General features: G+C 42.2%; 1 protein-coding gene across 1 annotated transcript; it reads right to left on the bottom strand.

Annotated features, from left to right (window-relative positions):
- Nucleotides 1–14,642: 14,642 nt before the first annotated feature.
- On the bottom strand, nucleotides 14,643–60,567 carry LOC139394541 (zinc finger protein 850-like). Its single transcript, XM_071142633.1, has 5 exons — nucleotides 60,468–60,567; nucleotides 50,681–51,900; nucleotides 26,943–27,436; nucleotides 25,466–25,475; nucleotides 14,643–15,597 (listed from the first exon to the last, which is right to left on the bottom strand). Exons 1-5 carry the CDS (start codon nucleotides 60,565–60,567, stop codon nucleotides 14,713–14,715), a joined length of 2,709 nt encoding a protein of 902 aa, XP_070998734.1. The 3' UTR covers nucleotides 14,643–14,712.
- Between the last annotated feature and the right edge of the window lie 11,522 nt (nucleotides 60,568–72,089).

The raw sequence follows: 72,089 nt of genomic DNA, 5'->3' as shown, positions 1-72,089 counted from the left end.
GCACACAAAGAAACCTTCAAAGTTTTGACATTTTCCAGATTGACTGACCTTCATGTCTTAAATTAATGACGGACAGTCATTTCTCTTTGCTTATTTGAGCTGTTCCTGCCATAATATGGACTTGGTCTTTTACAAAATAGGGCTATACCACCCCTACCTTTTCACAACACAAGTGATTGGCTCAAACACATTAAGGAGGAAAGAAATTCCACAAATGAACTTAACAAGGAACACCTGTTAAAACTTATTTGGGATAGGGGGCAGTATTTATCACGTCTGGATGAAAAGTGTACCCAGAGTAAACTGCCTGCTACTCAGGCCCAGAAGGTAGGATATGGTAGATTTGAAAAGAAAACACTCTGAATTTCTAAAACTGTTTGAATGATGTCTGTGAGTATAACAGAACTCATATGGCAGGAGAAAACCTGAGAAAAATCGAACCAGGAAGTGGGAAATCTGAGGTTTGTAGTTTTTCAAGTGATTGCCTATCCAATATACAGTGTAAATGGGGTCATATTGCACCTTCCTACAACTTCTACTAGATGTCAACAGTCTTTAGAACGTTGTTTCAGGCCTCTACTGCAAAGGGGGAGCGAATAAAAGCTGTTTCAACCAGGTGTCTGGCAGAAAGCCTTGAGCTAAGTCTCGCAAGCTCAGTTCCTTTTCATTTCTAAAGACAAAGGAATTGTCCGGTTGAAACATTATTGAAGATTTATGATAAAAACATCCTAAAGATTGATTATATACATTGTTTGACATGTTTCTATGAACGGTAATGGAACTTTTTAGAATTTTCGTCTGGACTTAGTGCCCGCGGCTAGTGCATTTGGAATAGTGAACTAAACGCGAGAACAAAAAGGAGGTATTTGGACATAAGTATGGACTTTATTGAACAAAACAAACATTTATTGTGGAACTGGGATTCCTGGGAGTGCATTCCGATGAAGATCATCAAAGGTAAGTCAATATTTATAATGCTATTTCTAAATTTTGTTGACTCCACAACATGGCGGGTATCTGTATGGCTTGTTTTGGAGGCTGAGCGATAGAAAATCGCATGGTGTGCTTTTGCCGTAAAGCTTTTTAAAAAATCTGACACAGTGGTGGCATTAAGGAGAAGTGTATCTTTAATTCTATGTATAACACTTGTCTCTTTCATCAGCGTTTATGATGAGAATTTCTGTAAATTGATGTGGCTCTCTGCAAAATCACCGCACGATTTGGAGGCAAAACATTACTGAACATAACGCGCCAATGTAAACTGAGATTTTTGGATATAAATATATACTTTATTGAACAAAACATACATGTATTGTGTAACATGAAGTCCTATGAGTGTCATCTGATGAAGATCAAAGGTTAGCGTCCTCAGACAATCACAATGTATGCTTTCGCGGTAAAGCCTTTTTGAAATCGGACACTGTGGTTGGATTAACAAGAAGTTTATCTCTAAAATGGTGTAAAACACTTGTATGTTTGAGGAATTTTAATTATGGGATTTCTGTTGTTTTGAATTTGGCGCCCTGCAATTTCACTGGCTGTTATCGAGGTGCATATCCCAGAGAAGTTAATTGAAATGCATTCCAGGTGACTACCTCATGAAGCTGGTAGAGAGAATGCCAAGAGTGTGCAAAGCTGTCATCAAGGCAAAGGGTGGCTATTTGAAGAATCTGAAATATAAAATACATTTTGGTTTGTTTAACACTTTTTTGGTTACTACATGATTCCATATGTGTTATTTTATAGTTTTGATGACTTCACTGTTATTCTACAATGTAGAAAATAGTACAAATAAAGAAAAAGCCTTGAATGAGTAGGTGCGTCCAAACTATTGACTGGTCCTGATTTATACTGCCAGGCATTTTCAACAGTTAGGCTTATTATAGTCCTAATTAAGTTGCGGTTTGCTCTCTCCTCAATTGTCTTAGACAATTAAGCTAAAACCAATGTATCCCTAAGGTGTTCGATGGGGTTAAGGTCAGGGCTCTGTGCAGGCAAGTCAAGTTCTTCCACATCGATCTCGTCAAACCATATCTGTTTGGACTTCGCTTTAGGCACAGGGGCATTGTCGTGCTGCAACAGGAAAGAGCCAAACTGTTCCCCAAACTGTTGGATGCACAGAATATTCTAGAATGTCATTGTATGATGTAGTGTTAAAATTTCCCTTCGTTGGAACTAAGGTGCCCGAACCATGAAAAAACAGCCCCAGATCATTATTCCTCTTCCACCAAACTTTACAGTTGCACTGTGCATTCAGACAGGTAGTGTTGTCCGGGCATCTGCCAGATGGGATTCATCACTCCAGAGTGGGATTCATCACTCCAGAGGACTCGCGTTTCCACTGCTCCAGAGTCCAATGGCGGCGAGCTTTACACCAAGCCGACGTATGGCATTGCGCATGGTGATCTTAGGCTTGTGTGTGTGTGACTGCTCGACCATGAAAACCCATCTCATGAAGCTCCCGACAAAGTTATTGTGCTGATGTTGCTTCCACAGGCAGTTTGGAATGCGCTTGAGCACTCGGAGGTCCCGTTCTGGGAGCTTGTGTGGCCTACCACTTCGCGGCTGAGCCGTTGTTGCTCCTAGAGGTTTCCACTTCACAATAATAGCACTTACAGTTGACCTGAGGCAGCTCTAACAGGGCAGAAATTTTACAAATTGACTTGTTGGAAAGGTTGCATCCCATGATGGTGCTACATTTAAAGTAAGAGCTCTTCAGTAAGGCCATTCTACTACCAGTGTTTGTCTATGGAAATTGCATGGCTGTGTTCTCAATTTTATACACCAGTCAGCAACGGATGTGGCTGAAATAGCTGAACCCACTAATTTGAAGGTGTGTCCACAAAATGTTGAATATATAGAGTATTTGCGACTCCTCTACAAAAATAAATCACGGTCAACAAAACAGCCCATCGACAGAACAAATCGACCAGTAGACTACGGTCAACCCTAAAACAATTGGCTGAATATTATACAATGACTTATCAACAGTTCTAACAATTTGACCTCCACAGGAAATCTACACTGGTAGCTATAGAGAGACCCATATAATATATCACCATTGACTCCTGAAGAATAGAGCTTATTAACGACTCATGTTTCAACTGTCTCACCCCATCAGAAACCAATATATACGCCTGTATGACGCCAATGTTTGTAAACAAACACTGTATAGCTTCAAAAGTAGGTTAAAACTCTCATTATGACCTCATGAATGAATTCTAGAATATACTATATATTCTAGAAACCTGGTTAAACGATCATTATGACCTCAGGGATTAATTCTAGAATACACTATATGTAACAGTATAACTTTAGCCCGTCCCCTCGCCCATACCCGGGCGCGAACCAGGGACCCTCTGCACACATCAACAACAGTCACCCACGAAGCATCGTTACCCATCGCTCCACAAAAGCAGCGGCCCTTGCAGAGCAAAGGGAACTACTACTTCAAGGTCTCAGAGCAAGTGACGTCACCGATTTAACCGCTATTTAGCGCGCACCGCTAACTAGCTAGCCGTTTCACATCCGTTACATATATATCCTAGAAACCTGGTTAAACTATCATTATGACCTCATGGATGAATTCTAGAATATACTATATATCCTAGGAACCTGGGTCCAGTGACTCATGGCTGGCATTTTGTTGCTGTTTATATCCTAGGTTGTCACATTAAAAAAGCTACACAATCAATCAACTAATCTGCAGGTCAACCAATAACAAAGCTGTCATTCCACCACTGTTTAGGTAATAAGATGATGGATGGGGCTGGAGAAATGTAACTACTCTCAAATTCATAGACAGACCTATGGATGCAAGGACTGACCATCCATGATATCAACATTATAGTTTTAACCATGTTGAGGATATACAGTGTTGGTTTACATTGTTTCTAAACATTGGAGTAAAAAAAGCTTATTTGGGGTTCTGATGGGGTACAACAGTTGAACTCAGCTCATGAGGCATGTGATATATTCTTCAAGAATCAATAGCTGTAAATAAATAATTTAAAAGTCACAATATGGATGTAGCAATTGCAGATTTCCACCGTAACACCAAACATCAGTTCAACTGCAGAGTTTGTGCCTCTGTTGTTAAGACAGTACTTACTAGTGTTAATCAGGGAACGGTTTCTAAAAACCATCTTACGGTTAAGTTCACCGTTAGAACCATTGGATGACATAAGATGCGTTTGGGAAACCGGGCCCAGATATCCAGTTTCCTCCTCTTCTTCTTCCTCCTCCATTTTATATGTGACAGTCATCTCCTCCTCTTCCTCTTTCACTCCAAAAACTGCATCCTCCTCCTCTTCTTTTACTGTAACATCCTCCTCCTCTTTCACTCTGAACGCGTCTTCCTCTTCTTTCACTGAAACGTCTTTCTCTTCTTCTTTCACTGAAACAGCCTCATCCTCTACTTGTTTTTCTATTGTAACAGCCTTCTCCTCTTCATCCTCCTCTTTGACGAGAGCTTCTTTCTCCGTCCAGGAGACCTCCTCTTCTTTAGCAGGAGGAGAGTAGTTTAGTGAACTCATGGTCGGCGATGTTAGCTAGCTTAGGCTAATGCTAACTTAACCAGCCCGCTAGCTGACCAAGAACAACAACACCGTAAATATGAAATTAAATCGGATAACTAACTAACGCTAGACGACATACAGCGGCTAATATACACGAAAGCGTCTAAAGAGCTTTATTGTTTGGGCTATTTTGTCTAGCAAGCTACCGAGGTGTCTGACTAACTGTTGTTGCTGTTGAAAGAAGCGTTCCGTCCACTAGATTATACGTCACACCAGCAGCATTGACTTAAAGTCTCAGACCGCCATCTGCTGACTGGAGTGGGTAACGCAGTCGAGTAAAATGTATATTTTATTTTCAGACAAAATGTTAAAGGGTAGGAAGCATGAGTTTTTACTCACCAATGTAACAACACTGTGTGGTTAAAGACTTAGTAACTTAGTTGTGGTCACGATTTGGTTACCTATTAAGAAAAAACAGTTATGTTTTTGCGTTATTACCTATTTACTAACATATTTCCAGGGTATCTTCTAAACTTCCCACAATGCACTATTTCTCAACGTCATATGGATCTATTCTGTGCTACTGTGTTCATGTCCTAGCAGCCTTTTAAATATGAGGTTGGAAAATATTTAAGAATATTTGGGAATATTCTTGCCAAGACGAGGAGAGTTGAAGAAGAAAGTATAATTACAAAGATCACCTGTCTCGTTCAAAAGTCTGTTGAAAGTCTCTCAGAGGAGGACACATCTGTTCTGTTTGAGCTACAACACAAGTTGGATGATATGTATAAACTGAAAGCAGAGGGAGCCTTTGTCAGATCTAGGAAGAAGTGGCTGGAGGAGGATGAACAAAATTCATCTTGTTTTTTTCAGGTTAGAAAAAGACCACTCTTAAAAAATTATACAATTCAACAATTAAATATTAATGGTCTCATCACAGACGATCCCAAATTAGTCTCTAACTTTAGTTCCAACTTCTACAGGAATTTTATAGTTCTAAGTACTGTGAGATTTCCACAACTATTTTTATTTTTTTTTGACTCTGGGGGATGTGAAATCAATTGGTGGGCTGACAAGGAAACAGTGTGATGACTCTATTATAGTTGAAGAGATCATTTATGCTATTGAACACCTTATAAATAATACGTCTCCTGGGACTGATGGTACAGTGGGGCAAAAAAGTATTTAGTCAGCCACCAAGTTCTCCCATTTAAAAAGATGAGAGAGGCCTGTAATTTTCATCATAGGTACACTTCAACTACGACAGACAAAATGAGGAATCGTTTAGCTACTAGACTAGAAACACAAATGAACTCAATTTATTTATCCGTTATTTTACCGGGTAAGTTGACTGAGAAACACGTTCTCATTTGCAGCAACGACCTGGGGAATAGTTACAGGGGAGAGGAGGAGGATGAATGAGCCAATTGGAATGAAACACATTGACTAAATTAAAGAGGTTTCAAGGTTGGCATGAATAAATGCACATTCTAGTCATCGACTTAGTTATTTTCATTTTAAAATATCCAAATCATATACCGAACATCTAAGGATGCAATATATCAAAGTTCATGATCAAAACAAAATACACATTTTAACATAACAAATTTTATTTAATTTCTCAAGTAGGTCTATTAAAAAAAATAACTTTAATGCATGCCATTTCATTTAATGGTCATAAAAACACATTTTTTTAAATCAAAAACATAAGTCAGAACACAGCCTCTCTATTCTCTCATGTGATTTCAGGTCCTCTGACTGGGAAAATGTCTTTCCACAATGAGAGCAGTGGTATGTCTTCTCCTCCTGTGTGTTAGTATGTTGGAAAGACGTTTCTCCTGTGTGTGTCCTCTCATGCTTTTTCAGGTTCCATGATCGGGTAAAACTCCTTTCACACTGGGAACATTGGTAAGGCTTTTCTCCTGTGTGTATTCTCTCATGCATTTTCAGGCTCCCTCGATAGATAAAACTCTTTTCACAATGAGAACATTGGAAAGATTTTTCTCCTGTGTGTATTCTCTCATGCTCCTTCAGGCTCCCTGACCACCTAAAACTCTTTCCACAGTGGGAACAGTGGTAAGGCTTTTCTCCAGTATGTATTCTCTTGTGCATTTTCAGACTCCGTAAATGAGTAAAATTCTTTCCACAGTGGGAACAGTGGTGTCGTCCTGTTGGTGTGGGTATCTCTCGGTCTGGTTCCCCTGAAGGACTCTTCCTGCTGTCAAAGTGAGGGTCTGGTCTCTCCCCTACCAGAGACAAACATATAATTTAATTAAACAGAGAACTGAAGGAAACATGATAAAACGGTCTAATCCAAAAAGGTTGAATCCAGACTATATCCCACAATAGCCAGAGATCAGTCTTCACAACATTTCATAATACAAAATAAACTTGGTGAGATTTAATGATGTAGAGATGCAAATCTAATCCTGCTCTCATGGAATGTCTTGTTTATAGGCTGAACAGAGCTCTTTATAATAGATAATGTCATGATTACAGGCTGAACAGAGCTCTATAATAATAAATAATGTCATGTTTATAGGCTGAACAGAGCTCTATAATAATAGATAATGTCATGATTACAGGCTGAACAGAGCTCTATAATAATAGATAATGTCATGTTTATAGGCTGAACAGAGCTCTATAATAATATATCATGTCATGTTTACAGGCTGAGCAGAGATCTATGATAATAGATAATATCATGGTTACAGGCTGAGCAGAGCTCTATGATAATAGATAATATCATGGTTATCCATGAAGACGAACAAATTCACAGGGGCCATACTTGCGAACAGTCGAGCACCACTAACAATAAGCAAACATTTACAATTAAACAGGTTCTCCTGCTCAACATTAAAATAGTTGATTGACTTGCATGTGACAGAACGCTAAATTGTAGCTGGTCCCATCAGATAACATGGCACAAGTTAGCATTATGCTAACCTAACCAGGAGGCAGTGATTTATATCATGCTCCAAATTCTTCAGTCTATCAAAGATCTTAGACTTTAGATCCACTAACCAATGGAATTTCTTAAAATTAGGTCAACCCTGGACACGAGAGGGATGTTTTAAACCTACAAATTCAACGTTTCCTTTCGTTCAGTTGCTATGTAACAAAATGTTGTGTTTCAATATTGAACTGATGCATCCTTGACTAGACTACTAGCTACTGCTAAAGTTGACTAGACCACCAGCTACTGCTAACGTTGACTAGACCACCAGCTACCACTAACGTTGACTAGACTACTAGCTACCGTTGACTAGACTACCAGCTACTGCTAAAGTTGACTAGACTACCAGCTACTGCTAACGTTGACTAGACCACCAGCTACCACTAACGTTGACTAGACTACTAGCTACCGTTGACTAGACTACCAGCTACTAACGTTGACTAGACTACTAGCTACCGCTAACGTTGACTAGACCACCAGCTACCGCTAACGTTGACTAGACCACCAGCTACCGCTAACGTTGACTAGACCACCAGCTACTGCTAACGTTGACTAGACTACCAGCTACCGCTAACGTTGACTAGACTACCAGCTACCGCTAACGTTGACTAGACTACCAGCTACCGCTAACGTTGACTAGACTACCAGCTACCGCTAAAGTTGACTAGACTACCAGCTACCGCTAACGTTGACTAGACTACCAGCTACTGCTAACGTTGACTAAACTACTAGCTACAGCTAACTAGACTACCAGCTACTGCTAACGTTGACTAGACCACCAGCTACCACTAACGTTGACTAGACTACTGGCTACCGCTAACGTTGACTAGACTACCAGCTACTGCTAACGTTGACTAAACTACTAGCTACAGCTAACTAGACTACCAGCTACTACTAACGTTGACTAGACTTCCAGCTACTGCTAACGTTGACTAGACTACTAGCTACCGCTAACTAGACTACCAGCTACTGCTAACGTTGACTAGACTACCAGCTACTGCTAACGTTGACTAGACTACCAGCTACTGCTAACGTTGACTAGACTACCAGCTACTGCTAACGTTGACTAGACTACCAGCTACTGCTAACGTTGACTAGACTACCAGCTACCGCTAACGTTGACTAAACTACTAGCTACAGCTAACTAGACTACCAGCTACTACTAACGTTGACTAGACTTCCAGCTACTGCTAACGTTGACTAGACTACTAGCTACCGCTAACTAGACTACCAGCTACTGCTAACGTTGACTAGACTACCAGCTACTGCTAACGTTGACTAGACTACCAGCTACTGCTAACGTTGACTAGACTACCAGCTACCGCTAACGTTGACTAGACTACCAGCTACCGCTAACGTTGACTAGACTACCAGCTACCGCTAACGTTGACTAGACTACCAGCTACCGCTAACGTTGACTAGACTACCAGCTACCGCTAACGTTGACTAGACTACCAGCTACCGCTAACGTTGACTAGACTTCTAGCTACCGCTAACGTTGACTAGACTACTAGCTACCGCTAACTAGACTACTAGCTACCGCTAACTAGACTACTAGCTACCGCTAACTAGACTACTAGCTACCGCTAACTAGACTACTAGCTACTGCTAACTAGACTACCAGCTACTGCTAACGTTGACTAGATTAGAATACCAACTTTTTATTAAAACATTTTTTGGGGGGGGCGAGAGTACATACCGGGACAGCAGTAATGATCATAGTCTTTCAGCGAAGCTCCATTCTTTGTTAATAAAAGTCCAGAACGTATTTTGACATTGATAAGCTCGAAAAAGGAGAATCTCCATATTCAACATCTCCTGTAAGTCCAGGTTCTGGTTCAAACGTTAGGCTCGCTCAGTCCATTATTAGCCTACATAGTGTCGTTTTTACAATTCCTACATTAAAATAAATACATACATGCTCTCGATGGGGCAGCTGTAGAACTTTTTGAGGATCTGGGGACCCATTGGCAAATCTTTTCAGTCTCCTGAGGGGGAAAAGGTTTTGTCGTGCCCTCAGCTGGTGCTGCTCTCGATGAAGGATACAGTATACATTATATACAATTAAGATGAGTAATGCGTAGATACGTAAACATTCTTAGAGTGGCATTATTAAAGTGACTAGTGTTCCATTTATTATAGTGGCCAATGATATCAAGTCTGTAGATAGAAGCTGTTTTTCAATCTCTCTGTCCCAGCTTTGATGCACCTGTACTGACCTCGTCTTCTGGATGGAAGCGGGGTGAACAGGCAGTGGCTCAAGTGGTTAATGTCCTTGATGATCTCTTTTCCTTTCCTGTGACATTGGGTGCTGTAGGTGTCCTGTAGGGCAGGTAGTTTGCCCCCGGTGATGCGTTGTGCAGACCGCACCACCCTCTGGAGAGCATTGCGGTTGTGGGCTGTGCAGTGGCCGTACCAGGCGGTGAAACGGCCCGACAGGATGCTCTCAAATGTGCACCTGTAAAAGCTCGTGAGGGTTTTGGGTGACAAGCCACATTATTTTCAGCCTCCCGAGTTTGAAGAGGCACTGTTGCACCCTCTTCGCCACACGGTCTGTGTGGGTGGACCATTTCAGTTAGTCGGTGATATGAACACAGAGGAACTTAAAACCTTTCACCTTCTCCACTGCTGTCCCGTCGATGTGGATACCGTTGTAATGGGCACATTTTTTTTTGCTTTTCTTTCAAAAACAAGGACATTTCTAACTGAACCCAAACTTTTGAACGGTAGTGTACGTGATCAATTAGCCTTTTTAAAATGATAAACTTGGATTAACTAACACAACGAGGCATTGGAACACAGGAGTGAAAGTTGCTGATAATGGGCCTCTGTACGCCTATATAGATATTAATTTTTTTTTTTTTTAAATCAGCCGTTTCCAGCTACAATAGTCATTTACAACATTAACAATGACTACACTGTATTTCTGATCAATTTGATGTTATTTTACTGGACAAAAAAAAAGCTTTTCTTTCCAAAACAAGGACCTTTCAAATTGACCCCAAACTTTTGAACGGTAGAGTATTGTTAATGTCAAATACTTGAGCTGGATATATTCTTCTCAACTTTTGGATAATGGAACAAATGGAATAGTTCTGGATAATGGAACCAATGGAATAGTTCTGGATAATTGAACCAATGGAACACTTTTGGATAATGGAACACTTTTGGATAATGGAACCAATGGAACACGTTTGGATAATGAAACCAATGGAACACTTTTGGATAATGGAACCAATGGAACACTTTTGGATAATGGAACCAATGGAACACTTTTGGATAATGGAATACTTTTGGATAATGGAACCAATGGAACAGTTCTGGATAATGGAACCAATGGAATAGTTCTGGATAATAAAACCAATGGAACACTTTTGGATAATGGAACCAATGGAACACTTTTGGATAATGGAACCAATGGAACACTTTTGGATAATGGAACCAATGGAACCGTTCTGGATAATGGAACACTTTTGGATAATGGAACCAATGGAACACGTTTGGATAATGGAACCAATGGAACACTTTTGGATAATGGAACCAATGGAACACTTTTGGATAATGGAACCAATGGAACACTTTTGGATAATGGAACCAATGGAACACGTTTGGATAATGAAACCAATGGAACACTTTTGGATAATGGAACCAATGGAACACTTTTGGATAATGGAACACCTTTGGATAATGGAACTAATGGAACACTTTTGGATAATGGAACCAATGGAACACTTTTGGATAATGGAACCAATGGAACACTTTTGGATAATGGAACACTTTTGGATAATGGAATACTTTTGGATAATGGAACCAATGGAACAGTTCTGGATAATGGAACCAATGGAACACGTTTGGATAATGGAACCAATGGAACACTTTTGGATAATGGAACCAATGGAACACTTTTGGATAATGGAACCAATGGAACACTTTTGGATAATGGAACCAATGGAACACGTTTGGATAATGAAACCAATGGAACACTTTTGGATAATGGAACCAATGGAACACTTTTGGATAATGGAACACCTTTGGATAATGGAACTAATGGAACACTTTTGGATAATGGAACCAATGGAACACTTTTGGATAATGGAACCAATGGAACACTTTTGGATAATGGAACACTTTTGTATAATGGAATACTTTTGGATAATGGAACCAATGGAACAGTTCTGGATAATGGAACCAATGGAATAGTTCTGGATAATAAAACCAATGGAACACTTTTGGATAATGGAACCAATGGAACACTTTTGGATAATGGAACCAGTGGAACACTTTTGGATAATGGAACCAATGGAACCGTTCTGGATAATGGAACCAATGGAACACTTTTGGATAATGGAACCAATGGAACACTTTTGGATAATGGGACCAATGGAACACTTTTGGATAATGGAACCAATGGAACACTTTTGGATAATGGAATACTTTTGGATAATGGAACCAATGGAACAGTTCTGGATAATGGAACCAATGGAATAGTTCTGGATAATAAAACCAATGGAACACTTTTGGATAATGGAACCAATGGAACACTTTTGGATAATGGAATACTTTTGGATAATGGAACCAATGGAACTGTTCTGGATAATGGAACCAATGGAACACTTTTGGATAATGGAACCAATGGAACACTTTTGGATAATGGAATACTTTTGGATAATGGAACCAATGGAACTGTTCTGGATAATGGAACCAATGGAATAGTTCTGGATAATGGAACCAATGGAACACTTTTGGATAATGGAACCAATGGAACACTTTTGGATAATGGAACCAATGGAACACTTTTGGATAATGGAACACTATTGGATAATGGAACCAATGGAATAGTTCTGGATAATTGAACCAATGGAACACTTTTGGATAATGGAACCAATGGAACACTTTTGGATAATGGAATACTTTTGGATAATGGAACCAATGGAACTGTTCTGGATAATGGAACCAATGGAACACTTTTGGATAATGGAACCAATGGAACACTTTTGGATAATGGAACCAATGGAACTGTTCTGGATAATGGAACCAATGGAATAGTTCTGGATAATGGAACCAATGGAACACTTTTGGATAATGGAACCAATGGAACACTTTTGGATAATGGAACACTTTTGGATAATGGAACAAATGGAACACTTTTGGATAATGGAACCAATGGAACACTTTTGGATAATGGAACACCTTTGGATAATGGAACCAATGGAACACTTTTGGATAATGGAACCAAGGGAACACTTTTGGATAATGGAACCAATGGAACACTTTTGGATAATGGAACCAATGGAATAGTTCTGGATAATTGAACCAATGGAACACTTTTGGATAATGGAACCAATGGAACACTTTTGGATAATGGAACCAATGGAATAGTTCTGGATAATTGAACCAATGGAACACTTTTGGATAATGGAACCCTTTTGGATAATGGAACCAATGGAACACTTTTGGATAATAGAACCAATGGAACACTTTTGGATAATGGAACCAATGGAATAGTTCTGGATAATTGAACCAATGGAACACTTTTGGATAATGGAACCCTTTTGGATAATGGAACACTTTTGGATAATAGAACCAATGGAACACTTTTGGATAATGGAACCAATGGAACACTTTTGGATAATGGAACCAATGGAACACTTTTGGATAATGGAACCAATGGAACACTTTTGGATAATGGAACACTTTTGGATAATGGAAACAATGGAACACTTTTGGATAATGGAACCAATGGAACACTTTTGGATAATGGAACCAATGGAACACTTTTGGATAATGGAACCAATGGAAGCTAACAATATTATATATGAGATGAATAAGGAGAAGCATGTGTTGATTGATTAGTGAAACATTTTTCTGAGTGAGAATTGAAAACAAACTTTACATCTACTACACATCTGTATTTAGGCAATTTCTGATTAATTCAGTCAAATAAACAGAAAATATCAAAATATTTAAAAATAAGCATCTAGGTCTATACTGCTCCAACATGGGTTAGGGTTAGGTTAATGAACAGACTAGGTCTATACTGCTCCTACATGGTGTAACAATACATCATGTAGATGTATATAATGAACAGACTAGGTCTATGCTGCTCCTACATGGTGTAACAATACATAGATGTATATAATGAACAGGCTAGGTCTATACTGCTCCTACATGGTGTAACAATACATCATGTATATAATGACCAGACTAGGTCTATACTGCTTCTACATGGTGTAACAATACATCATGTAGATGTATATAATGAACAGACTAGGTCTATACTGCTCCTACATGGTGTAACAATACATCATATAGATGTATATAATGAACAGACTAGGTCTATGCTGCTCCTACATGGTGTAACAATACATCATGTATATAATGACCAGACTAGGTCTATACTGCTTCTACATGGTGTAACAATACATCATGTAGATGTATATAATGAACAGACTAGGTCTATGCTGCTCCTACATGGTGTAACAATACATCATGTATATAATGAACAGACTAGGTCTATACTGCTCCTACATGGTGTAACAATACATCATGTATATAATGAACAGACTAGGTCTATTCTGCTCCTACATGGTGTAACAATACATCATGTAGATGTATATAATGAACAGACTAGATCAATACTGCTCCTACATGGTGTAACAATACATCATGTAGATGTATATAATGAACAGACGAGGTCTATACTGCTCCTACATGGTTTAACATCATGTAGATGTATATAATGACCAGACTAGGTCTATACTGGTCCTACATGGTGTAACAATACATCATGTAGATGTATATAATGAACAGACTAGGTCTATGCTGCTCCTACATGGTGTAACAATACATCATGTATATAATGACCAGACTAGGTCTATACTGCTCCTACATGGTGTAACAATACATCATGTAGATGTATATAATGAACAGACTAGGTCTATACTGCTCCTACATCGTGTAACAATACATCATGTAATGTATATAATGAACGTTCACTAGATATTGAGATTTATATTAAAATATATGTTGCTTTGATAAAATGCTTCTTACTAAATTCATAACATTTCTAGGTTAAAAATCAAGAAATGCACATTCTACTAATCTATTTAATAATTGTAATTTTAAAATATCCAAAATCATATTTTTCATATTAACATTTAATAAAATAAAAAAAACATACGTCAGTACACAGCCTCTATTCTGTCATGTGATTTCAGGTCCTCTGTCCAGGAAAGTATGTTAAGATTTCTCTCCAGAGTGTATTCTCTTCTTATGTTTGTTCAGGCTTCCTAACTGGGTAAAACGCATTCCACAATGGGTGCAGTGGTGTGGTTTCTCCCCAGTGTGTGTCCTTTCGTGTGATTTTAGGTCCTGTGATCGTGAAAATCTCTTTCCACAGTGGGAACATTGGAAAGGCTTTTCTTCTGTGTGTATTATATTATGGTTGTTCAGGTTCCCTAACTGGGTAAAACTCTTTCCACACTGGGAGCAGTGGTAAGGCTTTTCTCCTGAGTGTATTCTCTTATGTTTGTTCAGGCTCCCTAACTGGGTAAAACTTTTCCCACACTGGGAGCAGTGGTGTGGTTTCTCCCCAGTGTGTGTCATCTCATGTGATTTTAGTTCCTGTGACCGTGAAAATCTTTTCCCACACTGGGAACATTGGAAAGGCTTTTCTCCTGTGTGTTTCATCTGATGTTTTTTTAGGTTCCCTAACTGGGTAAAATCCTTTCCACACAGGGCACAATGGTGTGGCTTCTCCCCTGTGTGTGTCCTCTCGTGTGATTTTAGGTGATGCAATCCTGAAAATTTCTTTCCACACTGGGAACATTGGAAAGGTTTTTCTCCTGTGTGTATTCCTTTATGCTTTTTCAGGCTCCCCAACTGGGTAAAACTCTTTCCACACTGGGAGCAGTGGTGTGGCTTCTCCCCTGTGTGTGTCCTCTCATGTGATTTTAGGTGCTGTGATCGTGAAAATCTCTTTCCACACTGGGAACATTGGAAATGCTTTTCTCCTGTGTGTATTCCTTTATGCTTTTTCAGGTTCCCTAACAGGGTAAAACTCTTTCCACACTGGGAGCAGTGGTGTGGCTTCTCTCCTGTGTGTGTTCTCTCATGCTGTTTCAGCTTCCATAACCACTTAAAACTCAAATTACACTGGGAGCAGTGGTGTCGTCTCACTGGTTTGGGCGTCTCTGGGTCTGGTTCCCCTGAAGGACTCTTCTTTCGTCTCTCAGAGTGAGAGTCTGGTCTCTCTCCTGCCAAAGACAGAGTATTTAGTTAAACAGAGAGACCTGAATGAAATCTCCTGCTCTTCCTATGAGGTTTAATCCATTACCCTGTTGTAAAATATAGTTGCGCAGGAGGAGATGGCTGCGTTTTACAGGCTCTTAACCAATTGTGTATTTGTGTGTGTTCTGTCACATTATTTGTAACTTAGTTTGTACATAATGTTTCTGTCACAGTCTACTGCTGCTCTTTAATTATTTGCTTTTATTAATCTATTTGCTACTTAACACTTATTTTTCTTAAAACTGCATTGTTGGTTAAGGGCTGGTTGTGTTCCTGTTGTATTCGGTACCTGTGACAAATAAAACCTGATTTGATGACTAGATCCCTCATTATTCAACTTTACATTTGGATCCTGGATGCCGATTGGTTAATAACAGTTCCATTTGAATTATCCCTACACATCCACTGTTCCACAACCCTGCCAGGAAATGCATCAACTAATCTCCACTGGAAAAAACATATTGTATAATCTAGTGGCCAATTGTTGGCTGGCTACTAGAATGGTACATAAGGGGTTAAGTTAAGATGGGGCTAGAATGGTAGATAAGGGGTTGAGATGGGGCTAGAATGGTAGATAAGGGGTTAAGATGGGGCTAGAATGGTAGATAAGGGGTTAAGATGGGGCTAGAATGATAGATAAGGGGTTAAGATGGGGCTAGAATGATAGATAAGGGGTTGAGATGGGGCTAGAATGGTAGATAAGGGGTTAAGATGGGGCTAGAATGGTAGATAAGGGGTTAAGATGGGGCTAGAATGGTACATGATGGGTTAAGATGGGGCTAGAATGGTATGCAACAAGTGTTTTGTTTAATTCTCTTTTCTATGGCAAAATTAAGTTACTGTTGTGTTTTCCGCAACATAATATAATTAATTACCAGTATGCCTATAGGGTTACTCGCACTCAAAACATGAAATGGAAAAAGTGTGAGATGCTAAACTTAATTTAATGCTGCAATATAATAACCTGTTTATATTTTCCCCATAAACAATGACTTGACTCAGGGTACATTTGATATTACCCTAATAAAGTTTAGAAACTTTTGTTTAGGTTTGGTGTGGATATTATAGGACTATGGTTTGGTGTGGATATTATAGGGCTATGGTTTGGTGTGGATATTATAGGACTATGGTTTGGTGAGGATATTATAGGACTATGGTTTGGTGTGGATATTATAGGGCTATGGTTTGGTGTGGATATTATAGGACTATGGTTTGGTGAGGATATTATAGGGCTATGGTTTGGTGTGGATATTATAGGACTATGGTTTGGTGAGGATATTATAGGACTATGGTTTGGTGAGGATATTATAGGACTATGGTTTGGTGTGGATATTATAGGACTATGGTTTGGTGAGGATATTATAGGACTATGGTTTGGTGAGGATATTATAGGACTATGGTTTGGTGTGGATATTATAGGATGGTTTGGTGAGGATATTATAGGACTATGGTTTGGTGTGGATATTATAGGGCTATGGTTTGGTTATTATAGGGCTTATCTATGGTTTGGTGTGGATATTATAGGACTATGGTTTGGTGAGGATATTATAGGGCTTAGCTGTGGTTTGGTGTGGATATTATAGGACTATGGTTTGGTGAGGATATTATAGGACTATGGTTTGGTGTGGATATTATAGGACTATGGTTTGGTGTGGATATTATAGGACTATGGTTTGGTGTGGATATTATAGGACTATGGTTTGGTGTGGATTTTATAGGACTTTGCTATGCGTTCCAACTGACTCTGACAGTTGAACTTGAGGTGGGGAAGAATGTTTTAAGCCAAACAGAGTTACTCCTTTAATCTAACAATATAATGTTTGGACTTCATAGCAATCCCAGAAGGCCTGAATCATGGAGTCACTGTTCGTTTTACACTTAGGACATGACTCTGCCGTTGAGCTGTAGAATTTGAATAAACTGAAGAAAATAAATTCAAGAGGGGTACAGACTTTCTATTGGTACTGTATGTACAAATATAGATGTGGAGACACCCCACAGTTGGCCCCGGGGAGAGTAACAACCATTATAACATAAAAAGAGGGTTAATATGTAAATACATATTAAGCTTCCAGAGTTGATAGTCCATAATGTTCCATTGTCCATAACGGAGTTGAGTTCCAGAGTCCACAGCGTTCCATTGTCTATAACGGAGTTGAGTTCCAGAGTCCACAGCGTTCCATTGTCTATAACGGAGTTGAGTTCCAGAGTCCACAGCGTTCCATTGTCTATAACGGAGTTGAGTTCCAGAGTCCACACTCACAACTTTGAATGAAAAACATGGAGTGAAATGTATCTAACTGTTCAAAACATGAAAAACATATTTGTAAACACACATTTTGACCACAAAATGTGTACAATTTTTTTAATATCTGCTTATTTTGGGGGAATTTAAAACATTAACTTGTGTTACAAAAGGTTAAGAAAAGAAACAGTGTTAGTGTTTGATATAAATGGTCATTTTTCCATAATTTCCAACATGGGGAATGTTGGTGTTTTTAGACTGAGTTAACATATGGAAGTGTTTAAAGATGGTGATGCCATTGATCATTTAGCTATTAGATTTAGAATTGTAGGATCCCTTTAGGCTACTACTATAGCCCATAGAAACGCATTTTAATAACACACTCATAAATGGCAAAAAAAGACAGTCAAAATGTTGATTAATAAGGAATCAGGGTTTGAAGTGTCTGTCCTAGATCTAGCAGATATAAAAGATCAGGAAATATTTTTTGTTTTTTTCGGCACACATTTAACCCCTTATTTCTGTTGGCACAAAACTAACTCCATCGGATTTTAAATAACATGTGGTAATTATTTTTTTAAATTACATTTCATCCAGATCAAAATTAGATAAAAAATTATCCTTCCTTGTCTTCCCTGTATTTAAGATATTACTCACTGTTGTTAATCAGATCTCCTTTCTCCTCTTCTTCCAATGTGACAGTCACCTCCCCCAATCCAAAAACGGCATCCTCCTCCTCTTCTTTCACTGTGACATCCTCCTCCTCTTTCACTCTGAACGCGTCTTCATCTTCTGTCAATTTAACGTCTCTCTCTTCTTCTTTCACTGTAACAGCCTCAACCTCTGTTTCTTGTTTTACTGTGACATCCTCTTCTTCCTTCTCCTCTTTCACGACAATGTTCAGCCCCAGAGTTTCTTTCTCCGTCCAGCAGACCCCCTCTTCAGAAGGTAGGGAGTCGTTTAGTGAGCTCATGGTTGGGATGTTAGCTAGACAGCTAGCTAGTTAGTTAGTTAGTGACTAGACTAGCACTACTGCTAATTTACCCAGCTAGCTAGCTAGCTAACAACAACGTAAATATTAAATTCAATGGTGTAACTAGCTAATAGATACGACAAGTGTGTTTAAAACACAGTGGCTAATATACAACGAAAGCATTTAAAGATCTGCAATTTTATCGTCTATGTTGGCTAGTAAGATACCGAGGTGCTCGAAAGCTACGGAGGTGAATAACTCGCTGTTGTTGTTTGAAGAAGCGTCCCGTCCATTAGATTATACGTCACACCGGCAGCATTGCCCTGAAACAGGCACATCGCCACCTGCTGGGTGGGAGGGTAACACAGTCAAGGGACATTTCCATTTTGGTTAATACTCACTGTAGAAACATCTGTTGGGTTGGTAGAATGTGAAACGACCCACCTCATTGGTTAATATTCACTGTAGTAGAAACATCAGGTTTGTATAATGTGGAAAGACCCACCTCATTGGTTAATATTCACTGTAGTAGAAACATCTGTTGGGTTGGTAGAATGTGGAACGACCCACCTCATTGGTTAATATTCACTGTTGTAGAAACATCTGTTGGGTTGGTAGAATGTGGAACGACCCACCTCATTGGTTAATATTCACTGTAGTAGAAACATCAGGTTGATATAATGTGGAACGACCCACCTCATTGGTTAATATTCCCTGTAGTAGAAACATCTGTTGGGTTGGTAGAATGTGGAACGACCCACCTCATTGGTTAATATTCCCTGTTGTAGAAACATCTGTTGGGTCTGTAGGATGTGGAAAGACCCACATCATTGTTTAATATTCACAATAGTAGAAACATCTGTTGGGTTGGTAGAATGTGGAAAGACCCACCTCATTGGTTAATATTCCCTGTAGTAGAAACATCTGTTGGGTTGGTAGAATGTGGAAAGACCCACCTCATTGGTTAATATTCCCTGTAGTAGAAACATCTGTTGGGTTGGTAGAATGTGGAAAGACCCACCTCATTGGTTAATATTCCCTGTAGTAGAAACATCTGTTGGGTTGGTAGAATGTGGAAAGACCCACCTCATTGGTTAGTTTTCTCTGGGTAATGAGTAATGCAGTTTAAAGGCAGTGGTCCATTTTGAACCCACAACTCCCTCCCTGTTTTTCAACTAGTCGCCCAGTACAGCACCGTTAATATTTAATTGACCGTTCTAGTACTTTTCCATACTGAATACAGCTCTGTACAGCTTTGTTACACCGTGTAGGAGCAGTTTGGACCTACTCAGTACCGTGTAGGAGCAGTTTGGACCTACTCAGTACTGTTACACTGTGCAGGAGCAGTTTGGACCTACTCAGTACTGTTACACCGTGTAGGAGCAGTTTGGACCTACTCAGTACTGTTACACCGTGTAGGAGCAGTTTGGACCTACTCAGTACTGTTACACCGTGTAGGAGCAGTTTGGACCTACTCAGTACTGTTACACCGTGTAGGAGCAGTTTGGACCTACTCAGTACTGTTACACCGTGTAGGAGCAGTTTGGACCTACTCAGTTCTGTTACACCGTGTAGGAGCAGTTTGGACCTACTCAGTACTGTTACACCGTGTAGGAGCAGTTTGGACCTACTCAGTACTGTTACACCGTGTAGGAGCAGTTTGGACCTACTCAATACTGTTACACCATGTAGGAGCAGTTTGGACCTACTCAGTACTGTTACACCGTGTAGGAGCAGTTTGGACATACTCAGTACTGTTACACTGTGTAGGAGCAGTTTGGACCTACTCAGTACTGTTACACTGAGTAGGAGCAGTTTGGACCTACTCAGTACTGTTACACTGTGTAGGAGCAGTTTGGACCTACTCAGTACTGTTACACCGTGTAGGAGCAGTTTGGACCTACTCAGTACTGTTACACTGTGTAGGAGCAGTTTGGACCTACTCAGTACTGTTACACTGTGTAGGAGCAGTTTGGACCTACTCAGTACTGTTACACCGTGTAGGAGCAGTTTGGACCTACTCAGTACCGTGTAGGAGCAGTTTGGACCTACTCAGTACTGTTACACCGTGTAGGAGCAGTTTGGACCTACTCAGTACTTCTTTCCACATTCTACCAACCCAACAGATGTTTCTGTTACAGTGAATATTAACCAATGAGGTGTGTGGAAGCCAATTGTTTACAAGTGCCTGTTATTATTCCAGTTTCTGTTCTAACCTGGAAAATCTCTCCTGATGTTCTGACTGACACGTTGTGTTATACACCTTCCAGCCATCCATCCTTTCACCCACTCAGAAGAGCTCTCCTGATGTTCTGACTGACACATTGTGTTGTCTACCTTCCAGCCATCCATCCTTTCACCCACTCAGAAGAGTTCATTTCTGTAAGTACATAGATGTTTATGTATATAATCAATGTCCTACCAACAGGATATTAAAAACTGTAATATCTTATGTTTCACAGAGTCGTGACTGAACGACGACATGAATAACATACAGCTGGTGGGATACACTGTATCGGCAAGATAAAACAGCAGCCTCTATTAATTAAGACAAGGGGTGGCGATCTATGTATATTTGTAAACAACAGCTGGGTGCACAATATCTAAGGAAGTCTCAAGGTTTGCTCGCCTGAGGTAGAGTATCTCATGATAAGCTATAGACTCCACTATCTACCGAGAGAGTTTTAATATATTCTTCATAGCTGTCTATTTACCACCACAAACCGATGCACTAAGACCCCACTCAATGAGCTGTATAAGGCCATAAGCAAACAGAAAAACGCTCATCCAGAGGCGGCGCTCCTAGTGGCCGGGGACTTTAATGCAGGGAAACTCAAATCCGTTTTACCTCATTTCTACCAGCATGTTAAATGTGGAACCAGAGGGGGGGAAAAAAACTCTAGTCCACCTTTACTCCAAACAAAGCGACACGTACAAAGCTCTCTCTCGCCCTCCATTTGGCAAATCTGACCATAATTCTATCCTCCTGGTTCCTGCTTACAAGCGAAAACTAAAGCAGGAAGCACCAGTGACTCGACCAATAAGAAAGATGCTTCTGAAGCCGATGCTAAGCTACAGGACTGTTTTGCAGCACAGACTGGAATATGTTCCAAAATTCTTCTGATGGCATTGAGGAAATACACCACATCAGTCACTGGCTTCATCAATAAGAGCATCGATGACGTCGTCCCCACAGTGACTGTACGTACATACCCCAAAAGGCAACATTCGCACTGAGGTGCCGCTTTCAAGGTGCGGGACTCTAACCCGGAAGCTTATAAAAAATCTCGTTATGCTCTCTGATGAACCATCAAACAGGCAAAGCATCAATACAGGACTAAGATCAAATCGTATTACACCTGCTGCGATGCTCGTCAGATGTGGCAGGGCTTGCAAACTATCACAGACTACAAAGAGAAGCACAGCCGAGAGCTGCCCAGTGGCACGATGAGCTAAATAACTTCTATGCTCGCTTCGAGGCAAACAACACTGAAACATGCATGAGAGCATCAGCTGTTCCAGACGACTGTGTGATTATGCTCTCCGCAGCCGATGTGAGTAAGACTTTTAAACAGGTCAACATTCACAAGGCCGCAGGGCTAGACGGGTTACCAGGACGTGTACACTAAGCATACGCTGACCAACTGGCAAGTGTCTTCACTGACATTTTCAACCAGTCCCTGACTGAGTCTGTAATACCAACATGTTCCAAGCAGACCACCATAGTCCCTGTGCCCAAGAACACTAAGGTAACCGTCCTAAATGACTACCGACCCATAGCACTTTGAAAGGCTGGTCATGGCTCACATCATCACCATTATCCAAGAAACCCTAGACCCACGGCGATTTGCATACCGCCCCATGCAATCTCTATTGCACTCCACACTGCCCTTTCATACCTGAACAAAAGGAACAACTATGTGAGATTGCTATTCATTGACTGCAGCTCAGCATTCAAAACCATAGTGCCCTCAAAGCTCATCAATAAGGACCCTAGGACTAAACATCTCCCTCTGCAACTGGATCCTGGACTTCGTGACGGGCCGCCCCCAGGTGGTGAGGGTAGGTAACAAAACATCCTCCACGCTGGTCCTCAAATGGGTGCCCATCAGAGGTGCGTGCTCTCCTGTACTACCTGTTCACTCATGACTGCACTGCCAGGCACAACTCCACCATCAACACCATCATTAAGTTTGCCGATGACACAACAGTGTTAGGCCTGATCATCGACAACGACGAGACAGCCTACAGGGAGGGGGTCAGAGACCTGACGGTGTGGTGCAAGGACAACAACCTCTCCCTTAACGTGATCAAGACAAAGGAGATGATTGTGGACTACAGGAAAAAGAGGACCGAGCATGCCCCCATTCTCATCGACAGGGATTTAGTGGAGCAGGTTGAGAGCTTCAGGTTCCTTGGCGTCCACATCACCAACACACTAACAGAGGGCACAACCAAACCTATTCCCCCTCAGGAGACTGAAAAGATTTGGCATGGGTCCTCAGATCCTCAAAAGGTTCTACAACTGTACCATTGAACATCCTTACAGGTTGCATCACTGCCTGGTATGTCAACTGCTCGACCTCCAACCGCAAGGCACTACAGAGGGTAGTGCGTACGGCGCAGTACATCACTGGGACCAAGCTTCCTGCCATCCAGGACTTATATACCAGGCGGTGTCAGGGGAAGGCCCTAAACATTTTCAAAGACTCCAGCCACCCTAGTCATAGACTGCTCTCTCTGCAACCGCACAGCAAGCAGTACCAGAGCTGCAAGTCTAGGTCCAAGAGGCTTTTAAACAGTTTCGACCCTCAAGCCATAAGACTCCTGAACATCTAATCAAATGACTACCCAGACTATTTGCATTGGCCCCCTTTTACACTGCTGCAACTCTGTTATTATCGATGCATAGTCACTTTAATAACTCTACCTACATGTACAGTGCCTTGCGAAAGTATTCGGCCCCTTGAACTTTGCGACCTTTTGCCACATTTCAGGCTTCAAACATAAAGATATAAAACTGTATTTTTTTTGTGAAGAATCAACAACAAGTGGGACACAATCATGAAGTGGAACGACATTTATTGGATATTTCAAACTTTTTTAACAAATCAAAAACTGAAAAATTGGGCGTGCAAAATTATTCAGCCCCCTTAAGTTAATACTTTGTAGCGCCACCTTTTGCTGCGATTACAGCTGTAAGTCGCTTGGGGTATGTCTCCATCAGTTTTGCACATCGAGAGACTGACATTTTTTCCCATTCCTCCTTGCAAAACAGCTCGAGCTCAGTGAGGTTGGATGGAGAGCATTTGTGAACAGCAGTTTTCAGTTCTTTCCACAGATTCTCGATTGGATTCAGGTCTGGACTTTGACTTGGCCATTCTAACACCTGGATATGTTTATTTTTGAACCATTCCATTGTAGATTTTGCTTTATGTTTTGGATCATTGTCTTGTTGGAAGACAAATCTCCTTCCCAGTCTCAGGTCTTTTGCAGACTCCATCAGGTTTTCTTCCAGAATGGTCCTGTATTTGGCTCCATCCATCTTCCCATCAATTTTAACCATCTTCCCTGTCCCTGCTGAAGAAAGGCAGGCCCAAACCATGATGCTGCCACCACCATGTTTGACAGTGGGTATGGTGTGTTCAGGGTGATGAGCTGTGTTGCTTTTACGCCAAACATAACATTTTGCATTGTTGCCAAAAAGTTCAATTTTGGTTTCATCTGACCAGAGCACCTTCTTCCACATGTTTGGTGTGTCTCCCAGGTGGCTTGTGGTAAACTTTAAACGACACTTTTTATGGATATCTTTAAGAAATGGCTTTCTTCTTGCCACTCTTCCATAAAGGCCAGATTTGTGCAATATACGACTGATTGTTGTCCTATGGACAGAGTCTCCCACCTCAGCTGTAGATCTCTGCAGTTCATCCAGAGTGATCATGGGCCTCTTGGCTGCATTTCTGATCAGTCTTGTCCTTGTATGAGCTGAAAGTTTAGAGGGACGGCCAGGTCTTGGTAGATTTGCAGTGGTCTGATACTCCTTCCATTTCAATATTATCGCTTGCACAGTGCTCCTTGGGATGTTTAAAGCTTGGGAAATCTTTTTGTATCCAAATCCGGCTTTAACCTTCTTCACAACAGTATCTCGGACCTGCCTGGTGTGTTCCTTGTTCTTCATGATGCTCTCTGCGCTTTTAACGGACCTCTGAGACTATCACAGTGCAGGTGCATTTATACGGAGACTTGATTACACACAGGTGGATTGTATTTATCATCATTAGTCATTTAGGTCAACATTGGATCATTCAGAGATCCTCACTGAACTTCTGGAGAGAGTTTGCTGCACTGAAAGTAAAGGGGCTGAATAAATTTGCACGCCCAATTTTTCAGTTTTTGATTTGTTAAAAAGGTTTGAAATATCCAATAAATGTCGTTCCACTTCATGACTGTGTCCCACTTGTTGTTGATTCTTCACAAAAAAATACAGTTTTATATCTTTATGTTTGAAGCCTGAAATGTGGCAAAAGGTCGCAAAGTTCAAGGGGGCCGAATACTTTCGCAAGGCACTGTACATATTACCTCAATTACCTCAACTAACCGGTGCCCCTGCACATTGCCTGCCCCTGTGTATAGCCTCCACATTGACTCTGTCCCGGTACCCCCTGTATATAGTCTACACATTGACTCTGTACTGTTACCCCCCTGTATACAGCCTCCACATTGACTCTGTCCCGGTACCCCCTGTATATAGCCTCCACATTGACTCTGTCCCGGTACCCCCTGTATATAGCCTCCACATTGACTCTGTCCCGGTACCCCCTGTATATAGCCTCCACATTGACTCTGTCCCGGTATCCCCTGTATATAGCCTCCACATTGACTCTGTCCCGGTATCCCCTGTATATAGCCTCCACATTGACTCTGTCCCGGAATCCCCTGTATATAGCCTCCACATTGACTCTGTCCCGGTACCCCCTGTATATAGCCTCCACATTGACTCTGTCCCGGTATCCCCTGTATATAGCCTCCACATTGACTCTGTCCCGGTACCCCCTGTTTAAAGGGTGTACCGGGACAGAGGGGTAAGGCTTTTCTCCTGTGTGTATTATATTATGATTGTTCAGCCTCGCTAACTGCAATAAAACTATTTTCACACTGGAAGCAGTGGTATGGTTTCTCCCACGTGTGTGTCCTCTCGTGTGATTTTAGTTGCTGTGTACTGTGTTTTCCTAAGACACAATGGTGTGGCTGGCTTCCGGGTTAAGTGAGTAGTGTGTCAAGAAGCAGTGAGCTGTATAAAGAGAAGCATGTGTTGATTGATTAGTGAACATTTTTAATGAGTTAGAAATGAAAACAAACTTAACATCTACTACACATATGCACATTAGGCAATTTCTGGTTCATTCAGTCAAACAAACATATATAATAAAAAATAAGCACCTAGGTCTATAATGTATAATGTAACAATACACAGATGTATATAATGAATGTCCACTAGTGCCGTTCCACATTATATTTATATTCAGACAACAATATGTTCCATTAATCAAATCAGCACCTGTGTTTTCTCTGACATGGTGGAATAATACTGATGGGAACATTCATGAGGAAGTGAGTGTTCTTCGTGTCAACAAAATTGTCAACGTCATCAGAACAACGTCATCAAATGTTCATAAACCTTTTAGGGTGAAGACTAGTATACACATTAACTCAATTCATATCATTTCTAGGTTAAAATCAAGAAATGCACATCCTACTAATCTATTTAATAATTGTTATTTTAAAATATCCAAATCATATTTTTTTATTTCAACATTTAATTTAAAAACTACCTCTAAAACATAAGTCAGAACACAGCCTCTCTATTCTGTCATGTGATTTACAGGTCCTCTGACTGGGAAAGTATGTTAAGATTTCTCTCCAGAGTGTATTCTCTTCTTATGTTTGTTCAGGCTTCCCAACTGTGTAAAACTCTTTCCACAATGGGTGCAGTGGTGTGGTTTCTCCCCCGTGTGTATCATCTCATGTGATTTTAGGTCCTGTGATCGTGAAAATCTCTTTCCACAGTAGAAACATTGGAAAGGCTTTTCTTCTGTGTGTATTATATTATGGTTGTTCAGGTTCCCTAACTGTATAAAACTCTTTCCACACTGGGAGCAGTGGTAAGGCCTTTCTCCTGTGTGTATTCTCTTATGTTTGTTCAGGGTCCCTAACTGGGTAAAACTCTTTCCACACTGGGAGCAGTGGTGTGGTTTATCCCCTGTGTGTTTCATCTCATGTGATTTTAGTTCCTGTGATCGTGAAAATCTCTTTCCACACTGGGAACATTGGAAAGGCTTTTCTCCTGTGTGTATTCCTTTATGCTTTTTCAGGTTCCCTAACAGGGTAAAACTCTTTCCACACTGGGAGCAGTGGTGTGGCTTCTCCCCTGTGTGCATCCTCTCATGCTGTTTCAGCTTCCATAAAAACTTATAACTCAAATTACACTGGGAGCAGTGGTGTCGTCTCCCTGGTTTGGGCGTCTCTGGGTCTGGTTCCCCTGAAGGACTCTTCTTCCGTCTGTCAGAGTGAGAGTCTGGTCTCTCTCCTGCCAAAGACAAGAGTATTTAGTTATTAAACAGAGAGACCTGAATGAAATCTGCTCTTCCTATGAGGTTTAATCCATTGCCCTGATGTAAAATATAGTGGCGCAGGAGGAGATGGCTGCCGGTAAACAGGCTCTTAACCAATTGTGTTATTGTGTTGTTGTGTTGTTGTGTTGTTGTGTTCTGTCACGTTATTTGTAACATAATGTTTCTGCACACAGCAGTCTACTGCTGATCTTTAATTTCTAGTTGTTTTTATTCATCCATTTGTTACTTAACTCTTATTTTTCTGAAAACAGCTTGTTGTTGTTTATTAAGGCCTGGTGGTAATTCCTGTTGTATTCGGCAGATGTGACAAATAAAATCTGATTTGATAACTAGATGCCTCATTATTCAACTTTACATTTGGATCCTGGATGCCGATTGGTTAATAGCCATTAGTTATTCACAATGCTACCCGGGTAATGGCACTTACCAGTTCCATTTGAATCATTCCTACACATCCACTGTCCCACAGCCCAGCCAGGATAATTACAGCCATTTTGATATCAGAAAGAAAACGTATTAGTAGATTGTTTTTGATTTTGTAATGAACGTTCCAGAATCTGAATAGTTCCAGAATCTGAATGGTTCCAGAATCTGAACGGTTCCAGAATCTGAATGGTTCCATGCCTGATGTCAGTGTATATTCCTTTTGTTGTTGTCAGTGCCCTGATTTATGTTGCACACTTCCTTCTGCTTCTGCATTCCCCCTCTTAAACATCCTGCCCCTCTTACATCTTCCCTGTCTACTGTACCTATGTGGAAGAGGTAAGTTATTGCAAAATTGTCCCATGAAAATCATACTCCTAAACTCAGCAACTGCGTTTATTTTCAGCAAACTTAACGTGTAAATATTTGTATGAACATAACAAGATTCATCAACTGAGACATAAACTGAGTTCCACAGACATGTGACTAACAGAAATTGAATAATGTGTCCCTGAACAAAGGGGGGGGGGGGGGGGGGGGGGGTTAAAATCAAAAGTAACAGTCAGTATCTGGTGTGGCCACCAGCTGCATTAAGTACTGCAGTGCATCTCCTCCTCATGGACTGCACCGGATTTGCCAGTTCTTGCTGTGAGATGTTACCACACTCTTCCACCAAGGCACCTGCAAGTTCCTGGACATTTCTGGGGGAAATGGCCCTAGCCCTCACCCTCCAATCCAACAGGTCCCAGACGTGTACAATGGGATTGAGATCTGGGCTCTTCGCTGGTCATGGCAGAACATTGACATTCCTGTCTTACAGGAAATCATGCACAGAACAAGCAGTATGGCTGATGGCATTGTCATGTCAGGATGAGCCTGCAGGAAGGGTACCACATGAGGGAGGAGGATGTCTTCCCTGTAGCGCACAGCGTTGAGATTGCCTGCAATGACAACAAGCTCAGTCCGATGATGCTGTGACACACCGCCCCAGACCATGACGGACCCTCCACCTCCAAATCGATCCCGTACTAGAGTACAGGCCTCTGTGTAATGCTCATTCCTTCAATGATAAACGCAAATCCGACCATCACCCCTGAAGTTACAAAACTGCGACTCGTTAGCGAAGAGCACTTTTTGCTAGTCCTGTTTGGTCCAACGACGGTGGGTTTGTGCCCATAGGCGATGTTGTTACCGGTGATGTCTAGTTAGGACCTGCCTAACAACAGGCCGACAAGACCTCGGTCCAGCCTCTCTCAGCCTATTGAGGACAGTCTGAGCACTGATGGAGGGATTGCGTGTTCCTGGTGTAACTCGGGCAGTTGTTGTTGCCATCTTGTACCTGTCCCGAAGGTGTGATGTTCGGATGTACCGATCCTGTGCAGGTGTTGTTACACGTGGTCTGCCACTGCGAGGACGATCAGCTGTCCGACCTTTCTCCCTGTAGTGCTGTCTTAGGCGTATCACAGTACGGACATTGCAATAAATTGCACTGGACACATCTGCAGTCCTCATGCCTCCTTGCGTTCACGCAGATGAGCAGGGACCCTTGGCATCTTTCTTTTGGTGTTTTTCAGAGTCAGTAGAAAGGCCTCTTTAGTGTCCTAAGTTTTCATAACTGTGACCTTAATTGCCTACCGTCTGTAAGCTGTTAGTGTCTTAACGACAGTTCCACAGGTGCATGTTCATTAAGTGTTTATGGTGCATTTAACAAGCATGGGAAACTGTGTTTAAACCTTTCACAATGAAGATCTGTGAAGTTATTTGGAGTTTTACAAATTATCCTGAAAAAGGGATGTTTATTTTTTTGCTGAGTTTATGTTAAAACACTTCAAATGTGTTAATATGGTCACTGACAGTGTTTTGTAATGGTCTCCCACCGTGCTATGTATTAATGTCAGTCATTAACTTTGTATCTGTTGATTTGTGAATGCTGTACATGCTAGCTAGTCGGTGTACATGTCGTCATTGGGCTAACATGGCTGTTCATTTGCACTTTACAGAGGTAAAATAATTAATTATTAATATATATATATATGTATTAATAAGTCCTATAATATCCACACCAAACCATAGCCCTATAATATCCACACCAAACCATAGTCCTATAATATCCACACCAAACCATAGTCCTATAATATCCACACCAAACCATAGTCCTATAATATCCACACCAAACCATAGTCCTATAATATCCACACCAAACCATAGTCCTATAATATCCACACCAAACCATAGTCCTATAATATCCACACCAAACCATAGTCCTATAATATCCTCACCAAACCACAGTCCTATAATATACACACCAAACCATAGTCCTATAATATCCACACCAAACCATAGTCCTATAATATCCACACCAAACCATAGTCCTATAATATCCACACCAAACCATAGTCCTATAATATCCTCACCAAACCATAGTCCTATAATATCCTCACCAAACCATAGTCCTATAATATCCACACCAAACCATAGTCCTATAATATCCTCACCAAACCATAGTCCTATAATATCCACACCAAACCATAGATAAGCCCTATAATATGAACACCAAACCATAGTCCTATAATATCCTCACCAAACCATAGTCCTATAATATCCACACCAAACCATAGATAAGCCCTATAATATCCACACCAAACCATAGTCCTATAATATCCACACCAAACCATAGCCCTATAATATCCACACCAAACCATAGTCCTATAATATCCACACCAAACCATAGTCCTATAATATCCACACCAAACCATAGTCCTATAATATCCACACCAAACCATAGTCCTATAATATCCACACCAAACCATAGTCCTATAATATCCACACCAAACCATAGTCCTATAATATCCACACCAAACCATAGTCCTATAATATCCACACCAAACCATAGTCCTATAATATCCTCACCAAACCACAGTCCTATAATATACACACCAAACCATAGTCCTATAATATCCACACCAAACCATAGTCCTATAATATCCACACCAAACCATAGTCCTATAATATCCACACCAAACCATAGTCCTATAATATCCTCACCAAACCATAGTCCTATAATATCCTCACCAAACCATAGTCCTATAATATCCACACCAAACCATAGTCCTATAATATCCTCACCAAACCATAGTCCTATAATATCCACACCAAACCATAGATAAGCCCTATAATATGAACACCAAACCATAGTCCTATAATATCCTCACCAAACCATAGTCCTATAATATCCACACCAAACCATAGATAAGCCCTATAATATCCACACCAAACCATAGTCCTATAATATCCACACCAAACCATAGTCCTATAATATCCACACCAAACCATAGTCCTATAATATCCACACCAAACCATAGCCCTATAATATACACACCAAACCATAGTCCTATAATATCCACACCAAACCATAGTCCTATAATATCCACACCAAACCATAGTCCTATAATATCCTCACCAAACCACAGTCCTATAATATACACACCAAACCATAGTCCTATAATATCCACACCAAACCATAGTCCTATAATATCCACACCAAACCATAGTCCTATAATATCCACACCAAACCATAGTCCTATAATATCCTCACCAAACCATAGTCCTATAATATCCTCACCAAACCATAGTCCTATAATATCCACACCAAACCATAGTCCTATAATATCCTCACCAAACCATAGTCCTATAATATCCACACCAAACCATAGATAAGCCCTATAATATCCACACCAAACCATAGTCCTATAATATCCACACCAAACCATAGTCCTATAATATCCACACCAAACCATAGTCCTATAATATCCACACCAAACCATAGCCCTATAATATCCACACCAAACCATAGTCCTATAATATCCACACCAAACCATAGCCCTATAATATCCACACCAAACCATAGCCCTATAATATCCACACCAAACCATAGTCCTATAATATCCACACCAAACCATAGTCCTATAATATCCACACCAAACCATAGTCCTATAATATCCACACCAAACCATAGTCCTATAATATCCACACCAAACCATAGTACTATAATATCCACACCAAACCATAGTCCTATAATATCCACACCAAACCATAGTCCTATAATATCCACACCAAACCATAGTCCTATAATATCCACACCAAACCATAGTCCTATAATATCCTCACCAAACCATAGTCCTATAATATCCACACCAAACCATAGTCCTATAATATCCACACCAAACCATAGTCCTATAATATCCTCACCAAACCATAGTCCTATAATATCCACACCAAACCATAGTCCTATAATATCCACACCAAACCATAGTCCTATAATATCCACACCAAACCATAGTCCTATAATATCCACACCAAACCATAGTCCTATAATATCCTCACCAAACCATAGTCCTATAATATCCACACCAAACCATAGTCCTATAATATCCACACCAAACCATAGTCCTATAATATCCTCACCAAACCATAGTCCTATAATATCCACACCAAACCATAGTCCTATAATATCCTCACCAAACCATAGTCCTATAATATCCACACCAAACCATAGATAAGCCCTATAATATCCACACCAAACCATAGTCCTATAATATCCACACCAAACCATAGCTAAGCCCTATAATATCCACACCAAACCATAGCCCTATAATAACCAAACCATAGTCCTATAATATCCACACCAAACCATAGTCCTATAATATCCTCACCAAACCATAGCTAAGCCCTATAATATCCACACCAAACCATAGCTAAGCCCTATAATATCCACACCAAACCATAGTCCTATAATATCCACACCAAACCATAGTCCTATAATATCCACACCAAACCATAGCCCTATAATATCCACACCAAACCATAGTCCTATAATATACACACCAAACCATAGTCCTATAATATCCACACCAAACCATAGTCCTATAATATCCACACCAAACCATAGTCCTATAATATCCACACCAAACCATAGCCCTAAAATATCCACACCAAACCATAGCCCTATAATATCCACACCAAACCATAGTCCTATAATATCCACACCAAACCATAGATAAGCCCTATAATATCCACACCAAACCATAGTCCTATAATATCCACACCAAACCATAGCCCTATAATATCCACACCAAACCATAGTCCTATAATATCCACACCAAACCATAGTCCTATAATATCCACACCAAACCATAGCCCTATAATATCCACACCAAAACCATAGTCCTATAATATCCTCACCAAACCATAGTCCTATAATATCCACACCAAACCATAGTCCTATAATATCCACACCAAACCATAGTCCTATAATATCCACACCAAACCATAGTCCTATAATATCCTCACCAAACCATAGTCCTATAATATCCACACCAAACCATAGTCCTATAATATCCACACCAAACCATAGTCCTATAATATCCACACCAAACCATAGTCCTATAATATCCACACCACACCATTGATAAGCCCTATAATAACCAAACCATAGTCCTATAATATACACACAAAACCATAGTCCTATAATATCCACACCAAACCATAGTCCTATAATATCCTCACCAAACCATAGTCCTATAATATCCACACCAAACCATAGTCCTATAATATCCACACCAAACCATAGCCCTATAATATCCACACCAAACCATAGTCCTATAATATCCACACCAAACCATAGTCCTATAATATCCACACCAAACCATAGTCCTATAATATCCACACCAAACCATAGTCCTATAATATCCTCACCAAACCATAGTCCTATAATATACACACCAAACCATAGTCCTATAATATCCACACCAAACCATAGTCCTATAATATCCACACCAAACCATAGTCCTATAATATCCTCACCAAACCATAGCCCTATAATATCCTCACCAAACCATAGTCCTATAATATACACACCAAACCATAGTCCTATAATATCCACACCAAACCATAGTCCTATAATATCCACACCAAACCATAGTCCTATAATATCCTCACCAAACCATAGTACTATAATATCCACACCAAACCATAGATAAGCCCTATAATATCCACACCAAACCATAGTCCTATAATATCCACACCAAACCATAGCTAAGCCCTATAATATCCACACCAAACCATAGCCCTATAATAACCAAACCATAGTCCTATAATATCCACACCAAACCATAGTCCTATAATATCCTCACCAAACCATAGCTAAGCCCTATAATATCCACACCAAATCATAGTCCTATAATATCCACACCAAACCATAGTCCTATAATATCCACACCAAACCATAGCCCTATAATATCCACACCAACCCATAGTCCTATAATATACACACCAAACCATAGTCCTATAATATCCACACCAAACCATAGTCCTATAATATCCACACCAAACCATAGTCCTATAATATCCACACCAAACCATAGCCCTATAATATCCACACCAAACCATAGCCCTATAATATCCACACCAAACCATAGTCCTATAATATCCACACCAAACCATAGATAAGCCCTATAATATCCACACCAAACCATAGTCCTATAATATCCACACCAAACCATAGCCCTATAATATCCACACCAAACCATAGTCCTATAATATACACACCAAACCATAGTCCTATAATATCCACACCAAACCATAGCCCTATAATATCCACACCAAACCATAGTCCTATAATATCCACACCAAACCATAGCCCTATAATATCCACACCAAACCATAGTCCTATAATATCCTCACCAAACCATAGTCCTATAATATCCTCACCAAACCATAGCCCTATAATATCCACACCAAACCATAGCCCTATAATATCCACACCAAACTATAGCTAAGCCCTATAATATCCTCACCAAACCATAGTCCTATAATATCCTCACCAAACCATAGTCCTATAATATCCTCACCAAACCATAGTCCTATAAAATCCACACCAAACCATAGTCCTATAATATCCACACCAAACCATAGTCCTATAATATCCACACCAAACCACAGCTAAGCCCTATAATATCCACACCAAACCACAGTCCTATAATATCCACACCAAACCAAAGTCCTATAATATCCTCACCAAACCATAGCTAAGCCCTATAATATCCACACCAAATCATAGTCCTATAATATCCACACCAAACCATAGTCCTATAATGTCCTCACCAAACCATAGTCCTATAATATCCACACCAAACCATAGCCCTATAATATCCTCACCAAACCATAGTCCTATAATATCCACACCAAACCATAGTCCTATAATATCCTCACCAAACCATAGTCCTATAATATCCACACCAAACCATAGTCCTATAATATCCACACCAAACCATAGTCCTATAATATCCACACCAAACCATAGTCCTATAATATCCACACCAAACCATAACCATATAGTGGACTCCTAGTAATACCATACAGTGGACTCCTGGTAATACCATACAGTGGACTCCTAGTAATACCATATAGTGGACTCCTAGTAATACCATATAGTGGACTCCTAGTAATACCATATAGTGGACTCCTAGTAATACCATACAGTGGACTCCTGGTAATACCATACAGTGGACTCCTGGTAATACCATATAGTGGACTCCTAGTAATACCATATAGTGGACTCCTAGTAATACCATATAGTGGACTCCTAGTAATACCATATAGTGGACTCCTAGTAATACCATATAGTGGACTCCTAGTAATACCATACAGTGGACTCCTGGTAATACCATACAGTGGACTCCTGGTAATACCATACAGTGGACTCCTGGTAATACCATCCAGTAGACTCCTAGTAATACCATACAGTAGACTCCTGGTAATACCATATAGTGGACTCCTAGTAATACCATATAGTGGACTCCTAGTAATACCATACAGTGGACTCCTAGTCATACCATATAGTGGACTCCTAGTCATACCATATAGTGGACTCCTAGTAATACCATATAGTGGACTCCTAGTAATACCATATAGTGGACTCCTAGTAATACCATATAGTGGACTCCTAGTAATACCATATAGTGGACTCCTAGTAATACCATATAGTGGACTCCTGGTAATACCATACAGTGGATTCCTAGTAATACCATACAGTGGACTCCTGGTAATACCATATAGTGGACTCCTAGTCATACCATATAGTGGACTCCTATTAATACCATATAGTGGACTCCTAGTAATACCATACAGTGGACTCCTGGTAATACCATACAGTGGACTCCTAGTAATACCATCCAGTAGACTCCTATTAATACCATATAGTGGACTCCTAGTAATACCATATAGTGGACTCCTAGTCATACCATATAGTGGACTCCTGGTAATACCATATAGTGGACTCCTGTTAATACCATACAGTGGACTCCTAGTAATACCATACAGTAGACTCCTGGTAATACCATACAGTGGACTCCTGTTAATACCATATAGTGGACTCCTAGTAATACCATACAGTGGACTCCTAGTAATACCATACAGTAGACTCCTGTTAATACCATACAGTGGACTCCTAGTAATACCATACAGTGGACTCCTGTTAATACCATACAGTGGACTCCTAGTAATACCATACAGTGGACTCCTGTTAATACCATATAGTGGACTCCTGGTAATACCATACAGTGGACTCCTGGTAATACCATACAGTGGACTCCTAGTAATACCATACAGTGGACTCCTGGTAATACCATACAGTGGACTCCTAGTAATACCATACAGTGGACTCCTAGTAATACCATACAGTGGACTCCTAGTAATACCATATAGTGGACTCCTGGTAATACCATATAGTGGACTCCTGGTAATACCATATAGTGGACTCCTAGTAATACCATACAGTGGACTCCTAGTAATACCATACAGTGGACTCCTGGTAATACCATACAGTGGACTCCTAGTAATACCATATAGTGGACTCCTAGTAATACCATACAGTGGACTCCTAGTAATACCATATAGTGGACTCCTAGTAATACCATACAGTGGACTCCTGGTAATACCATACAGTGGACTCCTGGTAATACCAGCCAGTGGACTCCTAGTAATACCATACAGTGGACTCCTAGTAATACCATACAGTGGACTCCTAGTAATACCATATAGTGGACTCCTAGTAATACCATACAGTGGACTCCTGGTAATACCATATAGTGGACTCCTAGTAATACCATATAGTGGACTCCTGGTAATACCATATAGTGGACTCCTGGTAATACCATACAGTAGACTCCTGGTAATACCATACAGTGGACTCCTGTTAATACCATATAGTGGACTCCTAGTAATACCATACAGTGGACTCCTGTTAATACCATACAGTGGACTCCTAGTAATACCATACAGTAGACTCCTGTTAATACCATACAGTGGACTCCTAGTAATACCATACAGTGGACTCCTGTTAATACCATACAGTGGACTCCTAGTAATACCATACAGTGGACTCCTGTTAATACCATATAGTGGACTCCTGGTAATACCATACAGTGGACTCCTGGTAATACCATACAGTGGACTCCTAGTAATACCATACAGTGGACTCCTGGTAATACCATACAGTGGACTCCTGGTAATACCATACAGTGGACTCCTAGTAATACCATACAGTGGACTCCTAGTAATACCATACAGTGGACTCCTAGTAATACCATATAGTGGACTCCTAGTAATACCATATAGTGGACTCCTGGTAATACCATATAGTGGACTCCTGGTAATACCATATAGTGGACTCCTAGTAATACCATACAGTGGACTCCTAGTAATACCATACAGTGGACTCCTGGTAATACCATACAGTGGACTCCTAGTAATACCATATAGTGGACTCCTAGTAATACCATACAGTGGACTCCTAGTAATACCATATAGTGGACTCCTAGTAATACCATACAGTGGACTCCTAGTAATACCATACAGTGGACTCCTGGTAATACCATATAGTGGACTCCTAGTAATACCATACAGTGGACTCCTAGTAATACCATACAGTGGACTCCTAGTAATACCATATAGTGGACTCCTAGTAATACCATACAGTGGACTCCTGGTAATACCATATAGTGGACTCCTAGTAATACCATATAGTGGACTCCTGGTAATACCATATAGTGGACTCCTGGTAATACCAGCCAGTGGACTCCTAGTAATACCATATAGTGGACTCCTAGTAATACCATACAGTGGACTCCTAGTAATACCATATAGTGGACTCCTAGTAATACCATCCAGTGGACTCCTAGTAATACCATATAGTGGACTCCTAGTAATACCAGCCAGTGGACTCCTAGTAATACCATATAGTGGACTCCTAGTAATACCATATAGTGGACTCCTAGTAATACCATATAGTGGACTCCTAGTAATACCATATAGTGGACTCCTAGTAATACCATATAGTGGACTCCTAGTAATACCATACAGTGGACTCCTAGTAATACCATACAGTGGACTCCTAGTAATACCATATAGTGGACTCCTAGTAATACCATATAGTGGACTCCTAGTAATACCATATAGTGGACTCCTGGTAATACCATACAGTGGACTCCTGGTAATACCATATAGTGGACTCCTAGTAATACCATACAGTGGACTCCTGGTAATACCATATAGTGGACTCCTAGTAATACCATATAGTGGACTCCTAGTAATACCATACAGTGGACTCCTAGTAATACCATACAGTGGACTCCTAGTAATACCATATAGTGGACTCCTAGTAATACCATATAGTGGACTCCTAGTAATACCAGCCAGTGGACTCCTAGTAATACCATATAGTGGACTCCTAGTAATACCATATAGTGGACTCCTAGTAATACCAGCCAGTGGACTCCTAGTAATACCATACAGTGGACTCCTAGTAATACCATATAGTGGACTCCTGGTAAAACCATACAGTAGACTCCTAGTAATACCATCCAGTAGACTCCTATTAATACCATCCAGTGGACTCCTAGTAATACCATACAGTGGACTCCTAGTAATACCATACAGTGGACTCCTGGTAATACCATCCAGTAGACTCCTAGTAATACCATATAGTGGACTCCTAGTAATACCATACAGTGGACTCCTAGTAATACCATACAGTGGACTCCTAGTAATACCATATAGTGGACTCCTGGTAATACCATATAGTGGACTCCTGGTAATACCATATAGTGGACTCCTAGTAATACCATACAGTGGACTCCTAGTAATACCATACAGTGGACTCCTGGTAATACCATACAGTGGACTCCTAGTAATACCATATAGTGGACTCCTAGTAATACCATACAGTGGACTCCTAGTAATACCATATAGTGGACTCCTAGTAATACCATACAGTGGACTCCTGGTAATACCATACAGTGGACTCCTAGTAATACCATACAGTGGACTCCTGTTAATACCATATAGTGGACTCCTGGTAATACCATACAGTGGACTCCTGGTAATACCATACAGTGGACTCCTAGTAATACCATACAGTGGACTCCTGGTAATACCATACAGTGGACTCCTAGTAATACCATACAGTGGACTCCTAGTAATACCATACAGTGGACTCCTAGTAATACCATATAGTGGACTCCTGGTAATACCATATAGTGGACTCCTGGTAATACCATATAGTGGACTCCTAGTAATACCATACAGTGGACTCCTAGTAATACCATACAGTGGACTCCTGGTAATACCATACAGTGGACTCCTAGTAATACCATATAGTGGACTCCTAGTAATACCATACAGTGGACTCCTAGTAATACCATATAGTGGACTCCTAGTAATACCATACAGTGGACTCCTGGTAATACCATACAGTGGACTCCTGGTAATACCAGCCAGTGGACTCCTGGTAATACCATACAGTGGACTCCTAGTAATACCATACAGTGGACTCCTAGTAATACCATATAGTGGACTCCTAGTAATACCATACAGTGGACTCCTGGTAATACCATATAGTGGACTCCTAGTAATACCATATAGTGGACTCCTGGTAATACCATATAGTGGACTCCTGGTAATACCAGCCAGTGGACTCCTAGTAATACCATATAGTGGACTCCTAGTAATACCATACAGTGGACTCCTAGTAATACCATATAGTGGACTCCTAGTAATACCATCCAGTGGACTCCTAGTAATACCATCCAGTGGACTCCTAGTAATACCATATAGTGGACTCCTAGTAATACCAGCCAGTGGACTCCTAGTAATACCATATAGTGGACTCCTAGTAATACCATATAGTGGACTCCTAGTAATACCATATAGTGGACTCCTAGTAATACCATATAGTGGACTCCTAGTAATACCATATAGTGGACTCCTAGTAATACCATATAGTGGACTCCTAGTAATACCATACAGTGGACTCCTAGTAATACCATACAGTGGACTCCTAGTAATACCATATAGTGGACTCCTAGTAATACCATATAGTGGACTCCTAGTAATACCATATAGTGGACTCCTGGTAATACCATACAGTGGACTCCTGGTAATACCATATAGTGGACTCCTAGTAATACCATACAGTGGACTCCTGGTAATACCATATAGTGGACTCCTAGTAATACCATATAGTGGACTCCTAGTAATACCATACAGTGGACTCCTAGTAATACCATACAGTGGACTCCTAGTAATACCATATAGTGGACTCCTAGTAATACCATATAGTGGACTCCTAGTAATACCAGCCAGTGGACTCCTAGTAATACCATATAGTGGACTCCTAGTAATACCATATAGTGGACTCCTAGTAATACCAGCCAGTGGACTCCTAGTAATACCATACAGTGGACTCCTAGTAATACCATATAGTGGACTCCTAGTAATACCATATAGTGGACTCCTGGTAAAACCATACAGTAGACTCCTAGTAATACCATCCAGTAGACTCCTATTAATACCATCCAGTGGACTCCTAGTAATACCATACAGTGGACTCCTAGTAATACCATACAGTGGACTCCTAGTAATACCATACAGTGGACTCCTGGTAATACCATCCAGTAGACTCCTAGTAATACCATATAGTGGACTCCTAGTAATACCATACAGTGGACTCCTAGTAATACCATACAGTGGACTCCTAGTAATACCATATAGTGGACTCCTGGTAATACCATATAGTGGACTCCTGGTAATACCATATAGTGGACTCCTGGTAATACCATACAGTGGACTCCTAGTAATACCATACAGTGGACTCCTGGTAATACCATACAGTGGACTCCTAGTAATACCATATAGTGGACTCCTAGTAATACCATACAGTGGACTCCTAGTAATACCATACAGTGGACTCCTGGTAATACCATACAGTGGACTCCTGGTAATACCATACAGTGGACTCCTGGTAATACCAGCCAGTGGACTCCTAGTAATACCATACAGTGGACTCCTAGTAATACCATATAGTGGACTCCTAGTAATACCATACAGTGGACTCCTGGTAATACCATATAGTGGACTCCTAGTAATACCATATAGTGGACTCCTGGTAATACCATATAGTGGACTCCTGGTAATACCAGCCAGTGGACTCCTAGTAATACCATATAGTGGACTCCTAGTAATACCATACAGTGGACTCCTAGTAATACCATATAGTGGACTCCTAGTAATACCATCCAGTGGACTCCTAGTAATACCATATAGTGGACTCCTAGTAATACCAGCCAGTGGACTCCTAGTAATACCATATAGTGGACTCCTAGTAATACCATATAGTGGACTCCTAGTAATACCATATAGTGGACTCCTAGTAATACCATATAGTGGACTCCTAGTAATACCATATAGTGGACTCCTGGTAATACCATACAGTGGACTCCTGGTAATACCATACAGTGGACTCCTGGTAATACCATATAGTGGACTCCTAGTAATACCATATAGTGGACTCCTAGTAATACCATACAGTGGACTCCTAGTAATACCATACAGTGGACTCCTAGTAATACCATACAGTGGACTCCTAGTAATACCATATAGTGGACTCCTAGTAATACCATATAGTGGACTCCTAGTAATACCAGCCAGTGGACTCCTAGTAATACCATATAGTGGACTCCTAGTAATACCATATAGTGGACTCCTAGTAATACCAGCCAGTGGACTCCTAGTAATACCATACAGTGGACTCCTAGTAATACCATATAGTGGACTCCTGGTAAAACCATACAGTAGACTCCTAGTAATACCATCCAGTAGACTCCTATTAATACCATCCAGTGGACTCCTAGTAATACCATACAGTGGACTCCTAGTAATACCATACAGTGGACTCCTAGTAATACCATACAGTGGACTCCTGGTAATACCATCCAGTAGACTCCTAGTAATACCATATAGTGGACTCCTAGTAATACCATACAGTGGACTCCAGGTAAAACCATACAGTAGACTCCTATTAATACCATTCAGTAGACTCCTATTAATACCATATAGTGGACTCCTAGTAATACCATATAGTGGACTCCTAGTAATACCATATAGTGGACTCCTAGTAATACCATATAGTGGACTCCTAGTAATACCATATAGTGGACTCCTAGTAATACCATATAGTGGACTCCTAGTAATACCATATAGTGGACTCCTAGTAATACCATATAGTGGACTCCTAGTAATACCATATAGTGGACTCCTGGTAATACCATATAGTGGACTCCTGGTAATACCATATAGTGGACTCCTAGTAATACCATACAGTGGACTCCTAGTAATACCATATAGTGGACTCCTAGTAATACCATATAGTGGACTCCTAGTAATACCATATAGTGGACTCCTAGTAATACCATATAGTGGACTCCTAGTAATACCATACAGTGGACTCCTAGTAATACCATATAGTGGACTCCTGGTAATACCATATAGTGGACTCCTAGTAATACCATACAGTGGACTCCTAGTAATACCATATAGTGGACTCCTGGTAATACCATATAGTGGACTCCTAGTAATACCATACAGTGGACTCCTGTTAATACCATATAGTGGACTCCTAGTCATACCATATAGTGGACTCCTGTTAATACCATATAGTGGACTCCTAGTAATACCATATAGTGGACTCCTAGTAATACCATACAGTGGACTCCTGTTAATACCATATAGTGGACTCCTAGTAATACCATATAGTGGACTCCTAGTAATACCATATAGTGGACTCCTAGTAATACCATACAGTGGACTCCTAGTAATACCATATAGTGGACTCCTAGTAATACCATATAGTGGACTCCTAGTAATACCATATAGTGGACTCCTGGTAATACCATCCAGTAGACTCCTGGTAATACCATATAGTGGACTCCTGGTAATACCATCCAGTAGACTCCTAGTAATACCATCCAGTAGACTCCTGGTAATACCATATAGTGGACTCCTAGTAATACCATACAGTGGACTCCTGGTAATACCATCCAGTAGACTCCTGGTAATACCATATAGTGGACTCCTAGTAATACCATATAGTGGACTCCTATTAATACCATATAGTGGACTCCTAGTAATACCATATAGTGGACTCCTAGTAATACCATATAGTGGACTCCTATTAATACCATATAGTGGACTCCTGTTAATACCATATAGTGGACTCCTAGTAATACCATACAGTGGACTCCTAGTAATACCATATAGTGGACTCCTAGTAATACCATATAGTGGACTCCTAGTAATACCATACAGTGGACTCCTAGTAATACCATATAGTGGACTCCTAGTAATACCATATAGTGGACTCCTAGTAATACCATACAGTGGACTCCTAGTAATACCATATAGTGGACTCCTTGTAATACCATATAGTGGACTCCTAGTCATACCATATAGTGGACTCCTAGTCATACCATATAGTGGACTCCTAGTAATACCATACAGTGGACTCCTAGTAATACCATACAGTGGACTCCTAGTAATACCATATAGTGGACTCCTAGAAATACCATATAGTGGACTCCTAGTAATACCATACAGTGGACTCCTAGTAATACCATATAGTGGACTCCTGTTAATACCATATAGTGGACTCCTGGTAATACCATACAGTGGACTCCTAGTAATACCATATAGTGGACTCCTAGTAATACCATATAGTGGACTCCTAGTAATACCATACCGTTCCTTATAAGTGGCTATTTTAGGCCGTCAGATTAGCCCAGATGCTAATTTCTCAGCCAATCACAGAAACTCACAACTTTGAATGAAAAACACGGAATGGAGTAAACGTATCTAAATAACTGTTCAAAACATGAAAAACATATTTGTAAACACTCAATTTGACAAAAAAAAATGTGTATAAATGTTTTAATATATGTTTATTTTGGGGAATGTAAAAGATGAATCTGGTGTTACAAAGGGTTAAGAAAAGAAACAGTGTTAGTGTTTTTATATAAATGGTCATTTTCCCATAATATCCAACATGGGGAATGTTGGTGTTTTTAGACTGAGCTAACAAATGGAAGTGTTTTAACATGGTGATGCCATTGATCATTTAGCCATTTGCAACAACAATTATTTTTTTTAACTATGCAAGCCAGTTAAGAACAAATTATTATTTTTACAATGACAGCCTACCCCAAGCAGACCCTCCCCTAACCCCTACACACATTTAACCCCTTATTTCTGTTCTGGCACAAAACGAACTCCATCGGATTTTAAATAACCTGTGGAAATTATTATTGTATACATTTCATCCTGATCAAAATTATTCTTCCTTGTCTTGATTCTGTCCTCTTCATCATTTGAAGTCAGACATGAGTTGATTTTTTATTTAATGTGATGTCAAGCAAAGCACTACAGAAAGAGATATTCCGATGTTTACAAATGTTGTGAAAAAATGTAATGGGAAGCATTTGATCCATAAACGTTTTGTTGGCCGCCCGTAACTTTAGCGATTCCTACAGTACAGAACTATTAACGTGTAGAACTTCAGTAAATACCCCTTTAAAACCACACATCGGTTCAACAACTGCAGAGTTTGGACCCCTGTGTTTAAGATATTACTCACTGTTGTTAATCAGATCTCCTGTCTCCTCTTCTTCTTCCTCCTCCAATGTGACAGTAATCTCCCCCACTTCCTTCATTCCAAAAACGTCTTCCTCTTCTTTCACGGTGACAGACATCTCCCCCTCCTCCCCCTCTTTCTCTTCCTCTTCTTTTACTGTAACATCCTCCTCCTCTTTCACTCTGAACGCGTTTTCATCTTCTGTCAATTTAACGTCTTTCTCTTCTTCTTTCACTGTAACAGCCTCAACCTCTGTTTCTGTTTTTACTGTGACATCCTCTTCTTCCTTCTCCTCTTTCACGACAATGTTCAGCGCCAGAGTTTCTTTCTCCGTCCAGTAGACCTCCTCTTCTTTAACAGGAGGAGAGTAGCTTAGTGAACTCATGGTCTGGGATGTTAGTTAGTTAGCTAGTTAGCATTAGGGACTAGACTAGCATTGCTAATTTACCCAGCTAGCTAGCTAACAACAACGTAAATATTAAATTGGGTAACTAACCAGGAGATACGACAACTGTGTTTAAAACACAGTGGCTAATATACAACGAAATCATTTAAAGATCTGCAATTTTATCGTCTATGTTGGCTAGTAAGATACCGAGGTGCTAGAAAGCTACGGAGGTGAATAACTCGCTTTTGTTTGAAGAAGCGTCCCGTCCATTAGATTATACGTCACACCGGCAGCATTGCCCTGAAACAGGCACATCGCCACATGGTGGCTGGGAGGGTAACAGTCAAGGGAAATGTTTATTTTATTTTGAGACACTTAGTTTTTTCATTCATTTATTTATATAATATTATTATATTGAGACGTATAAAGAAAAGCATGTGTCGATTAGGGAATATCTTTAACAATTTACTCCTGCACATTTAGAAAATCAAACAAACAGATAATATCCCAATAAGGCAGCTAGGTCCAAACTGCTCCTACACGGTGTAACAGTACTGAGTAGGTCCAAACTGCTCCTACACGGTGTAACAGTACTGAGTAGGTCCAAACTGCTCCTACATGGTGTAACAGTACTGAGTAGGTCCAAACTGCTCCTACACGGTGTAACAGTACTGAGTAGGTCCAAACTGCTCCTACACGATATAACAGTACTGAGTAGGTCCAAACTGCTCCTACACGGTGTAACAGTACTGAGTAGGTCCAAACTGCTCCTACACGGTGTAACAGTACTGAGTAGGTCCAAACTGCTCCTACACGGTGTAACAGTACTGAGTAGGTCAAAACTGCTCCTACACGGTGTAACAGTACTGAGTAGGTCCAAACTGCTCCTACACGGTGTCACAGTACTGAGTAGCTCCAAACTGCCCCTACACAGTGTAACAGTACTGAGTAGGTCCAAACTGCTCCTACACGGTGTAACAGTATCAACCCAACAGATGTGTCTACTACAAAGAATACTAACCAATGTGGTGTGTGGAGGCCAACTTATTGTTAACGTGTGTTCTGTTCTAAACTGGGAACAAACTAAAGAAGTAAACTCATTTAAATAAAAGGTCAAAGACTGTCAAAACCCTCCTGATGTTCTGACTGACACGTTGTGTCATCCACCTTCCATTCACCCACTCAGAATAGCTCTCCTGATGTTCTGACTGACACGTTGTGTTATCCATCTTCCAGCCATCCATTCACCCACTCAGAAGAGCTCATTTCTGGAAGTACATAGATGGACAGTTGAAGTCGGAAGTTAACATACACCGTAGCCAAATTAATTTAAACTCCAGTTTCTCACAATTCCTGACATTTAATCCTAGTAAATATTCTTTGTCTTAGGTCAGTTAGGATGACCACTTTATTTTAAGAATGTGAAATGTCAAAATAATAGTAGAGAGAATGATTTATTTCAGATTTTATATCATTCATCACATTCCCAGTGGGTCAGAAGTTTACATGCACTCAATTAGTATTTGGTAGCATTGCCTTTAAATTGTTTAATTTGGGTCACACGTTTAGGGTAACCTTCCAAAAGCTTCCCACAATACATTTTGGCCCATTCCTCCTGACAGAGCTGATGTAACTGAGTCAGGTGTGTAGGCCTCCTTGCTCACACACGCATTTTCAAGGCTTTGTGATACCTTGACTTTGTTGTCCTTAGGCCAGTTTGCTACAACTTTGGAAGTATACTTGGGGTCATTGTCCATTTGGAAGACCCATTTGTGACCAAGCTTTAACTTCCTGGCTGATGTCTTGAGATGTTGCTTTAATATATCCACATAATTTTCCATCCTCGTGATGTCATCTTTTTGTGAAGTGCACCAGTCCCTCCTGCAGCAAAGCACCCCCACAACATGATGCTACCACCCCCGTCCTTCACGGTTGGGATGGTGTTCTCCGGCTTGCAAGACCCCCCCCCCCCCTTTCCCTCCAAACATAACGATGGGCATTATGGCCAAACAGTTCTATTTTTGTTTCATCAGATCAGAGGACATTTCTCCAAAAAGTACGATCTTTGTCACCATGTGCAGTTGCAAACCGTAGTCTGGCTTTTTTATGGTGGTTTTGGAGCAGTGGCTTCTTCCTTGCTGAGCGGCCTTTCAGGTTATGTCGATATAGGACTCGTTTTACTGTGTATATACAGTGCCTTGCGAAAGTATTCGGCCCCCTTGAACTTTGCGACCTTTTGCCACATTTCAGGCTTCAAACATAAAGATATAAAACTGTATTTTTTTGTGAAGAATCTACAACTAGTGGGACACAACCATGAAGTGGAACGACATTTATTGGATATTTCAAACTTTTTTAACAATTCAAAAACTGAAAAATTGGGCGTGCAAAATTATTCAGCCCCTTTACTTTCAGTGCAGCAAACTCTCTCCAGAAGTTCAGTGAGGATCTCTGAATGATCCAATGTTGACCTAAATGACAAATGATGATAAATACAATCCACCTGTGTGTAATCAAGTCTCCGCATAAATGCACCTGCACTGTGATAGTCTCAGAGGTCCGTTAAAAGCGTAGAGAGCATCATGAAGAACAAGGAACACACCAGGCAGGTCCGAGATACTGTTGTGAAGAAGTTTAAAGCCGGATTTGGATACAAAAAGATTTCCCAAGCTTTAAACATCCCAAGGAGCACTGTGCAAGCGATAATATTGAAATGGAAGGAGTATCAGACCACTGCAAATCTACCAAGACCTGGCCGTCCCTCTAAACTTTCAGCTCATACAAGGAGAAGACTGATCAGAAATGCAGCCAAGAGGCCCATGATCACTCTGGATGAACTGCAGAGATCTACAGCTGAGGTGGGAGACTCTGTCCATAGGACAACAATCAGTCATATATTGCACAAATCTGGCCTTTATGGAAGAGTGGCAAGAAGAAAGCCATTTCTTAAAGATATCCATAAAAAGTGTCGTTTAAAGTTTGCCACAAGCCACCTTGGAGACACACCAAACATGTGGAAGAAGGTGCTCTGGTCAGATGAAACCAAAATTGAACTTTTTGGCAACAATGCAAAACGTTATGTTTGGCGTAAAAGCAACACAGCTGAACACACCATCCCCACTGTCAACCATGGTGGTGGCAGCATCATGGTTTGGGCCTGCTTTTCTTCAGCAGGGACAGGGAAGATGGTTAAAATTGATGGGAAGATGGATGGAGCCAAATACAGGACCATTCTGGAAGAAAACCTGATGGAGTCTGCAAAAGACCTGAGACTGGGACGGAGATTTGTCTTCCAACAAGACAATGATCCAAAACATAAAGCAAAATCTACAATGGAATGGTTCAAAAATAAACATATCCAGGTGTTAGAATGGCCAAGTCAAAGTCCAGACCTGAATCCAATCGAGAATCTGTGGAAAGAACTGAAAACTGCTGTTCACAAATGCTCTCCATCCAACCTCACTGAGCTCGAGCTGTTTTGCAAGGAGGAATGGGAAAAAATTTCAGTCTCTCGATGTGCAAAACGGATAGAGACATACCCCAAGTGACTTACAGCTGTAATCGCAGCAAAAGGTGGCGCTACAAAGTATTAACTTAAGGGGGCTGAATAATTTTGCACGCCCAATTTTTCAGTTTTTAATTTGTTAAAAAAGTTTGAAATATCCAATAAATGTCGTTCCACTTCATGATTGTGTCCCACTTGTTGTTGATTCTTCACAAAAAAATACAGTTTTATATCTTTATGTTTGAAGCCTGAAATGTGGCAAAAGGTCGCAAAGTTCAAGGGGGCCGAATACTTTCGCAAGGCACTGTAGATACTTTTGTACCTGTTTCCTACAGGATCTTCACAAGCTCCTTTGCTGTTGTTCTGGGATTGATTTGCACTTTTCGCACCAAAGTACGTTCATCTCTAGGAGACAGAAAGTGTCTCCTTCCTGAGCGGTATGACGGCTGTGTGGTCCCATGGTGTTAATACTTGCGTACTATTGTTTGTACAGATGAACGTGGTACCTTCAGGCGTTTAGAAATTGCTCCCAAGGATGAACCGGACTTGTGGAGGTCTACATTGTTTTTCCTGAGGTCTTGGCTGATTTCTTTTGATTTTCCCATGATATCAAGCAAAGAGGCACTGAGTTTGAAGGTAGGCCTTGAAATACATCCACGGGTACACCTCCAATTGACTCAAATGATGTCAATTAGCCTATCAGAAGCTTCTAAAGCAATGACATCATTATCTGGAATGTATCAAGCTGTTTAAAGGCACAGTCAACTTAGTGTATGTAAACTTCTGACCCACTGTGATACAGTTGTGATACAGTGAATTACAAATGAAATAATCAAGTCTGTAACTTGTTTCATGCTCAAAGTAGATGTCCTAACCGACTTGCCAAAACTATAGTTTGTTAACAAGAAATTTGTGGAGTGGTTAAAAAACTAGTTTTAATGACCTCAACCTAAGTGTCTGTAAACTTCCGACTTCAACTGTATGTTTATTTATTTCTCCCTTTGTACTTTAACTATTTGTACAACATTACAACACTGTACATAGACATAAGATGACGTTTGTAATGTCTTTATTCTTTTGGAACTTCTGTGATTGTAATATTTACTGTTGATTCTTTATTGTTTTATAGTGAATGTCCACTAGTGGCCAACATAATTAAAACATATTCATTGATACTTTCATTCAGATAAAAATGTTGCATTAATCAAATGTGTTTTACAATCAGCACCTGTATTTTCTCTCTAACATGGTGGAATAACACTGATCGGAACATTCAAGAGGTTGTGAATGTTCTTCGTGTTAACAACATCATCACATCTTTAGCTTGGAGACTAGAACACAAATTAACTAAATGAAACCAAAACAACTACGTTTCTCGAGGTTTCAAGGTCAGAATCAAGATATACACACAATATTCCACCAATTTACATTTTAAAATATCTAAATCATGTCATAAACATCTAAGGGTTCTAACATGGATCCAATCTATCAAAGTGTAGAATCAAAAGAAACAAAAAAAACATTTTTAAATTATAATCCAGAGGAAAAACAGGCGTATTGTTGAATAAGATTTAATATTAACAATATGGTTTAATGTGGCATAAAACAACAGTCAAACATCAGTCAGAACACAGCGACTCATCAGAACACAGCGACTCATCAGAACACAGCCTGGGAATGGGAACATGGGTAAGGCTTCACTCAAGAGTGCATTGTCTTCTTATGTTTGTTCAGGCTCCCTAAATGGGAAAAATCCTTTCCACACAGGGAGCAATGATAAGGTTTCTCCCCGGTGTGTGTCCTCTCATGTGATTTTAGTTCCTGTGATCGTGAAAATCTCTTTCCACAATGGGGACAGGGGTAAGGCTTTTCTCTTGTGTGTGTCCTCTCGTGTGATTTTAGGTCCTGTGATCGTGAAAATGTCTTTCCGCAATGGGCACAGTGGTAAGGCTTTTCTCCGGTGTGGATTCTATTATGTTTGTTCAGGCTCCCTAACAGCGAAAAACTCTTTTTACACTGGGAGCAGTGGTATGGTTTCTCCCCTGTGTGTGTCCTCTCATGTGATTTTAGTTCCTGTGGTCTTGAAAATCTCTTTTCACATAGGGCACAGGGGTAAGGCGTTTCTCCTGTGTGTATTCTCTTATGAGTGTTCAGGCTCGCTAACTGCGTAAAACTTTTTTCACACTGGGAGCAGTGGTATGGTTTCTCCCCTGTGTGTGTCCTCTCGTGTGATTTTAGTTGCTGTGCTCGTGTAAATCTCTTTCCACAATGGGAACATTGGAAAGGCTTTTCTCCTGTGTGTTTCCTTTCATGCTCTTTTAGGTTCCCTAACAACCTAAAACTCTGTCCACAATGGGAACAGTGGTAAGGTTTTTCTCCTGTGTGCATTCTATTGTGTTTGTTCAGGCTCCATAAATGAGTAAAACACTTTCCACACTGGGAACAGAGATATATTTTCTCCCCTGTGTGTGTCCTCTGATGCATTTTTAGGTTCTGTGATCGGGAAAATCTCTTTCCACACTGGGAACATTGGAAAGGCTTTTCTTCTGTGTGTTTCCTTTCATGCTCTTTTTGGTAAGCTAACTGGGCAAAACCTTTTCCACACACGGAGCAATGGTAAGGTTTCTCCCCTGTGTGCGTCCTCTCATGCTCCTTCAGCTTATCCAACAACCTAAAATTCTTTCCACAATGGGAACAGTGGTAAGGCTTTTCTCCTGTGTGTATTCTACTATGTTTTTTTAGGTTCTGTGATCGTGAAAATCTCTTTCCACACTGGGAGCAGTGGAAATGTTTTCCTCCTGTGTGTTTTCTCTCATGCTTTTTTAGGTTCAGTGACAACTTAAAACTCTTATTACACTTGGAACAGTCGAGTCGTCTCACTGGTTTGGGAGTCTCTGGGTCTGGTTCCTCTGAAGGACTCTTACTGCTGTCAGAGTGACAGACTGGTCTCTCTCCTGCCAAAGACAGAGTATTTGGTTAAACAGAGAGACCTGGATGAAACCTCCACATGATAAAACCGTCTTCCTATGAGGTTTAATCTAGACTAGATTAAACAGTACACTTGGAACATGAATGCCGATTGGTTAATAGCCATTAGTTATTCACAATACTACCCGGGTAATGGCTGTTAACCCATTATTTACCATTCTAGTAACAACCCAACAATTAACCACTAGCAATTAACCCCATCTTAACCCTGTATGTACCATTCTAGCCCCATCTTAACCCCTTTTGTACCATTCTAGCCCCATCTTAACCCCCTATGTACCATTCTAGCCCCATCTTAACCCCTTTTGTACCATTCTAGCCCCATCTTAACCCCCTATGTACCATTCTAGCCCCATCTTAACCCCTTTTGTACCTTTATAGCCCCATCTTAACCCCCTATGTACCATTCTGGCCCCATCTTAACCCCCTATGTACCATTCTAGCCCCATCTTAACCCCCTATGTACCATTCTAGCCCCATCTTAACCCCTTATGTACCATTCTAGCCCCATTTTAACCCCTTATGTACCATTCTAGCCCCATTTTAACCCCTTATGTACCATTCTAGCCCCATTTTAACCCCTTTTGTACCATTCTAGCCCCATTTTAACCCCGTTCTAGTAACAAACCAACACTTAGCCATTATCTATTCATTATAGCAGGTAAAGGGAGATTACATAGGCATAAATACATATTTTCCATACATTTCTATTGAATAATAAATCACCAGAATACGTTCTATACATATTGTCTGTACATTTCTATTGAATAATAAATCACCAGAATACGTTCTATACATATTGTCTGTACATATACAAAATGCAGAGGTCAGAGGTCAGATAACAAGGTTCAGAACAAGTCCCTTCTGTTACAAACCAAACGCTGGACTAGAAACATGGGGTAATAATGCTGAGTTTCTTTTTTCCAGTGGAGATTAGTTTATGAATTTCCTGGCTGGGCTGTGGGACAGTGGAGATTAGTTTATGAATTGCCTGTCTGGGCTGTGGGACAGTGGAGATTAGTTTATAAATTGCCTGGCTGGGCTGTGGGACAGTAGAGATTAGTTTATGAATTGCCTGGCTGGGCTGTGGGACAGTGGAGATTAGTTTATAAATTGCCTGGCTGGGCTGTGGGACAGTGGAGATTAGTTTATGAATTGCCTGGCTGGTCTGTGGGACAGTGGAGATTAGTTTATGAATTACCTGGCTGGGCTGTGGGACAGTGGAGATTAGTTGATGAGCATAGCTCAGCACAATAGAGGAGAGTATAGCTCAGTATAGGAGAGTATAGCTCAGTATAGGAGAGTATAGCTCAGTACAGTAGAGTATAGCTCAGTACTGTAGAGGAGAGCATAGCTCAGTACAGTATAGGAGAGTATAGCTCGGTATAGGAGAGTATAGCTCAGTACAGTAGAGGAGAGTATAGCTCAGTATAGGAGAGTATAGCTCAGTACAGTAGAGGAGAGTATAGCTCAGTACAGTAGAGGAGAGCATAGCTCAGTACAGTATAGGAGAGTATAGCTCGGTATAGGAGAGTATAGCTCAGTACAGTAGAGGAGAGCATAGCTCAGTACAGTAGAGGAGAGTATAGCTCAGTACAGTAGAGGAGAGTATAGCTCAGTACAGTAGAGGAGAGTATAGCTCAGTATAGGAGAGCATAGCTCAGTACAGTAGAGGAGAGTATAGCTCAGTAGAGGAGAGTATAGCCACCATGGACAGACCAGCCACCATGGACAGACCAGTGAGCTGCCAGTCACCATGGACAGACCAGCCACCATGGACAGACCAGTGAGCTGCCAGCCACCATGGACAGACCAGTCACTACGGACAGACCAGTGAGCTGCCAGTCACCATGGACAGACCAGTCACTATGGACAGACCAGTGAGCTACAGTACAGTAGAGTATAGCTCAGTACAGTATAGGAGAGTATAGCTCAGTACAGTACAGCAGAGTATAGCGCAGTACAGTAGAGTATAGCTCAGTACAATAGAGTATAGCTCAGTACAGTATTGCACAGTACAGTACAGTAGAGTATAGCTCAGTACAGTAGAGTATAGCTCAGTACAGTAGAGTATAGCTCAGTACAGTAGAGGAGAGTATAGCTCAGTACAGTATAGGAGAGTATAGCTCAGTACAGTACAGCAGAGTATAGCGCAGTACAGTAGAGTATAGCTCAGTACAATAGAGTATAGCTCAGTACAGTATTGCACAGTACAGTACAGTAGAGTATAGCTCAGTACAGTAGAGTATAGCTCAGTACAGTACAGTATTGCACAGTACAGTAGAGTATAGCTCAGTAGAGTAGAGTATAGCCCAGTACAGTAGAGTATAGCTCAGTACAGTACAGTATTGCACAGTACAGTACAGTAGAGTATAGCTCAGTAGAGTATAGCTCAGTACAGTAGAGTATAGCTCAGTACAGTAGAGTATAGCTCAGTACAGTAGAGTATAGCTCAGTAGAGTAGAGTATAGCTCAGTACAGTAGAGTATAGCTCAGTACAGTAGAGTATAGCTCAGTACAGTAGAGTATAGCTCAGTGCAGTAGAGTAGAGTATAGCTCAGTACAATACAGTAGAGTATAGCTCAGTACAGTAGAGTATAGCTCAGTACAGTAGAGTATAGCTCAGTACAGTAGAGTATAGCTAAGTACAGTAGAGTATAGCTCAGTACAGTAGAGTATAGCTCAGTACAGTAGAGTATAGCTCAGCACAGTAGAGTATAGCTCAGCACAGTAGAGTATAGCTCAGTACAGTAGAGTATAGCTCAGTACAGTAGAGTATAGCTCAGTACAGTAGAGTATAGCTCAGTACAGTAGAGTATAGCTCAGTACAGTAGAGTATAGCTCAGTACAGTAGAGTATAGCTCAGTACAGTAGAGTATAGCTCAGTACAGTAGAGTATAGCTCAGCACAGTAGAGTATAGCTCAGTACAATACAGTAGAGTATAGCTCAGTACAATACAGTAGAGTATAGCTCAGTACAGTAGAGTATAGCTCAGTACAGTAGAGTATAGCTCAGTACAGTAGAGTATAGCTCAGTACAGTAGGGTATAGCTCAGTACAGTAGAGTATAGCTCAGTACAGTAGAGTATAGCTCAGTACAGTATAGCTCAGTACAGTAGAGTATAGCTCAGTACAGTAGAGTATAGCTCAGTACAGTAGAGTATAGCTCAGCACAGTAGAGTATAGCTCAGCACAGTAGAGTATAGCTCAGTACAGTAGAGTATAGCTCAGTACAGTATAGCTCAGTACAGTATAGCTCAGTACAGTAGAGTATAGCTCAGCACAGTAGAGTATAGCTCAGTACAATACAGTAGAGTATAGCTCAGTACAGTAGAGTATAGCTCAGTACAGTAGAGTATAGCTCAGTACAGTATAGCTCAGTAGAGTAGAGTATAGCTCAGCACAGTAGAGTATAGCTCAGTACAATACAGTAGAGTATAGCTCAGTACAGTAGAGTATAGCTCAGTACAATACAGTAGAGTATAGCTCAGTACAGTAGAGTATAGCTCAGTACAATACAGTAGAGTATAGCTCAGTACAGTAGAGTATAGCTCAGTACAGTAGAGTATAGCTCAGCACAGTAGAGTAGAGTATAGCTCAGTATAGGAGAGTATAGCTCAGCACAGTACAGTAGAGTATAGCTCAGTAGAGTAGAGTATAGCTCAGTACAATACAGTAGAGTATAGCTCAATACAGTAGAGTATAGCTCAGTATAGTATAGTAGAGTATAGCTCAGCGCAGTAGAGTATAGCTCAGTAGAGTAGAGTATAGCTCAGTACAATACAGTAGAGTATAGCTCAGTAGAGTAGAGTATAGCTCAGTACAGTAGAGTATAGCTCAGTACAGTAGAGTATAGCTCAGTACAGTAGAGTATAGCTCAGTACAGTAGAGTATAGCTCAGTAGAGTAGAGTATAGCTCAGTACAATACAGTAGAGTATAGCTCAGTAGAGTACAGTAGAGTATAGCTCAATACAGTAGAGTATAGCTCAGTATAGTATAGTAGAGTATAGCTCGGTAGAGTAGAGTATAGCTCAGTAGAGTACAGAAGAGTATAGCTCAGTAGAGTAGAGTATAGCTCAGTACAGTAGAGTATAGCTCAGTACAGTAGAGTATAGCTCGGTAGAGTACAGAAGAGTATAGCTCACTAGAGTAGAGTATAGCTCAGTACAGTAGAGTATAGCTCAGTACAGTAGAGTATAGCTCAGTACAGTAGAGTATAGCTCAGTACAGTAGAGTATAGCTCGGCACAGTAGAGTATAGCTCAGTACAGTAGAGTATAGCTCAGTACAGTAGAGTATAGCTCAGCACAGTAGAGTAGAGTATAGCTCAGTACAGTAGAGTAAATGGATGGACAGACCAGTGAGCTGCCAGTCACTATGGACAGAACAGTCAGCTGATAGTCACTACGGACAGACCAGTGAGCTGCCAGTCACTATGGACAGACCAGTGAGCTGCCAGTCACCACGGACAGACCGGCCACTATGGACAGACCAGTGAGCTGCAAGTCACTATGGACAGACCAGTGAGCTGCCAGCCACCATGGACAGACCAGTGAGCTGCCAGTCACCACGGACAGACCGCCCACTATGGACAGACCAGTGAGCTGCAAGTCACTATGGACAGACCAGTGAGCTGCCAGCCACTATGGACAGACCAGTGAGCTGCCAGCCACCATGGACAGACCAGTGAGCTGCCAGTCACCATGGACAGACCAGTGAGCTGCCAGTCACCACGGACAGACCGCCCACTATGGACAGACCAGTGAGCTGCAAGTCACTATGGACAGACCAGTGAGCTGCCAGCCACTATGGACAGACCAGTGAGCTGCAAGTCACTACGGACAGACCAGTGAGCTGCCAGTCACCATGGACAGACCAGTGAGCTGCCAGTCACCATGGACAGTCACTATGGACAGACCAGTGAGCTGATAGTCGCTATGGACAGACCAGTCACTATGGACAGACCAGTGAGCTGATAGTCACTCTGGACAGACCAGTGAGCTGCCAGCCACTATGGACAGACCAGTGAGCTGACAGTCACTATGGACAGACCAGTGAGCTGCCAGTCACCATGGACAGACCAGTGAGCTGCCAGTCACCATGGACAGACCAGTGAGCTGCCAGTCACCATGGACAGACCAGCCACTATGGACAGACCAGTGAGCTGACAGTCACTATGGACAGACCAGTGAGCTGATAGTCACTCTGGACAGACCAGTGAGCTGCCAGTCACTATGGACAGACCAGTCACCATGGACAGACCAGTGAGCTGCCAGTCACCATGGACAGACCAGTGAGCTGCCAGTCACCATGGACAGACCAGTGAGCTGCCAGTCACCATGGACAGACCAGCCACTATGGACAGACCAGTGAGCTGACAGTCACTATGGACAGACCAGTGAGCTGATAGTCACTCTGGACAGACCAGTGAGCTGCCAGTCACTATGGACAGACCAGTCACCATGGACAGACCAGTGAGCTGCCAGTCACCATGGACAGACCAGCCACTATGAACAGACCAGTGAGCTGCCAGTCACCATGGACAGACCAGCCACTATGGACAGACCAGTGAGCTGCCAGCCACCATGGACAGACCAGTGAGCTGCCAGTCACTATGGACAGACTAGTCACTATGGACAGACTAGTGAACTCCCAGCCACCATCTCAATTAGGCCCACAGAATTAAACCTAGGAGGAGCAGCTTTGAATGTCTGGTGGCTTAACGTTGGGCCCAAGCTAGCTAGCTAACCAGCTTGTTTGTGCAGAGCAGCAACATAATTAAAAAATGCATCCCACCTTTTTGTAGTTAATAAATCCAATGTGAAACGTTTAACTGTAGTGTCCTTATCGATCATTGAAAAAGTGAATCCATTCTTGTCTAATTAAACATCTCTCTCCCTGATTTATGAATCACGCTTGTACAGATGTCAGTAGGCTACAGGGTGGTTCCCAAACTGTGGGACACAACCCCCCCTAGGGGTACAACCCCCCCCAGGGGCACGAACGACCCCTCATGGGCACGAACGACCCCCCCTAGGGGCACGAGGGGTCGGTTGGGGACTAAAAGTGGTCCTTGTCAATAGAGTTGTGTGGTTTGTTAAACTTTGAAATCAATGGTTTCTGTCAGGCAAACATTTTAAGTGAGTCTCAGCACAATGAAATCTGATAATACATATGTATCTTCCATAGATGATAGTCCAGAGTGTTCCAGAGTGTTCCATAGTGTTCCAGAGTGTTCCATAGTGTTCCATAGTGTTCCATAGTGTTCCATAGTGTTCCATAGTGTTCTACAGTGTTCCATAGTGTTCTATAGTGTTCTATAGTGTTCCATAGTGTTCCATAGTGTTCCATAGTGTTCTACAGTGTTCCATAGTGTTCCATAGTGTTCTATAGTGTTCTATAGTGTTCCATAGTGTTCCATAGTGTTCCATAGTGTTCCATAGTGTTCTATAGTGTTCCATAGTGTTCCATAGTGTTCTATAGTGTTCTACAGTGTTCCATAGTGTTCTATAGTGTTCCATAGTGTTCTATAGTGTTCTATAGTGTTCCATAGTGTTCTATAGTGTTCCATAGTGTTCCATAGTGTTCCATAGTGTTCCATAGTGTTCCATAGTGTTCTACAGTGTTCCATAGTGTTCCATAGTGTTCTACAGTGTTCCATAGTGTTCCATAGTGTTCTATAGTGTTCTATAGTGTTCTATAGTGTTCCATAGTGTTCTATAGTGTTCCATAGTGTTCCATAGTGTTCCATAGTGTTCCATAGTGTTCTACAGTGTTCCATAGTGTTCCATAGTGTTCTACAGTGTTCCATAGTGTTCCATAGTGTTCCATAGTGTTCCATAGTGTTCCATAGTGTTCCATAGTGTTCTATAGTGTTCCATAGTGTTCCATAGTGTTCCATAGTGTTCCATAGTGTTCTATAGTGTTCTATAGTGTTCCATAGTGTTCCATAGTGTTCTACAGTGTTCCATAGTGTTCTACAGTGTTCCATAGTGTTCCATAGTGTTCCATAGTGTTCTACAGTGTTCCATAGTGTTCTACAGTGTTCCATAGTGTTCTATAGTGTTCTATAGTGTTCCATAGTGTTCTACAGCGTTCCATAGTGTTCCATAGGGTTCCATAGTGTTCCATAGTGTTCTACAGTGTTCCATAGTGTTCCATAGTGTTCCATAGTGTTCTACAGTGTTCCATAGTGTTCTACAGTGTTCCATAGTGTTCTATAGCGTTCCATAGTGTTCCATAGTGTTCCATAGTGTTCCATAGTGTTCTACAGTGTTCCATAGTGTTCCATAGTGTTCCATAGTGTTCCATAGCGTTCTACAGCGTTCCATAGCGTTCCATAGTGTTCCATAGCGTTCCATAGTGTCCTATAGTGTTCCATAGTGTTACAAAGTTCACCTTCACACAGGGGTGTGAAGGTGAACGGAAAGGCACTGGAGCGAAGAATCGCCCTTGCTGTCTCTGCCTGGCCGGTTCCCCTCTCTCCACTGGGATTCTCTGCCTCTAACCCTATTACAGGGGCTGAGTCACTGGCTTACTGGTGCTCTTCCATGCTGTCCCTAGGGGGGGGTGCGTCACTTAAGTGGGTTGTGCCATGGCGGAGATCTTTGTGGGCTTTACTCAGCCTTGTCTCAGGATGGTAAGTTGGTGGTTGAAGATATCCCTCTAGTGGTGTGGGGGCTGTGCTTTGGCAAAGTGGGTGGGGTTATATCCTTCATGTTTGGCCCTGTCCGGGGGTATCATCGGACGGGCCACAGTGTCTCCCGACCCCTCCTGTCTCAGCCTCCAGTATTTATGCTGCAGTAGTTTGTGTCGGGGGGCTAGGGCCAGTCTGTTATATCTGGAGTATTTCTCCTGTCTTATCCGGTGTCCTGTGTGAATTTAAGTATGCACTCTAATTCTCTCTCTCTCTTTCGTTCCCTCTTTTGGAGGACCTGTGCCTCAGGACTACATGGCCTGATAACTCCTTGTTGTCCTCAGTCCACCTGGCAGTGCTGCTGCTCCAGATTCAACTGTTCTGCCTGCGGCTATGGAACCCTGACCTGTTCACCGGACGTGCTACAGGTCCCAGAATTGCTGTTTTCAACTCTCTAGAGACAGCAGTAGCGGTAGAGATATTCTGAATGATCGGCTGTGAAAAGCAAACTGACATTTACTCCTGAGGCACCTGTTGCACCTTTGACAACCACTGTGATTATTATTATTTGACCCTGCTGGTCATCTATGAACATTTGAACATCTAGGCCATGTTCTGTTATAATCTCCATCTGGCACAGCCAGAAGAGGACTGGCCACCCCTCATAGCCTGGTTCCTCTCTAGGTTTCTTCCTAGGTTTTGACTTTTCTAGGTAGTTTTTCCTAGCTACCGTGCTTCTACACCTGCATTGCTTGCTGTTTGGGGTTTTAGGCTGGGTTTCTGTACAGCACTTTGAGATATCAGATGATGTACGAAGGGCTATATAAATACATTTGATTTATTAACGTTTTATTGGCCGCGCCGTCTATTTGTAGCTTTCACAAAGATATTACTCACTGTTGTTAATCAGATCTCCCGTCTCCTCTTCTTCTTCTTCCAATGTGACAGTAATCTCCCCCACTTCCTTCATTCCAAAAACGTCTTCCTCTTCTTTCATTGTGACAGTCATCTCCCCATCCTCCCCTGCATCCTCCTCTTCCTCTTTTACTGTAACATCCTCCTCCTCTTTCACTCTGAACGCGTCTTCATCTTCTGTCAATTTAACCTCTTTCTCTTCTTCTTTCACTGTAACAGCCTCAACCTCTGTTTCTTGTTTTACTGTGACATCCTCTTCTTCCTTCTCCTCTTTCACGACAATGTTCAGCCCCAGAGTTTCTTTCTCCGTCCAGCAGATCACCTCTTTAGAAGTGGGGGAGTCGTTTAGTGAGCTCATGGTTGGGATGTTAGCTAGATAGCTAGCTAGTTAGCATTAGTGACTAGACTAGCACTACTGCTAATTTACCCAGCTAGCTAGCTGACTAACAACAACGTAAATATTTAATGAAAAGGTGTAACTAGCTAGTAGATACTACAAGTGTGTTTAACACACAGTCGCTAATATACAACGAAAGCATTTAAAAATCTGCTATGTTGGCTAGAAAGCTACCGAGATGAATAACTCGCTTTTCTTGTTTTAAGAAGCGTCCCGTCCATTAGATTATACGTCACACCGGCAGCATTGCCCTGAAACAGGCCCATCGCCACCTGGTGGCTGGGAGGGTAACAGTCAAGGGACATTTTTATTTTATTTTGAGACACTTAATTATATTTTGTATTTATTTATTTATTTATATAATATTATTATATTGAGACGTATAAAGAAAAGCATGTGTCGATTAGCGAATATCTTTAACAATTTACTTCTGCACATTTAGAAAATCAAACAAACAGATAATATCCCAATAAGGCAGCTAGGTCCAAACTGCTCCTACACGGTGTAACAGTACTGAGTAGGTCCAAACTGCTCCTACACGGTGTAACAGTACTGAGTAGGTCCAAACTGCTCCTACACGGTGTAACAGTACTGAATAGGTCCAAACTGCTCCTACACGGTGTAACAGTACTGAGTAGGTCCAAACTGCTCCTACACGGTGTAACAGTACTGAGTAGGTCCAAACTGCTCCTACACAGTGTAACAGTACTGAGTAGGTCCAAACTGCTCCTACATGGTGTAACAGTACTGAGTAGGTCCAAACTGCTCCTACACGGTGTAACAGTACTGAGTAGGTCCAAACTGCTCCTACACGGTGTAACAGTACGGAGTAGGTCCAAACTGCTCCTACACGGTGTAACAGTACGGAGTAGGTACAAACTGCTCCTACACAGTGTAACAGTACGGAGTAGGTCCAAACTGCTCCTACACGGTGTAACAGTACTGAGTAAGTCCAAACTGCTCCTACATGGTGTAACAGTACTGAGTAGGTCCAAACTGCTCCTGCACGGTGTAACAGTACTGAGTAGGTCCAAACTGCTCCTACACGGTGTAACAGTACTGAGTAAGTCCAAACTGCTCCTACATGGTGTAACAGTACTGAGTAGGTCCAAACTGCTCCTACATGGTGTAACAGTACTGAGTAGGTCCAAACTGCTCCTACACGGTGTAACAGTACTGAGTAAGTCCAAACTGCTCCTACATGGTGTAACAGTACTGAGTAGGTCCAAACTGCTCCTACACGGTGTAACAGTACGGAGTAGGTCCAAACTGCTCCTACACGGTGTAACAGTACGGAGTAGGTCCAAACTGCTCCTACACGGTGTAACAGTACGGAGTAGGTACAAACTGCTCCTACACAGTGTAACAGTACGGAGTAGGTCCAAACTGCTCCTACACGGTGTAACAGTACTGAGTAAGTCCAAACTGCTCCTACATGGTGTAACAGTACTGAGTAGGTCCAAACTGCTCCTACACGGTGTAACAGTACGGAGTAGGTACAAACTGCTCCTACACAGTGTAACAGTACGGAGTAGGTCCAAACTGCTCCTACACGGTGTAACAGTACGGAGTAGGTACAAACTGCTCCTACACGGTGTAACAGTACGGAGTAGGTACAAACTGCTCCTACACAGTGTAACAGTACGGAGTAGGTCCAAACTGCTCCTACACGGTGTAACAGTACTGAGTAAGTCCAAACTGCTCCTACATGGTGTAACAGTACTGAGTAGGTCCAAACTGCTCCTGCACGGTGTAACAGTACTGAGTAGGTCCAAACTGCTCCTACACGGTGTAACAGTACTGAGTAGGTCCAAACTGCTCCTACACGGTGTAACAGTACGGAGTAGGTCCAAACTGCTCCTACACGGTGTAACAGTACGGAGTAGGTACAAACTGCTCCTACACAGTGTAACAGTACGGAGTAGGTCCAAACTGCTCCTACACGGTGTAACAGTACTGAGTAAGTCCAAACTGCTCCTACATGGTGTAACAGTACTGAGTAGGTCCAAACTGCTCCTGCACGGTGTAACAGTACTGAGTAGGTCCAAACTGCTCCTACACGGTGTAACAGTACTGAGTAAGTCCAAACTGCTCCTACATGGTGTAACAGTACTGAGTAGGTCCAAACTGCTCCTACATGGTGTAACAGTACTGAGTAGGTCCAAACTGCTCCTGCACGGTGTAACAGTACTGAGTAAGTCCAAACTGCTCCTACATGGTGTAACAGTACTGAGTAGGTCCAAACTGCTCCTACACGGTGTAACAGTACGGAGTAGGTCCAAACTGCTCCTACACGGTGTAACAGTACGGAGTAGGTCCAAACTGCTCCTACACAGTGTAACAGTACGGAGTAGGTCCAAACTGCTCCTACACGGTGTAACAGTACTGAGTAGGTCCAAACTGTTCCTACACGCTGTAACAGTACTGAGTAGGTCCAAACTGCTCCTACACGGTGTAACAGTACTGAGTAGGTCCAAACTGCTCCTACACGGTGTAACAGTACGGAGTAGGTCCAAACTGCTCCTACACGGTGTAACAGTACGGAGTAGGTACAAACTGCTCCTACACAGTGTAACAGTACGGAGTAGGTCCAAACTGCTCCTACACGGTGTAACAGTACTGAGTAAGTCCAAACTGCTCCTACATGGTGTAACAGTACTGAGTAGGTCCAAACTGCTCCTGCACGGTGTAACAGTACTGAGTAGGTCCAAACTGCTCCTACACGGTGTAACAGTACTGAGTAAGTCCAAACTGCTCCTACATGGTGTAACAGTACTGAGTAGGTCCAAACTGCTCCTACACGGTGTAACAGTACTGAGTAAGTCCAAACTGCTCCTACATGGTGTAACAGTACTGAGTAGGTCCAAACTGCTCCTACATGGTGTAACAGTACTGAGTAGGTCCAAACTGCTCCTACATGGTGTAACAGTACTGAGTAGGTCCAAACTGCTCCTACACGGTGTAACAGTACGGAGTAGGTCCAAACTGCTCCTACACGGTGTAACAGTACGGAGTAGGTCCAAACTGCTCCTACACGGTGTAACAGTACGGAGTAGGTACAAACTGCTCCTACACAGTGTAACAGTACGGAGTAGGTCCAAACTGCTCCTACACGGTGTAACAGTACTGAGTAAGTCCAAACTGCTCCTACATGGTGTAACAGTACTGAGTAGGTCCAAACTGCTCCTACACGGTGTAACAGTACGGAGTAGGTACAAACTGCTCCTACACAGTGTAACAGTACGGAGTAGGTCCAAACTGCTCCTACACGGTGTAACAGTACGGAGTAGGTCCAAACTGCTCCTACACAGTGTAACAGTACTGAGTAGGTCCAAACTGCTCCTACATGGTGTAACAGTACTGAGTAGGTCCAAACTGCTCCTACACGGTGTAACAGTACTGAGTAGGTCCAAACTGCTCCTACACGGTGTAACAGTACGGAGTAGGTCCAAACTGCTCCTACACGGTGTAACAGTACGGAGTAGGTACAAACTGCTCCTACACAGTGTAACAGTACGGAGTAGGTCCAAACTGCTCCTACACGGTGTAACAGTACTGAGTAAGTCCAAACTGCTCCTACATGGTGTAACAGTACTGAGTAGGTCCAAACTGCTCCTGCACGGTGTAACAGTACTGAGTAGGTCCAAACTGCTCCTACACGGTGTAACAGTACTGAGTAAGTCCAAACTGCTCCTACATGGTGTAACAGTACTGAGTAGGTCCAAACTGCTCCTACATGGTGTAACAGTACTGAGTAGGTCCAAACTGCTCCTACACGGTGTAACAGTACTGAGTAAGTCCAAACTGCTCCTACATGGTGTAACAGTACTGAGTAGGTCCAAACTGCTCCTACACGGTGTAACAGTACGGAGTAGGTCCAAACTGCTCCTACACGGTGTAACAGTACGGAGTAGGTCCAAACTGCTCCTACACGGTGTAACAGTACGGAGTAGGTACAAACTGCTCCTACACAGTGTAACAGTACGGAGTAGGTCCAAACTGCTCCTACACGGTGTAACAGTACTGAGTAAGTCCAAACTGCTCCTACATGGTGTAACAGTACTGAGTAGGTCCAAACTGCTCCTACACGGTGTAACAGTACGGAGTAGGTACAAACTGCTCCTACACAGTGTAACAGTACGGAGTAGGTCCAAACTGCTCCTACACGGTGTAACAGTACGGAGTAGGTACAAACTGCTCCTACACGGTGTAACAGTACGGAGTAGGTACAAACTGCTCCTACACAGTGTAACAGTACGGAGTAGGTCCAAACTGCTCCTACACGGTGTAACAGTACTGAGTAAGTCCAAACTGCTCCTACATGGTGTAACAGTACTGAGTAGGTCCAAACTGCTCCTGCACGGTGTAACAGTACTGAGTAGGTCCAAACTGCTCCTACACGGTGTAACAGTACTGAGTAGGTCCAAACTGCTCCTACACGGTGTAACAGTACGGAGTAGGTCCAAACTGCTCCTACACGGTGTAACAGTACGGAGTAGGTACAAACTGCTCCTACACAGTGTAACAGTACGGAGTAGGTCCAAACTGCTCCTACACGGTGTAACAGTACTGAGTAAGTCCAAACTGCTCCTACATGGTGTAACAGTACTGAGTAGGTCCAAACTGCTCCTGCACGGTGTAACAGTACTGAGTAGGTCCAAACTGCTCCTACACGGTGTAACAGTACTGAGTAAGTCCAAACTGCTCCTACATGGTGTAACAGTACTGAGTAGGTCCAAACTGCTCCTACATGGTGTAACAGTACTGAGTAGGTCCAAACTGCTCCTGCACGGTGTAACAGTACTGAGTAAGTCCAAACTGCTCCTACATGGTGTAACAGTACTGAGTAGGTCCAAACTGCTCCTACACGGTGTAACAGTACGGAGTAGGTCCAAACTGCTCCTACACGGTGTAACAGTACGGAGTAGGTCCAAACTGCTCCTACACAGTGTAACAGTACGGAGTAGGTCCAAACTGCTCCTACACGGTGTAACAGTACTGAGTAGGTCCAAACTGTTCCTACACGCTGTAACAGTACTGAGTAGGTCCAAACTGCTCCTACACGGTGTAACAGTACTGAGTAGGTCCAAACTGCTCCTACACGGTGTAACAGTACGGAGTAGGTCCAAACTGCTCCTACACGGTGTAACAGTACGGAGTAGGTACAAACTGCTCCTACACAGTGTAACAGTACGGAGTAGGTCCAAACTGCTCCTACACGGTGTAACAGTACTGAGTAAGTCCAAACTGCTCCTACATGGTGTAACAGTACTGAGTAGGTCCAAACTGCTCCTGCACGGTGTAACAGTACTGAGTAGGTCCAAACTGCTCCTACACGGTGTAACAGTACTGAGTAAGTCCAAACTGCTCCTACATGGTGTAACAGTACTGAGTAGGTCCAAACTGCTCCTACATGGTGTAACAGTACTGAGTAGGTCCAAACTGCTCCTACACGGTGTAACAGTACTGAGTAAGTCCAAACTGCTCCTACATGGTGTAACAGTACTGAGTAGGTCCAAACTGCTCCTACACGGTGTAACAGTACGGTGTAGGTCCAAACTGCTCCTACACGGTGTAACAGTACGGAGTAGGTCCAAACTGCTCCTACACGGTGTAACAGTACGGAGTAGGTACAAACTGCTCCTACACAGTGTAACAGTACGGAGTAGGTCCAAACTGCTCCTACACGGTGTAACAGTACTGAGTAAGTCCAAACTGCTCCTACATGGTGTAACAGTACTGAGTAGGTCCAAACTGCTCCTACACGGTGTAACAGTACGGAGTAGGTACAAACTGCTCCTACACAGTTTAACAGTACGGAGTAGGTCCAAACTGCTCCTACACGGTGTAACAGTACGGAGTAGGTACAAACTGCTCCTACACGGTGTAACAGTACGGAGTAGGTACAAACTGCTCCTACACAGTGTAACAGTACGGAGTAGGTCCAAACTGCTCCTACACGGTGTAACAGTACTGAGTAAGTCCAAACTGCTCCTACATGGTGTAACAGTACTGAGTAGGTCCAAACTGCTCCTGCACGGTGTAACAGTACTGAGTAGGTCCAAACTGCTCCTACACGGTGTAACAGTACTGAGTAGGTCCAAACTGCTCCTACACGGTGTAACAGTACGGAGTAGGTCCAAACTGCTCCTACACGGTGTAACAGTACGGAGTAGGTACAAACTGCTCCTACACAGTGTAACAGTACGGAGTAGGTCCAAACTGCTCCTACACGGTGTAACAGTACTGAGTAAGTCCAAACTGCTCCTACATGGTGTAACAGTACTGAGTAGGTCCAAACTGCTCCTGCACGGTGTAACAGTACTGAGTAGGTCCAAACTGCTCCTACACGGTGTAACAGTACTGAGTAAGTCCAAACTGCTCCTACATGGTGTAACAGTACTGAGTAGGTCCAAACTGCTCCTGCATGGTGTAACAGTACTGAGTAGGTCCAAACTGCTCCTGCACGGTGTAACAGTACTGAGTAAGTCCAAACTGCTCCTACATGGTGTAACAGTACTGAGTAGGTCCAAACTGCTCCTACACAGTGTAACAGTACTGAGTAGGTCCAAACTGCTCCTACACGGTGTAACAGTACTGAATAGGTCCAAACTGCTCCAACACAGTGTAACAGTACTGAGTAGGTCCAAACTGCTCCTACACGGTGTAACAGTACTGAGTAGGTCCAAACTGTTCCTACACGCTGTAACAGTACTGAGTAGGTCCAAACTGCTCCTACACGGTGTAACAGTACTGAGTAGGTCCAAACTGCTCCTACACGGTGTAACAGTACTGAGTAGGTCCAAACTGCTCCTACACGGTGTAACAGTACTGAGTAGGTCCAAACTGCTCCTACACGCTGTCACAGTACTGAGCTGTGTTCAGTATGGAAAAGTACTAGAACGTTCAATTAAATATTAACGGTGCTGTACTGGGCGACTAGTTGAAAAACAGGGAGGGAGTTGTGGGTTCAAAATGGACCACTGCCTTTAAACTGCATTATTCATTACACAAGAGAAAACTAACCAATGAGGTGGGTCTTTCCACATTCTACCAACCTGATGTTTCTACTACAGTGAATATTAACCAATGAGGTGGGTCTTTCCACATTCTACCAACCTGATGTTTCTACTACAGTGAATATTAACCAATGAGGTGCGTCTTTCCACATTATACCAACCCAACATGCAGTACCAGTCAAAAGTTTGGATACACCGACTCATTCCAGGGTTTTTCTTTATTTCTTTAATAGTGAAGACGTCAAAACTATGAAATAACACATATGGGATCATGTAGTAACCAAAACAAGTGTTAAACCAAGTGTTAAATCAAAATATATTTCATATTTGAGATTCTTCAAAGTAGCCACCCTTTGCCTTGATGACAGCTTTGCAGTAGCTTGTGGAGGATTCCCCAGTAGCTTGTGGAGGATTCCCCAGTAGCTTGTGGTGGACTCCCCAGAAGCTTGTTGAGGATTCCCCAGTAGCTTGTTGAGGATTCCCCAGTAGCTTGTGGAGGATTCCCCAGTAGCTTGTTGAGGATTCCCCAGTAGCTTGTTGAGGATTCCCCAGTAGCTTGTGGAGAATTCCCCAGTAGCTTGTGGAGGATTCCCCAGTAGCTTGTGGTGGACTCCCCAGTAGCTTGTTGAGGATTCCCGAGTAGCTTGTGGTGGACTCCCCAGTAGTTTGTGGTGGACTCCCCAGTAGCTTGTTGATGATTCCCCAGTAGCTTGTGGAGGATTCCCCAGGAGCTTGTGGAGGATTCCCCAGGAGCTTGTGGAGGATTCCTAGTAGCTTGTGGATGATTCCCCAGTAGCTTGTGGAGGATTCCCCAGTAGCTTGTGGTGGATTCCCCAGTAGCTTGTGGAGGATTCCCCAGTAGCTTGTGGAGGAATCCCCAGAAGCTTGTGGAGGATTCCCCAGAAGCTATTGGAGGATTCCTCAGTAGCTATTGGAGGATTCCTCAGTAGCTTGTGGAGGATTCCCCAGAAGCTTGTGGATGATTCCCCAGTAGCTTGTGGAGGATTCCCCAGTAGCTTGTGGAGGATTCCCCAGTAGCTTGTGGAGGATTCCCCAGTAGCTTGTGGAGAATTCCCCAGTAGCTTGTGGAGGATTCCCCAGTAGCTTGTGGATGATTCCCCAGTAGCTTGTGGAGGATTCCCCAGAAGCTTGTGGATGATTCCCCAGTAGCTTGTGGAGGATTCCCCAGTAGCTTGTGGAGGATTCCCCAGTAGCTTGCGGAGGATTCCCCAGTAGCTATTGGAGAATTCCCCAGTAGCTTGTGGAGGATTCCCCAGTAGCTTGTGGAGAATTCCCCAGTAGCTTGTGGAGGATTCCCCAGTAGCTTGTGGATGATTCCCCAGTAGCTTGTGGAGGATTCCCCAATAGCTTGTGGAGAATTCCCCAGTAGCTTGTTGAGGATTCCCCAGTAGCTTGTGGATGATTCCCCAGTAGCTTGTGGAGGATTCCCCAGTAGCTTGTGGAGGATTCCCCAGTAGCTTGTGGAGAATTCCCCAGTAGCTTCTGGATGATTCCCCAGTAGCTTGTGGATGATTCCCAAGTAGCTTGTGGAGGATTCCCCAATAGCTTGTGGAGAATTCCCCAGTAGCTTGTGGAGAATTCCCCAGTAGCTTGTGGAAGATTCCCCAGTAGCTTGTGGAGGATTCCCCAGTAGCTTGTGGTGGACTCCCCAGAAGCTTGTTGAGGATTCCCCAGTAGCTTGTTGAGGATTCCCCAGTAGCTTGTGGAGGATTCCCCAGTAGCTTGTTGAGGATTCCCCAGTAGCTTGTTGAGGATTCCCCAGTAGCTTGTGGAGAATTCCCCAGTAGCTTGTGGAGGATTCCCCAGTAGCTTGTGGTGGACTCCCCAGTAGCTTGTTGAGGATTCCCGAGTAGCTTGTGGTGGACTCCCCAGTAGTTTGTGGTGGACTCCCCAGTAGCTTGTTGATGATTCCCCAGTAGCTTGTGGAGGATTCCCCAGGAGCTTGTGGAGGATTCCCCAGGAGCTTGTGGAGGATTCCTAGTAGCTTGTGGATGATTCCCCAGTAGCTTGTGGAGGATTCCCCAGTAGCTTGTGGTGGATTCCCCAGTAGCTTGTGGAGGATTCCCCAGTAGCTTGTGGAGGAATCCCCAGAAGCTTGTGGAGGATTCCCCAGAAGCTATTGGAGGATTCCTCAGTAGCTATTGGAGGATTCCTCAGTAGCTTGTGGAGGATTCCCCAGAAGCTTGTGGATGATTCCCCAGTAGCTTGTGGAGGATTCCCCAGTAGCTTGTGGAGGATTCCCCAGTAGCTTGTGGAGGATTCCCCAGTAGCTTGTGGAGAATTCCCCAGTAGCTTGTGGAGGATTCCCCAGTAGCTTGTGGATGATTCCCCAGTAGCTTGTGGAGGATTCCCCAGAAGCTTGTGGATGATTCCCCAGTAGCTTGTGGAGGATTCCCCAGTAGCTTGTGGAGGATTCCCCAGTAGCTTGCGGAGGATTCCCCAGTAGCTATTGGAGAATTCCCCAGTAGCTTGTGGAGGATTCCCCAGTAGCTTGTGGAGAATTCCCCAGTAGCTTGTGGAGGATTCCCCAGTAGCTTGTGGATGATTCCCCAGTAGCTTGTGGAGGATTCCCCAATAGCTTGTGGAGAATTCCCCAGTAGCTTGTTGAGGATTCCCCAGTAGCTTGTGGATGATTCCCCAGTAGCTTGTGGAGGATTCCCCAGTAGCTTGTGGAGGATTCCCCAGTAGCTTGTGGAGAATTCCCCAGTAGCTTCTGGATGATTCCCCAGTAGCTTGTGGATGATTCCCAAGTAGCTTGTGGAGGATTCCCCAATAGCTTGTGGAGAATTCCCCAGTAGCTTGTGGAGAATTCCCCAGTAGCTTGTGGAAGATTCCCCTGTAGCATGTTGAGGATTCCCCAGTAGCTATTGGGGGATTCCCCAGTAGCTTGTGGAGGATTCCCCAGTAGCTATTGGAGGATTCCCCAATAGCTTGTGGATGATTCCCCAGTAGCTTGTGGTGGACTCCCCAGTAGCTTGTTGAGGATTCCCCAGTAGCTTGTGGAGGATTCCCCAGTAGCTTGTGGAGGATTCCCCAGTAGCTTGTGGTGGACTCCCCAGTAGCTTGTTGAGGATTCCCCAGTAGCTTGTGGAGGATTCCCCAGTAGCTTGTGGTGGACTCCCCAGTAGCTTGTGGAGGATTCCCCAGTAGCTTGTGGAGGATTCCCCAGTAGCTTGCGGAGGATTCCCCAGTAGCTATTGGAGAATTCCCCAGTAGCTTGTGGAGGATTCCCCAGTAGCTTGTGGAGAATTCCCCAGTAGCTTGTGGAGGATTCCCCAGTAGCTTGTGGATGATTCCCCAGTAGCTTGTGGAGGATTCCCCAATAGCTTGTGGAGAATTCCCCAGTAGCTTGTTGAGGATTCCCCAGTAGCTTGTGGATGATTCCCCAGTAGCTTGTGGAGGATTCCCCAGTAGCTTGTGGAGGATTCCCCAGTAGCTTGTGGAGAATTCCCCAGTAGCTTCTGGATGATTCCCCAGTAGCTTGTGGATGATTCCCAAGTAGCTTGTGGAGGATTCCCCAATAGCTTGTGGAGAATTCCCCAGTAGCTTGTGGAGAATTCCCCAGTAGCTTGTGGAAGATTCCCCTGTAGCATGTTGAGGATTCCCCAGTAGCTATTGGGGGATTCCCCAGTAGCTTGTGGAGGATTCCCCAGTAGCTATTGGAGGATTCCCCAATAGCTTGTGGATGATTCCCCAGTAGCTTGTGGTGGACTCCCCAGTAGCTTGTTGAGGATTCCCCAGTAGCTTGTGGAGGATTCCCCAGTAGCTTGTGGAGGATTCCCCAGTAGCTTGTGGTGGACTCCCCAGTAGCTTGTTGAGGATTCCCCAGTAGCTTGTGGAGGATTCCCCAGTAGCTTGTGGTGGACTCCCCAGTAGCTTGTGGAGGATTCCCCAGTAGCTTGTGGAGGATTCCCCAGTAGCTTGTGGAGGATTCCCCAGTAGCTTGTGGAGGACTCCCCAGTAGCTTGTGGAGGACTCCCCAGTAGCTTGTTGAGGATTCCCCAGTAGCTTGTGGTGGACTCCCCAGTAGCTTGTTGAGGATTCCATTCCCCAGTAGCATCTCTCTCTCCTCTCCCCTCTCTTTTCTTCTCTCACTCTGTCTCTCTCTATTATCAAGAACTTTTTTGTAATTAAATATGATTTTTGTTTGTCTATCTTTTGTGTCTT

The sequence above is a fragment of the Oncorhynchus clarkii genome, unplaced genomic scaffold (genome assembly GCF_045791955.1).
Source record: "Oncorhynchus clarkii lewisi isolate Uvic-CL-2024 unplaced genomic scaffold, UVic_Ocla_1.0 unplaced_contig_461_pilon_pilon, whole genome shotgun sequence".
Taxonomy (NCBI): Eukaryota; Metazoa; Chordata; class Actinopteri; order Salmoniformes; family Salmonidae; genus Oncorhynchus; species Oncorhynchus clarkii.
The sequence above is the reverse complement of the archived record's forward strand: the minus strand, read 5'-3'. Positions and strand labels throughout refer to the sequence as shown.

What these genes read in the sequence shown, in the direction of transcription:
- LOC139394541 (XM_071142633.1), bottom strand. Translation starts at nt 60,567, where the DNA reads ATGAAAGAAGAGGAAGACGTTTTTGGAATGAAGGAAGTGGGGGAGATT. An exon ending in GGGAGATCTGATTAACAACA is followed by an intron (nt 51,901 to 60,467) that starts GTGAGTAATATC and finishes TGTCTTTGGCAG; the next exon opens with GAGAGAGACCAGTCTGTCAC. An exon ending in ATTTTTCCCATTTAGGGAGC is followed by an intron (nt 27,437 to 50,680) that starts CTGAACAAACAT and finishes TTTTTATGGAAG; the next exon opens with CTGAAACAGCATGAGAGGAT.